This window comes from Helianthus annuus, chromosome 3, assembly GCF_002127325.2.
Source record: "Helianthus annuus cultivar XRQ/B chromosome 3, HanXRQr2.0-SUNRISE, whole genome shotgun sequence".
Classification (NCBI taxonomy): Eukaryota; Viridiplantae; Streptophyta; class Magnoliopsida; order Asterales; family Asteraceae; genus Helianthus; species Helianthus annuus.
Genome location: NC_035435.2, coordinates 42,798,172 through 42,870,260, shown reverse-complemented (window position 1 = coordinate 42,870,260; position 72,089 = coordinate 42,798,172). Strand labels below are relative to the sequence as shown.

The 72,089-nt window shown below is 37.5% G+C and overlaps 2 protein-coding genes and 1 long non-coding RNA gene across 4 annotated transcripts in view; all 3 read left to right on the top strand.

Moving 5' to 3' along the window:
• The first annotated feature begins 5,086 nt into the window (after positions 1–5,086).
• LOC110930328 lies at positions 5,087–7,508 on the top strand. Its single transcript, XR_002587752.2, has 3 exons — positions 5,087–5,233; positions 6,188–6,247; positions 7,150–7,508. It is a non-coding gene; the product is annotated as an uncharacterized LOC110930328 (long non-coding RNA).
• Positions 7,509–43,827: 36,319 nt separating this feature from the next.
• On the top strand, positions 43,828–44,886 carry LOC110932379 (leucine-rich repeat extensin-like protein 5). Its single transcript, XM_022175718.2, has one exon. It carries the CDS (start codon positions 43,828–43,830, stop codon positions 44,884–44,886), a length of 1,059 nt encoding a protein of 352 aa, XP_022031410.2.
• Positions 44,887–71,149: 26,263 nt separating this feature from the next.
• LOC110930327 overlaps positions 71,150–72,089 on the top strand; it is a 2,881-nt gene continuing 1,941 nt past the window's right edge. For both annotated transcript variants that reach the window (XM_022173623.2, XM_035988321.1), the window contains exons 1-2: positions 71,150–71,281; positions 71,501–72,089. The exon at positions 71,501–72,089 is cut by the window's right edge and continues 664 nt beyond it. In XM_022173623.2, the coding sequence (XP_022029315.1) occupies positions 71,239–71,281; positions 71,501–72,089 (632 nt within the window). In that variant the 5' untranslated portion in view covers positions 71,150–71,238. The remainder of the gene's footprint in view (positions 71,282–71,500) is intronic.

Sequence of the window (72,089 nt, the reverse complement as noted above, 5' to 3'; positions counted from 1 at the left end):
TTATCAGCAGTATTTCACTGATGCTGATCGTAGTGAATATCTGAGAGAGTATTCATCTATGATGCAGAGAAATGATGAGCCTATCATGGAATTTAAGAACCGTTTTTGTCGCTTGGTTAGTTTTCTAGGCCCCGCCGCTGGCACGATAGAGCAGCAGACAAACACTTTCAAGTGGGCTATATGTGACCGGGATAGGAAGTTTATCCTAAATCTTTATTTCAATGACATTAATGAGATTGTTGACGCGGTTAAGAACTTGGATAACGATAAGAAGCATCGTCAGAAGGCGTTTGATGATAACCGCAAACGCCCAAGGGAAAATAATCAGGATCACTCTTCTTTTCGCGCTGGAAACGATCAGTCCTTGGCACCCTGAGACCGTAAACATCGTTTTGATAAGAATTTCAACAATCAGTCACGAAATGGGGGGAATCGAAATCAAAATCATAAGCCTGCACAGAATCAGGCCCCCATTAGAGCACAACCACTGAATCAACAAAACCCACAACCAAATCGTGATCCTCCTTGCGCCACTTGCGGGAAACCTCACAAAGGTATTTGCCGCCTAGCTGAAGGCCTTTGTTTCAAATGTGGAGATGCAGGACACATGATTAAAGCTTGCCCTCAGCTTGCCCCTAAATCCAATACCGGGGGTAATGCTAGACCTGTTGTGGGAGGACGTGTGTTCGCGCTGACAGCTGATGAGACAGCAAATGCCCCAGGTATGGTTTCCGGTTATTTACGCATTGGTGAACATGATATCTATGCCTTGTTTGATACTGGTGCGATGCATTCTGTGGTATCTCTCTTGTTTGCTAAGCACTTGATGATTATTTCTACTACTTTAGAGTATCCTTTAGTGATATCTACTCCCTTAAGAAATTCTACTATCATCTCTCATGTTTATCGAGATTGTCCGATCCAAATCGCGTCCATTATTCGTCCCGCAAATTTGTATCCCATTCAGATGAATGACTTCGATGTTATTCTTAGCATGGACTGGCTCTCTCGGCATAGCGTCTCGATTGAATGTCAGACTCGCCGCATTCTTTTTGGAAATCCTCAACGTCCGGAATTCATTTATCAAGGGACTCAACCTCGTAAGCCATTGAAAATAATCTCTGCATTTAAGGCCCAAAAGTTTCTTTCACACGGGTGTGTAGCTTTCCTGGCTTCGATAAAAGCTACGTCGTCAAATGAGCCCAACATCTCTGATTATCCAATTGTCCGTGAGTTTTCGGATGTATTTCCTGAAGAGCTGCCTGGACTCCCATCAGATCGCGAAGTAGAGTTCACTATTGATCTGATTCCTGGTGCCGAGCCAATTTCTAAAGCACCGTACCGCATGGCGCCTTTAGAGCTCAAGGAGCTCAAAGAGCAGTTGCAAGAGTTGTTGGAACTTGGTTTTATTAGACCAAGTGTCTCGCCTTGGGGCGCAACGGTCTTGTTCGTGAAAAAGAAGGATGGTTCTATGAGACTTTGCATTGACTATCGAGAGTTGAACAAAATCACTATTCGGAATCGATATCCGCTACCTCGCATCGATGATCTGTTTGATCAACTTCAGGGTGCTAAATGTTTTTCTAAGATCGATCTAAGGTTTGGGTATCACCAGCTGAAGATCAAAGATTCAGACATTCCTAAATCAGCTTTCCGCACTCGGTATGGTCATTATGAGTTTTTGGTTATGCCATTCGGGTTAACCAATGCTCCAGCTGTTTTCATGGACCTAATGAATCGAGTCTTTCACGAGTTTCTCGATAAATTCGTCATAGTCTTCATCGACGATATTTTGGTCTATTCTAAGAGCAAGGAAGAACATGAGTACCATCTTCGTACCGTACTTGAAATTTTGCGACAAAAGAAGCTTTATGCAAAATTTTCGAAGTGCGAGTTCTAGTTAGACCAAGTAGCTTTCCTTGGTCATGTGGTTTCCGCTGAAGGTATTTCAATGGATCCTGCTAAGGTGGAAGCAATCACTAAATGGCCTACACCTACCTCAGTCACCGAGGTTCGCAGTTTTCTTGGCCTCGCCGGATATTATCGCAGATTTGTGGAAGGATTTTCAACCATCGCCTTACCTCTAACCCAACTTCTAAGAAAAGGGGTTAAGTACGCTTGGAACAATGATAGAGAGAAAAGTTTTCAGGAGTTGAAGAAAAGGTTAGTGTCTGCCCCGATTCTCACACTTCCATCAGGTACAGGTGGATATCAGATTTATAGCGATGCTTCAAAGAAGGGACTCGGATGTGTTTTGATGCAACACAATAAGGTCATTGCTTATGCCTCACGCCAGTTGAAGCCGTATGAGGTTAATTATCCGACGCATGACCTTGAGCTTGCCGCCGTTATTTTTGCTCTAAAGATTTGGCGACATTATTTTTACGGAGAGACTTGTGATATTTTCACTGATCATAAGAGCTTGAAGTACATCTTTACACAAAAGGAGTTGAACATGAGACAACGACGTTGGTTAGAGCTTTTAAAAGATTATGATGCCAATATCTAGTATCACCCGGGAAAGGCCAATGTTGTGGCCGATGCTCTAAGCAGAAAGAATTCTGGAACAATTTCATCTCTCCAATTACAACCTAATATTCTAACTGATTTTGAAAAGCTAGGTATTGGTATCCATCTTGGTAACGCTAACGGTTATCTAGCCAGATTTCGAATTGAGCCTGACTTCATCTCGCGTATCAAGGGTGCTCAACAAGATGACGGAGAACTCTGGGCTATCATACAAAACTTGGAGGTTGGTAAGCAGTCAGAATTTCGCATTGACGAAAATGGAGTAGTTTGGTGTGGAAAACGGTTATGTGTTCCTAATGATTCCACCCTACGTGAATCATTGTTAGCTGAAGCTCATAGTTCACCATTCTCTATCCACCCTGGATCTACAAAGATGTATCGAGATCTTCGTCAGCACTTTTGGTGGAACGCTATGAAAGAAGATGTAGCCAGATATGTTAGCAGATGTCTTACTTGTCAACAAGTGAAGGCAGAACATCAGAGAGCCGGTGGTTTGCTTCAACCACTAGATATTCCGATATGGAAGTGGGATGACATTTCAATAGATTTTGTAACTGGTTTACCGAGGACGTTCAAGAAGAATGACACTATCTGGGTTGTAGTCGACCGGTTGTCAAAGTCAGCTCACTTTCTTCCGATTCAGCAGGGATTCTCAGTCAGTAGATTATCTGAAGTCTTTACTCAAGAAATCATTAGATTTCATGGTACCCCAGTCTCTATCGTGTCTGATCGAGACCCGCGGTTCACTTCACGCTTTTGGAAGGGATTGCAAGCCGCTTGGGGCACCAAATTGAGATTCAGCACGGCATTTCATCCTCAGACAGACGGTCAGTCAGAGCGTACTATTCAGACACTTGAGGATATGCTTCGAGCTTGTGCTCTGGAGTGGACAGGAAATTGGGATGAATATCTTTGTCTTGTCGAGTTTGCCTACAATAATAGTTGGCAAGCTAGCATTGGTATGGCACCGTTCAAACTTCTTTACGGACGGAAGTGTAGAGCACCTATCTGTTGGGAGGAAGTTGGTGAAAAAATCATTGAAGGACCTGAACTAGTGCAAATTACCAATGAGAAAGTTGCTATCGCTAGGGAGAAGTTGAAGGAAGCGCAGAGTCGACAGAAAAGCTATGCAGACCGACATCGTCGAGCTTTGGAATTTAATGTTGGTGAGCGTGTTTTCTTACGAGTTTCGCCTTGCAAAGGCGTTCGTCGTTTTGGAATCAAGGGAAAGCTTAGCCCTAGATTCATCGGTCCATTCGAGATTCTTGAAAGAGTCGGTGAAGTTTCTTACCGTTTGGCATTGCCACCTCAACTATCTCACGTGCATAATGTCTTTCATATATCCCTCCTTAGGGGATATAATTACCATCCGTTACACGTTGTGAATTATCCGTATCATCTTATTCATCTTATTCATGAGGATTTATCTTTTGAGGAGGAACCCGAAGCTATTATCGACCGCCAAGAACGACTTATGCGTAAGAAGACTATTCCTTTTGTTAAAGTTCTTTGGAAGAACCATTCTGAACGTGAAGCTACATGGGAATTAGAAGACACGATCCGCTCTCATTATCCAAATTTGTTTTTGCCTTAGTATCCTAAACTTTAATGTGTTGTGATCTTGTACGATCTTGGAATTGTTTCAGTCTCCGTTTACCTACCCTTTTTGTAACTCAGTGTTTTCGCTAATGTGTAATGTTTCGCTTATGCTTAAATGTGATCTAAATTGTGTCCGTATCAGTTATTAGCACTTTGCAATTTCGTGGACGAAATTTTTTTAGAGGGGAAGAATTGTAACACTCGAAATTTTCTTAAATCGTTATAATATTTATTAAGGTTTAGTATAATTTAAGTTGGATGTTTAAAATAAGTTAAAATGAATTACTTTGATTTTTTTTTTAGAACAAGTTAGTTAGTGTTCTACGCATTCATTATCACCAACCATGAATATGGTATATATTTTAAAATACAGTGAGTTATTTAAATTTTATAAAATAGTTATTTTTTTATAATCTTGCTAAAGCACTTTATGTGTGTAATATATATATATATATATATATATATATATATATATATATATGTATGTGTATGTGTAGGTAACTAGTAAGTCTACCTGGTTACAAAGAAATAAATATCATAATTTTGTCCTAAATCTTTGTGCAAGACTAAGTTAAAAAAAAACATCTCAACTCTATTCTCTTTCTCAATATACGGACATACACACATACCAAACAATACACTATGTATGCACCATGCTTTAACATCATTTCTTTTTGAATCAAACTATTTGATAAACAAATGAGGAAAAGCAAAATCAATCCAGTAGGTGTTGATAGTATGAAACCTAAGATATATATGTTTTGACTTTTGTGAAAGTTTATCACATGTGTAGGATAAATAAAATCATAAACCTATCACCTACCTACCATTTACCTTACTTCCTTTCTTTTCTTTTTCTTTGGACAGAACCATCACAATCAAACTTTAATTTTGATTGTCATACACTCAATTACACATTACCCTATTATTATATTGAGAAGCACATGGTGTAGAACAACCCATTTCTGATTTCTTATAAAGAGACCAATATGATTTTATTATCAAACCACACTAAAATACACATACACCCAAAAGTCTAATCTAAGTTCAAGAGTTCAAGTTCGGAGTTCAGTGCTTTCAAAATCCATCTCTTTGCTTGAATCAAGTGAGTGTCTATAATTCAAAATTTTATTTTTTTTTCTCTTTATCTTCATATGTTACAGGATAGGATTATATGTAAATCTTCACCCATGTGGGTGGGTGTTTGTTTAAAGCATGAAAAATATGATGCTAACACAATATAAAACTTAGTTATCTTGAAATACTTTGTGGTATTTTATTGTTTCTTTTTTAAAGAGTTAAATGACTTAACGTTGGTGTTTATGTATTTTCATATATTCGTTTGCTTATATAATATAAAAACTAAGCCTAAATATAATTCATGTTTTATTCCATAAAGGCATAGGTATGTATACAAATGTTGATTTTTGAACTCTACGTTGGATCTTGAACTTCCATATATTTATGCATATGTATATGCATGAGATTTACTTTAAGGGTTACTATAATATTCTCCATGTTCATTTTATACATACAGATAGTCATACTTATGGTTTTTAAACTTTCCTTCAAGTATCAAAACCAAGATTTATATAAAGATTATGTAATAGATTTGGATATTATGTAATTATATTATTTAGTGTGTAAAAATGTAGATTTATGACCCTAAAATGATTAGGGGGAATTTACATATTTTATAAGTTTCATAAGATAGTAAAAAAATAAATAAATAAATAATACTTATGTTAAGTGTCTTTAGTTATCCTACGTATGTATTTTCTCAAAACCTTACAAAAATTATGTATAATAAATAAAGATCTAAATTTCTATGTTTATTATTCTAAAAAGCTATATGCAAAGATGACAAGGAAGGTTAAAAGCTATATTTGTGCTTATATGATATTTTTAGTCACTAAATAATTTATGGTGAGTGTAACCCGGAAGCATATGTTAACAAAGTGTGTCAGACAATTTTAATTTGGGGTTGTCGGAAAATTTAAGGAAAGATCTTTTAATATGAATAAATTCTATAATACTAATCTCGTAAATACGGGTTTAGGTTCGCAAAAGTTTTGAGTACGACCCGATTTGTGGATTTTCTTTTGCTTGCTAAACTAAGGTACGGATCCTTTTCTTTTTCATCATAGTATAACCTACGGTACGAACTCTTTGGTCTTACCCTCATATTATAAAACTATATCCGATACTTTGTAGTACGGATTCCTATTTCTGACATCATAGTATTTTTATCATATCCGTCACTTTGCAGTACGGATTTTTGTGTGTTCCCGTTAGCCGTTTGATATGTGATGTGTTATCTGAATCAGTATAGTATTGTTTGTAAGATTATTAGTGTGATGTAACATGCCATACCTTAGACTTGTACTCATGGTCGCATGTTCCTATTAGTATTATTTTCAGTTGGTTGTAAGCTATTTGCATGGCCTTAGTTTGTACTCTGTCACCCGAGCGTTTGGCTTGCCATTTGGGCGTCAACGGCATGGCACTTATCGTGACAGTGCGTAATAAAAGTCACGGCGTCTCTAGCTTGTGCTTGTGTAGCACCTTGGCCCCTAGAGGCGTATAGATCGATCTTAGTTCCGAGTTTGAGTTTGTTGTGTGGAGATGGAATAATGGGTGAACGCCACACTCACCATCTCATAGGTGCATGGACTAGCTAGCTGTGTACCAGTTTGTATTTGGCTCTGGGTGCTTCCTTATTACATGATTTATGGTTCTGACATTCAAGGTCACCTAATAAGTATATGCGTCTGATACGTTTGTGATATGATACGATCCGTCCGCTACTGTGCCAATTATACTTTAGACGCATGTTTCTGGTTCGGTTAATCATCTACTTCAGTTTGATTTATGTACCCGTATTGGATTCATTATTTCAATATCGTTTCGTGTTTCTTTCTTTTCGTCCATCCTTACTTGTACTATTGATTTCTCTGTTACTGAGCAATTCTTTGGCTCAGCCGTAGTTTCTTTGTTGTGTTTTTCTTGTCTTGTTTACAGGTAATCAGGGATAATATAATATGGGGAATCAGTAATGAGAGATTAATGGATGTTCAAGAGTATTTAAAGACTCTTTATTTTGTTAAATCATGTACTTTTGAATGAACTTAAGACTTAGGGTATTTTGAGACGTGTATGTCACCTTGAATCCTATCTTATATTAAGTGGATTTATTTTGGTTATGATATTCGTAATAGTGACGCTCGGACCTGCCCCGGGTTGGGGTATTACACTCTGCTAAACTTGATCTTTTTTATAGTCTTTCTAATGTATTGTTTATTATTTACTGCTTATGCATTTGATACATATGTAATAAGGATGAAAGTAAAGTAGTGAATTTAGTAACTACACATTTGTCATTTTATGATTTTGTATTATTTTTTCAATATGATTTTGTATTATTTTTTCATAAATAATGCTCATCAACTTAAAACCATTGTTGTTGATACATCTATTGATACGGTGGTTAATACATCTGTTGACTTTGGTTAACAGATGGATGAAAACCTATGTTTGAAACCACTGTTGGGTTAAACAGTGTTTTGTGGAGAAAACAGTGGTTTGTCATTGGTCAAACAATGGTTTGTCTTTGGTCAAGCAAAGTTTTGAACCACCAAGAATCATAGTTTTGCAAACAGTGGTTTGACTTTGGTCAAACAGACTTTGATCAAACAGACTTTTTTTAAAAACAGTGGTTTGACTTTGGTCAAACAGTGGTTGCATACTAATGCTATTTCCTTTCATCATGTTCTCTCAGTTACTTACCATCATTCGTTAATTTAATTACATAACATGCAACTTATATAAGTTTTAATTCTAATCTTGATTTCTTGGTGGATAACAGTACCTAGCTTTAAACTAGAAATTACAGATGGGTATCACTACTAGCCTTAAACTAAAAATTATAATATCTATACACTTATCTATACTTTCTATCAAAATATGTTATGCATGGTTTTCTAAGAAACGACCCGTGTTTGCACACGGATCTTACCGCTATTACTATATAATAAAAGAAACCATTTTTGGGACACTTGTCATCATATTAGGCAATGTATTTTTTTATTTTTCCACTAATCTCTTATGGATAATTATTATTTAGTTTGATCTCTTTTAATTAATTATAGATAACTCTTCTACTAAATATTATTTAGTTTAATCTCTTCTACTTAATCGTAGAAAATTATTATTTAGTTTAACTATATAATAATCTCTTCTAATTAATTATAGATAATCTCCTACTAAATATTATTTAGTTTAATCTCTTGTACTTAATTATAGATAACTATTATTTTGTTTAAATTTAATGAATACTTCTCATTTATAATATTATTTATTTGATTTTCTATTTCATATTATCTTCATTATTTATATTACCTAACATGTCATGTAATAGCTACATTTTTTAGTCTCCTTTTACCCAAACCATTACTTCTTTTTGACAGACACCTAATTGTTATTTGTAATATACAAATTTACTCTTATTCTTTACAATGATGTAATTATCTCTAATAAGCTTTATTTTTTTAAAGATATAACTTTTTTTATTATTTGGTAAGCAGTATTACATTTATTCAACCCGTACAATACATATGATATTTATAGATATACCTTTTTAATATTTAATATATAAAATTACATTTATTCAACCCATGTAATACAGAAAATAACTTTTTTATTATTTGGTATATAAAATGACATTTATTCAACCCGTACAATACATATGATTTTTATAGATATACTTTTTTAATATTTAATATATAAAATTACATTTATTCAACTCATGTAATAAAGGAGGTTTTTGAAAATATATTATTTTATTATTTTATAAATAAACTTCATTTATTCAAACCCGTGTAATACACGTGGTTATAACCTTATATATATATATATATATATATATATATATATATATATATAGAAGAAGGATCCGTTAGGAACCATCCTTTATTGCGAGAACCGTGAGAATCAATGTGAACACAACCAAAATACCTAAAAATAGCTAATAAAAACACACAAAATTTTTTTTTTAATATTTGAGTTAAATGCCATTTTAGTCCTTGTGGTTTGGGCCATTTTGCCAGTTTAGTCCAAAGTTTCATTTTTAACCTGTGGGTCCAAAAAGGTTTCACAGTTGCCATTTTAGTCCACTGGGTTAACTTCATCCGTTTTTTCTGTTAACGAGAAAGCCAATTCGGTCATTTTATATGGCTGAATTGCCCTTTTAGTTAACATAATTACATACAAAATGACCAAATTGGCCTTCTCGTTAACAGAAAAAATGGATGAAGTTAACCCAGTGGACTAAAATGGCAACTGTGAAACCTTTTTGGATCCGCAGGTTAAAAATGAAACCTTTGGACTAAACTGGCAAAATGGCCCAAACCACAGGGACTAAAATGGCATTTAACTCTTAATATTTTTTAGCAAAAAATCGCTAATTTTCATTAATTTTTTTTTTAAAAAACAATTTTTTTTGCTACTAAAAGTAGCAATTTTTAGCTAAAAATATTTAAAAAAAAATTGTGTGTTTTTTAGGTTTTTTTTAGATATTTTGGGGGTTTAGTTTTTAGCATTTTAGCTTGGGTGAGGGTGGGGGGGGGGGGGGTGTTGGTTTTTAGCATTTAGCTTGGGGGGGGGGGGGGGTGTAAGGTTTTTTTTTTGGGTGGGGGGGGGGTGGGGGGTTAGGTTCTTTTAGGTTTTTTTTTAGTTTTTTAAGGTTTTTTTTGGTATGTTTACATTAGTTCTCATGGTTCTTACAATAAAGGTGGTTCTCAAATAAACATTACCCTATGTATATATCAAAGCTTATAAAAATCTTTTGGGCCCTTTTAAAATTTGGGTCTCGAGCGACGACATGAGCTTGTCGGCCCAAAAGCCAGCCCTGTTCCACCCCCTATATAAAAAGAAATTTATCAAGACAGATTACACAATAATAATCTAAAACGTAAATCTCACTGTACTATAACACAAAAACGTAAATCCCACTGTATCAAGATAAATTACACTTTCTCCTTTATATATTATTAGAATAGAATAGAATTAAGAATTATGAGACGTGTCCTTTAAAAAAATTGAGTTAAATGTCATTTTAGTCCCTATGGTTTGGGTCATTTTGCCAGTTTAGTTCAAAGGTTTCATTTTTCTTCTGTGGGTCTAAAAAGGTTTCACTGTTCCCGTTTTAGTCCACTGGGTTACTTCATCCATTTTTTTCTGTTAACGGGAAGGGCAATTCGGTCATTTTACATGTAATTCTGTTAACTAGAAGGGCAATTCGGCCATATAAAATGAATGAATTGCCCTTCTCGTTAAAAGAAAAAATGGATGAGATTAACCCAATGGACTAAATGGCAACGGTGAAACCTTTTTAGACCCACAGGCAAAAAATAACACATTTGGACTAAACTGGCAAAATGTCTCAAACCACAGGGACTAAAATGACAATTAACTCAAAAAACTAATTATACATTATGTCCAAAATCTTGGATTTTCTAACAGGTTTCGTCCTTTTAATCAAACCTAGTTAATTTACTCATTTAACTTTTATTAAAGAAGGGGCATAATGGGTATTTCATACTCCATTTCATCATATACCCATTTATAAACTCTTTCTCGCTACCTCCCTCCCCCATCTCTCTCTAAGGTCTCTCTAAACTCTCTCTCTTCATATTTCTGCCCCAAACAAACCGACTACCACGCCGTTGTCGCGCACCATCCGTCATTATTTACCATCGCCGATCTGCCACCTCCAACAACCACCACCGCCCATGTCACCATCACCCACTCCCATCTCGCACCACCATTCACTTCATAGTTATCAAAAGCAGTCAAAATTTTTGCGCCTAAGCGGTTTTTCTGGGCGAAGCGCATTCAATGCGCTTCTACATCCCAGGTTTTTAGAGCGCAACCTGATAAATGCTAATTAATCTCTCTTTTTTTAATTCGTTAGTTCCTAATTATCTGTAGTATTTATAGGGCTATTGGAAACTAATTATATCACTAAAATACCGGCCTTCCAAAAAAATATATCACTAAAGTATTAAGATTTCAATTCGTTTTATTCAGATCCAGGTTCTGACTTCTGAGGTTCTGAGGTTTGAATTCTACAGTATTCATAGTTATTTGTTCTCTTAGTTAATTCTTCATTCTGTAGTATTTTTTGTTTGTGAGTCCCAAATGCTATCCGAATCACAGTGGAATGATGGACAACACCCAAACACCTATTGATTAGGTGTTTGAATAATGAAAAGTTAAGAAATCAAAAGATGAAGATTCTTGCAAGGATCAAACAACAAGTGTTATTTATACAATCCCAAGTGATATAAACACTTGAAGTACCTAGATGTTCGGATTAAGCACAAGAATCAGAATCACAACACAAGAAATCACCAAAGAACCTTGTCCAAGAACCTTGGCCAAGGGGTTTCATTGAGCTTTCTATTTATACAAAATCACTGCCTGGCGTAACATAAATACGCCGCTTCAGGGCCAATTGCATATAATTTCACTTCTAGTCCCTGAACTTTCTAAAACATAATAAAACATTACAAAACTATCCAAAACCTACTAAAACCATGTACCAATGGTCTAACAAGCTCTAACAATATCCCCCTAAACCGTTGCGTACTTGATCATTTTTCATTCTTGAGCTTCGGTTTCTGGATTTGCGGCAGCTTGATTTGCAGTCGGTTCAGGTGGTGGTTGGTTAACAATAGCTTCACTTATGATTGGTGGATCCTCCATAGTGACCTCATATATGGATGAGGTCGGAGGTGGAGATTCTGTTGCAACGGGTTGTGGTGATGGATCTTCCTGCTGAGCTAGAGCCTTATGTTTCTTCTTTTCCTTGATTTTCTTCTTTTTAGCTTTGTCTATCTCTTTTTGCTTTTCAATTTTGTTTACGATTTCCATCATCTCAATCTTTCTTTCCCTTGCCCGTTCTACTGCCTATTGAAACAACATGTCTTCTTCTTTGTATTCGTTTCCATCATGGGGGAGTTCGGGATATTGATCGTTTATGAGGAGCTGCACAAATCAAGGATACATGGCCCACGTTATCCTATTCGCGTTATCAACTATGCAATAAAATATCAAGCCAGAAATCTTGAATGGTTGTTTGGTGCAAAGATTGAGCATAGCAGCGAACCATTCAAGGTTTAACCTGTCATAACCTCTTTTTCTGTGGGCCATGCTCATTGCGAAGACGTGTAGTATGAACCGCTGATCTTTTGTGAGACCATTTCTTTTGATTTCATTATTGTGGTGAAAGTCTCCAACATACTTCATTCCTTTGAATCTATCTAGAATTTCTTCCTTTGACAAACGTAATGCAACCTTGTGACTATTTCTGAGACTTAGAACTATCCGTACACTATCTTCTATGACAACGACCTCCTTGTGCGAATAGTAGCCGTGATCATCTTGACTTCGTTAATGGTTTTCGCTTTCGTTGTTCTCCAGAACTCTTCAATGTGAATATTGTATATTGTTGGATCTGCTTGAACAGCGTAGCTAATTTTGCTTGTATTCACCCAATCTGCCACATCTTCAAAGTCTTTCGGCGTTGGCACTAATGTGGTCGGTTGATTGTGCTTCCTCGTCTTATCCCAAACGATTTCCTTCACCATTCTGAAAAGCACGCAAACGAGTAAAGTGAGATTCCGAGTTCCGAAACGTAACTGTTAGTTAGTTAGTATATGTATACAAAGTATTTATAGAAAAAAACAAAAAGTAAAATAAGAAGTATAGAAAATAAAAGTATTTATATATATATATACTAAATCTAAAAATTAAAATGTTAAATCCGCTGTTATATGCGCTAATAAGGCCCAAAAGATATTGTTGATCAAGTTAAATACGCCGGCATTGTAAATCAATTACACCGGTCATTTGGTTCAAAAACACTGATAAAAGATAAGTTCGCTAATCACAAGATTAATTACACTGGATATACATTTAGTGTATTAAAAACACTGAATGAATCCCAAATAAATCCGTGGTCTGTAGTTAAATCAAGTTCCGAGACTTCAGTCAGCGTAGATATTCATCTACAGTGAATGACCGACGTATTTGTCAAATATGCCGGTTGCTCGAACTCGCGTTCGAGACTTAAATGCGCGACCCTTTGTTTCCTGCTAAATCCGCTGGATTCAGATATCTACGCTACATTCATCTTGTTCTAGATAAACCCTCTAAAAGCCCCAAAACTAACCCGATGATCTAAACGACTGATGTAGTGAGGATTCTTGTGATGATTTATCATTCAAGCCAAAATCAAATCACCAATACCTTATGATATGAATATTAGTTCTAAAAGAGAAATTGGTTGCTATGTTTGTTAAGAAGATAAATGATATTTTGAAAGAAAAAGTTAGAAGAAGATGAGAAGTTTTGAAAATATCTGAGTATATACATATACATATATATACACAGCCTTCACACTATCCAAAGTATTTAATAAATATACGCCGCTTGTTTTTTTTAACATAAATGAATCTTCTCAAACTTTTCAAAACGAAAACAAATACGCTCGTAAATTTCAAACTTTCTCGAAAAACGTGCCTATTTTGATTTAATAATGTGTAAAACCTAAAAATACTTTAAGGAAAATAAAAAATTGGGCAATTTGGACACGATTCATTTTTCAAACCAGGAAGTTTCTTTTTCGCTGTTTTCCTTTTATCTAACGCTCATCGACTTTCTTGCAAAAGATCTTATTGTCAACACTAGGCGGTTCTTTTAAATTTTCTTTTCAACTAATCGAGGCACAAGAAAAACTGTCAATATGTTTGTCCTCTTAAATCTATGCATCCTTCTTTCAACATGCTTTCGGTGAACTTGTTATCATGCTTTGGTAATATTGACAAAAAATATGATGGCCCCCACTCAAGCTATAGAAATAGAACATTATGCCTGTGATTCCCACGTCAGGACATACCCCCGTGATCAAGGTATGCGCAAAGGTTCCTCATAACAGGTGAGCATATTGACTTCATTTGTTTAAAAGATTACAAGATCAGGGCATTGGTGAACAAGTATGCACTTCCGTACAATTAAAGAGACCAATGTTGACCTGGCCAGGGCTAGGCAGATACCATGTTTTGGGTACGATTACTTTTGAATGGCTCTTTTTAGCTGAGCTTCTTCAATATAGGGTTTTTGGCCTCTTTTGCTTTTTTGAAAAGATATCATAATCATATCTAGGTCTGCATATATCTGGATGTAATAGAAGAGCGACTATCATATCCCCGAATGATTAATCAATATAAAGACCCGAAATCTTGGAGTTTGTCAATCTGTCAACGCAAGATTCAAGACCATTAAGCCATATGCCGTAACGTGTTACCCGCAAGATGCATAATGCTGGGGGTATCCAGATTCTTTGTGTAGACTTTATCTTTTGTCGCCTAGTCGCAGTTTACTCGTCGGTAATGTTGAATCTACTGACAAGTCGTTGCTTGGCACCCTGATTCTCCTTGCTTTTCCGTTTTTCAAGAATACACAAAGTGTTAACAATTTTCTATCATTTCTTTAACAGGTGTCAGAAATAAGCATCAAATTGTCTTATTCTTTTTCTTTTTGATTTTCTGCGTATCTTCCCCCCTAAAATTTTATTTTCGTCTGTCCGTCACCTGAAAAATGAAATTTTAATTAACAAAAAAAATATTTTTGGTGGGCAACGTTTTAGGATACTTGTTTTACTTTAAAAGAACTTTTTTAAATGCAAAAACTTAAACGATATAGTATGTACAAACGATGACGACAACTAAGTTCATTTCCATTCAAGGAAATTGACTATTTCCAACTGGTTGAAACGAGTCTTGTCAAAGGCTTTCGTGAAGATGTCGGCCCTTTGTTGCGTTGTATCCACCGGCACCACTTAAATATATCCCTTTTCGTAAGCGTCTCGAATTGCGTGAATGAGAATCTCGATATGCTTTATCCTTGAGTGATGGATTGGATTCTTCACAATTCCTAGGCACACTTCGTTATCAATGAATATCAGAGTCTTCATGATGTTGATTCCGTAATCCAGCAACTGATTTTGTATCTAGAGAACTTTTGAACAGCAACTGTAGGCCGCCATATATTCAGCTTGAGCAGTAGAGGTGGAGACTGTTGTCTGCTTTTTGCTCTACCACGAGATTAGACGATTTCCCAAGAATTGACATCCTCCTGAAACTGATTTACGATCAACCTTGCAACTTGCATGAACATTGTTAGAATAAGAAATACGATCAAAATTACTATCTTTAGGACACTAAAGACCGAGTTTAGGTGTTCCTTTCAGATAGCGGAAGATCCGTTTGACCGCAGCTTCATGATATTCTTTAGGATTTGTCTGAAGAGGTGCACAAATGCAGAAAACCCACATAATGTTAGGCCTACTTGTAGTTGGATACATATACGAGCCTATCATCGAGCGATAAAAGGACTTGTTCACCGGTTTCCCTTGAAGATCAAGAGTGAGCTCGGTCTGAGATGTGAACGGTGTGCTTGCGATTTTACAGTCGTTCATACTGTATTTTGCAAGAATATCCCTGATGTACTTAGATTGATGAATTAGGATCCCGTCTTTTCTCTGCTTCACCTCCAATTAAAGAAAAACGTAAGCTCTCCCATCATGCTGATTTCGAACTTTGCTTTCATCACCGTCTCGAATTCTTTGCACAACGCTTCATCTAGACCCAAAGATGATGTCATCTACGTAAATTTGAACCAGCATCACATCGTCACCGATCCTTTTAGTGAAGAGAGTCATGTCGATCTTTCTTCTTGTGTACCCACATTCCAAAAGATATGTTGATAAAGTCTCGTACCAAGCACGAGGGGCTTGATGAAGACTATAGAGAGTTTTCTCCAACTTATAGTACTGTCTTGGGAAGTGTGGATCTTCAAAGCCAGGAGGTTGACAGACATAAACTTCTTCCTTGACCTTTCCATAGAGGAACACACTCTTTACATCCATTTGAAACACCTTGAAGTTTTTGTATAAAGCATAAGCCAGAAAGATTCTAATGGCCTCCAATCTTGCGACCGGAGCAAAAAATTCTTCGTAATCAATCCCTTCCTCTTGTTGAAAACCTTGAACTACCAGTCTTGCCTTGTTCTTGATAACCACACCACGATCATCCATCTTGTTGCAAAACACCCATCTTGTATCAATTGGATACTTGCCTTCAGGTAGATAAACAAGTTCCCACACCTTAAGCTTTCGAAACTGAGATAGTTCTTCTTGCATGCATGCACCCAGCTGGAGTCTTGGATTGCTTCTTCGATATCATTTGGTACATATTGCGAAAGAAAAGCTGTATATAATCCTTTGTTGATGTCGTATGTCTATCCACGCGTTCGTATGCCATCTTCCACAGAACCAATGACATTTTCAAGAGGATGATTCCGATTTGTCTTGTAGCCTGCGTTGGTTTGGGTTTCAATTTGTTAAGGAAGATTGGTAAAGTGTTCATCGACATAGATGATTGGTGGTCCGTCTTCTTGAGTTGGTTCATCCACATTCGTCTATGAAGAATAAGCACCATTTCGGGATGCATTCTCAGCTGAAGTGTCACCATTAGCTTCTTCAATAGGAAGAATCGGATCAGCTGCAAAGCGAGTAAAACGGGTGGTAAATGGAGTGAAACCAATGTCTGAAGAGTCAAACAGAGGTTCCATTGGAGTGGCCTCAGCAGGTTCTCTGATACCAAATTGTGAGTCCCAAATGCTATCCGGATCACAGTGGCATGATTGACAACACCTAAACACTTATTGATTAGGTATTTGAATGATGAAAAGTTAAGAAATAAAAAGATGAAGATGAAGATTCTGCAAGGATCAAACAACAAGTGTTGTTTATACAATCCCAACTGATATAAACACTAGAAGCACCTGGATGTTCGGATTAAGCATAAGAATCAGAATCACAACACAAGAAATCACCAAAGAACCTTGTCCAAGAACCTTGGCCAAGGGGTTTCATTGAGCTTTCTATTTATACAAAATCACTGCCTGGCGTAATTAATAAATACCCCAGAAACATAAATACGCCGCTTCAGGGCCAATTACATATAATTGCACTTCTAGTCCCTGAACTTTCTAAAACATAATAAAACATTACAAAACTATCCAAAACCTACTAAAACCAAGTACCAACAGTCTCATTAGCTCTAACATTGTTCGCTAATTTAATTCTGCATCATGTAGCTTTTTGTTCTCTGATTTAGTTCTGTAATATTTATTTATTGAGTTAAATGCCATTTTAGTCCCTGTGGTTTGGGTCATTTTGCCAGTTTAGTCCAAAGGTTTCATTTTTAACCTGTGGGTCCAAAAAGGTTTCCCAGTTGCCATTTTAGTCCACTGGGTTAACTTCATTCATTTTTTCTGTTAACGAGAAGGCCAATTCGGTCATCTGAAATAAAACCATATCCCTGCCGTGCTATCGCCACCACTACGGCTGTCGGAAATAAACCCAAACCAGGTCTAACCTGAATTGAATCGGAACATAATGTGACCCGAACTAAGGTGAATCGAATGAGAACCTAATAAATCGCAACTGAACCAAAAAGGATTAAAACCCGTACCCGAACATGACCCGAGCTAAGACTGATCGAACTTGAATCTGGAGTGAACCCGAAACCGAGCCTCTGCCATTGCTGTGACTTCCACCACCGTCGGAGAGACATTGACTCGAACCCGAACCACCGGAACCGAGCCTAAACAGAACGGAAAATAACCACCACTACGGCTGTCGCCGGTGCGGCTTCTGCCAATGCTCTGCCGCCGCTGCCGCCACGAAGGGTGTCGGCCTCCTCTTCTCCATCGCCTCTCTCTCTCTCCGCATCTCTCTCTCTTTCCCGTCTATGTACACGCCGCCATACGCCAGTGCGGCTTCTGTCGTTCAATCAAAACAGAGGTGGAGGGGGGTGCGTCTTGCCCGATGGAACAAACCACCTGCAACTCCGGTCGCCGTACGGAAACATAGAGAGGAGACAGGGGCTTGTTTGTGGTAAGAAGTTTATGGAGATGATAAGGTGTAGTATGTGTGTGGGTGTCTTGAAGGAGATGGAGTATTTTTGTGGGTGAAAATCTTGGATTTGCAGAGAATGGTTTTTGGGAGGGAAAAGGGGAACCCGTATGCGGCTGATGTTTTTAGATAGGGTTTCAAAAAAATAGGGAAGGATAAGGTATCATAACTCTTATATAGGTAGGGTTTTGCTTAGTGGCCTTTGGGCTTACTGCGAATACGGGGCTGTTTACCCGTGACGTTTTCTCACGCCGATTTCCGTACAACTTATTTCATAAAATAAAATAATTATTTATACCCATACTCGTATTATTTGGTCGTAACGAAAATTAAGTGTCGCGTGCGTATTATTGTCTTAATGCTTGTAGTGTGCGTAATTACAAACCGAAAAGTACCAGTTGCGTATAAATACGTATTTTTTTCTAAAAATAGAAATGAAGAAATATGAGGCGTTACAATCATGTTGTGTTTTATATTCATAGTTCTATGATGGTGTGTTTGAAGTTTTTATGGACTGTTAGGGTTTGAATATTGTGTTTTAGTGATCTTCACTATATTATTTGTGGGTTTTGAGTGTGTTTTATGGCTGAAATTGTGGTGTTTTATGGCTTTGTACACTTTGTAGGAAAAATGGACTTTGTAGCTGAACCCCACCCTATATATATATAGGGTCAGGATTTAGGGAAAACGGTGAAAAGTGTGAGAACAGTGAGAACGCTTATGGATCGTCCGATCAAAACAATCTATGGACTAGATTAGCGCCGTGGCGTTTTCGTAGTAACATTAAGTTTATTACGTGGACACGCTTCATTAAGGGTAAAAAGGTATTTTACTTCTTAAATTCAAAACGCCAAACTAAAAATGGGAAACACGCCATTCAAAGCGAATAAAACACCATTAATACAAAAACGCCAAAGCTTAATGACAAAACGCATTGCAGACTTAGCAGGTAGAAGAAAGAAACTGTAAATGAAAGTCAATTAGTGACATTTATTGGAAGAAATTTCTTCCTAAACTACGCGCCAAAAACATCATTATATAAACGACGTTAACAACGCTTCCATAATCACTTCCATTGATCACACTAAAAACACCATCTTTAACCAAAATGCCAATTTTAACCAAAACGCCAAAATGGCAACCAGCGTTTCATGGGGATACACCCTGAGAATCAGAAGATTCTTCATACATTTTGACAACAGAAGAAGAGTGTTTGTTAAAATAATCAAAGCAATTATGAAAATGGAAGAAGAGGTACAGAGGGGTATCCTATCGCTTGACATCCCTCTTGATAACGAATGTGATGAAACACATAAGGTTATGAGAAGATTAACCAGAAAATTTGGACCAAGCAAAGCAAATGCAAAAATGGACCCAGTCATCACATCATGGCGTTTTGATGAAGAAATAGACATGGTCACCGTTATATGTGACAACGCAGCGCAAGAAGACTACATACTTGAAGACATCATGACCAAGCAGGGGGTTGGGTTCATGGAGGAGTTACACAATGCCACATGTTTGAACACAAACATGGACATAAAAATGGCGTTGATGCAGGACATGTTCAAATGGAGGCTTCAAAATCTTCAAGAACAAGAAGCCAATGAAAGTGAAAGTGATGACTTGGATACCAAAGAAGAAGACGAAGGAAGTTATAGATACTTCTCAGACAAAGTCCCTTCTGACGAGGAGTTTTAATTTTTTTTATTTTCTTTTGTGTAATATTTTTTCAAATAATAAAATACTATATTTCTCTCGTTAGTTACAAAACGCCAAAAAAATACCACAAAAGCCATTGAATACAAAATGCCAAATAATAAAAACTATTTTTTCCTATGTATTTTTTTCTATGTTACTGTATTTTATCATCTTGGTCTACAAAAAACGCCATGAAATATAAAAACGCCAAACTTGCAAAGATGGGACGTCTTACACCTTAACAGATAAAGCTGAACAAAACAGTACATATAAACAGTAACTGAAAAGATGGTTACTTTATTACTAGCATTTATTATAATAAAATCCCGCCTAAACTACGCGCCAAAAAATCCTATAAAGAGAAACGTCTCTACACAATCCATTGATCACACCCAAAAACAATGCCATGTTTCCTAAAAACCACTCACTTTAAAATGCCAACAAATAGTTAAAAAACCACAGATGGCAAACCTCGTTTCTTGGATATTCAGTATTGTTCTGCATGAAGTTTCACTGAATGGATTCTTACCTAGGGTGGGTATCTCTATAAGTTTTTGCTGAATGAGATGGACAAATATTCAAGAAAATGAGACTGATGACAATGATATGTCATTTTGTGTGCTTTGTTCTTGATGAATATATGGATGGCATGAAGGGATCGATATTAGTGTAAATGTTAATTTTGGACTCCATGATCATAATAGCATCCGCACAGGCTTTGATCTACAACAACATGTCACCAAACAACAATAGATCACACCAAAAAACAGGATGCCACTGATCAACTTCGTCTAAAGTACGGGCGTTATGTAGGAAAATCGACATCTAGCTAAGGTATTCAAAGGCTCAAGGCCCAAAAGCTTCAAACGCCAAAATGCCACAAACGCCAAACACCAAAAGTTTATTAGTTGAATTTTCCCTTCTTTATCTAAAACGCCATAACATTATTTTCCCTTACAAAAGTTAATTAGTTGTATTTTGCCTTCTTTATCTAAAACGCCATTCATCCAAAAACCCCAAACTTAGTGATGGGACACCTTACACCTTTAACAGATAAAAGTTGAAAAAACAGTAACTAAAACGACAGAATCTTTATTACTAACATTTATTATAAAAAATTCCCGCCTAAACTACGCGCCAAAAACATCTTATATAAACAACGTCTCAGGACCTTCCATTGATCGCACCAAAAAGAAACGCCAGTAATATTTTACTAAATACCATCCAATTTATAACACCAAAAAGTTCAAAAACCACATATGGCAAACGTCGTTTCTTGGAGATTCAGTTTTGTTCTCAATAAAGTTTCACTGAATGGGTTGGACAACATTCTTAAAGTGAGGATTAACTCAATAACATTTTGCTGAATGAGATAGACAAAATCTTCAAGAAGAAGAGTGAGGATTAACTCAATAACATTTTGCTGAATGAGATGGAAAAAATCTTCAAGAACAAGAGACTGATGACAATGAACATTTGGATAAGAAGAAAAGACCGATAACAGTGAATAGTGGGATGAAGATAACGATGAAGAGCAAGATGACGACAAAAAAAACGAGGGTTTAACAACAACAAAAAACCCACGAATCACAGATCAACCAAGCAAAAAACCCACTCACAATCACACCCAGATTGTGTTATGCTGATTTTGTCGTTAATTTGTTCCTTTTGTTCATTTAAGCTCTTTAAATCCTGAAAATCAAAAGTACACAAAGAAACACACTTTTTCCAACATTGGTACTAAAAAGGATTGTTTTCATACCTTATTTGCTACAATTTATATGTTGCATTTGGCACATATCAAATACCCACACACTTGAATCTTTGCGTGTCCTCAAGCAAAACTCTTTAATATTGCTTACACTCCCAAATGGAATGTGTAGAAGAGAAGTTTTGGGTCTTGTTTGTAGAGTGTTGGGAATCCAAGTTCTTTTTATTCTTGTTTTTATTTTATTTATAATCCTATTCGACATGATTTATTTAGAACTTTCTAAGAGAAATAAATATTTTCAAGCATAACATATCTTTTAAAACTTCATTTAGCTATACATATATTCACATACCTCACAAGTGATCACTCAACACTCGACCGAAGATGTATAAGTGAAACGTTCGGTACCAGTACGGAACTTACTCCTACCATATGCTTGACAAGAAATCAAACCTCCTCATTTTTAACTTAATCCTTGTAAATATCAAGAGGACTTTGAGAGGGCAGGCTTTTGGTTAAGGGTAGGGTAGTTTTATTTGAAAAGTGGCTAAAGGCGTAAAATGTCAGTTTTCTTTTGAAAATTTATTTGTGACTTTATGAACTAAATGCTTATAAGCAATAGATTTGCTTATTTATTTCAAGCAACTAGAGATTTTTTTTGATAAAATAAAGTCACATGCTTTTGCTTTTTTTCAAAAGAACCGAATTTTACTAAAATAAAAGGTGTAAAAATAAAAAAAAAGATGGTTTTTGGGTGATGGTGTTTTGTGAGGTTTGAAACGAAAGGTTTAGGCTCAAGGGGGTTAACTAAGGGGAGTTTTTGTGGGGAGATAAAAATAGAAAAAAGGTTGAAATGGTAAAAAGGGGTTTAAAATCCTAATGCCTCAATCATATACTTGCTTGGATTAGTCGGTAAGGATCGGAAATGTATTGTCTTGTCAAGTTCTAGATTCGTAACAACCGTACGGGCTATTCACACAAGAAATGAAAGATGAGCATTTAGTATGGATATGATATTGGATGCTCATTAAAGGCTTAAAACTCACAATTTTGTGGGAAAAGGGTAAAGAATGTGAAAGTATATATTCAATCAAATTTTAAAAATTTGTCATGCCTTTGTATGAATTTTCCTTATATGGTTCTTTTTATATCATGGCGTTATCGGTTGTAAATTTGTAAAAGCTTCAACTTTTTAGAACTTGATTTTCTAACTTAAACTATAAAAAAGACAAAACAAACTAAAAAAATTGAAAAAGATTTGGGGTGTTTTAGCGGTTCCAAGTAGAGTTTTGTGTAAGACTTATTTTAGGACAAAGAAAAATCAAGTTAATCAAGTCCCCCCACACTTAAATTACACATTGTCCTCAATGTGTCCAAAATTGGTCAGATTTGATTAAGTGTGTAACACGTGTGTTAAAAACAACAAATTTTTCAATAAACATGCATTGGACACGGAGGCGTGTGTGGGAGCCTCAACCCCGTGTCAAAAGTGCCAGTAATGAAATTTTCCAGAAGACAAACACGAGGGCGTGCCTATGGGACACGGCCCCACGTCAAGGTTCCAGAATCAAAATTGTTTCAGCAGACTTGGGGCACGGAGGCATGCTTACCTTACACGACCCCGTGCTACACTTACTATTTTGAAGATTTTGAGTCGGGGGTTGTCTGTTTTCATGCATGGGGTGCTGTTTCAACGTCCTTTAGCCAATCTCATCATCCTTCTGAGTGTACTTTTTTCCTTACAAAGAGAAAACTCAAACAAAAGCATTAACTAAAAATAAAACTAAATCTTAAACATGATTATCCTTTCAAAAAGGAAGCCATACTTTTGAAAATTGAACAAGTATGTTTAAGTAAACTACTTTTATTAATCCATAGTCCATGGAATGCCTCCATGGTGCACCACATTTATAAGGGTCCTTGGCTAGACCCACCATATCGGGTGGTTCTAGTTCATCTTCCAACAAGGGGTCGTCATTGATTATTGGGTATTTCATATCAAGATTAAAGCTTTGTTTGTTGGCCCCAAGTTTAGTGGGAAGATTTGGTGTTTATGTTTGGGCAAAGCTTGATGGGTTTTTGTGAATGGTTGTCCTAACATGAGTGGAGCTTCATCTAAGATGATAGAGTCGGTTGGGATAACTGTTTAATGAGTTTGAATGAGAAGGTCCTCAACCACTCCCGTAGCGTGTTTAGTTTTTCGATTAGCCAAGAGGATAGGAATTTTGATTGGAAGAAAATCATCAATACCTAATCTTTCAAATACATAGCTAGGTATTATATTAACACAAAGAGCTTTATCTATTGAAATGTTACTAATATAGATGTTTTGAACAAAACATGTTAGCGGTTTTATGTTTAATTCAATTTGTTCATCTTGTATTAGTGAAGTTTGATCTTTAGCTAAATTAACACTTGCCATTTCTTTGATGTTAGGATTAGTGGTTAACTTTTTTAAAAACTTCGCATGAGATGGAACCAAATTATGATTTTCAAGAGAAGGTTGTAAAATATGTATTTCTTGGAGGTTTTGTTGTTCCTCTTTGAAATTTACCTTTGTGAACTTACCATTCTTGTGACTTGGTTCGGTTTTTTCATCTTCATGTGTTGAGTTTTCTTTGAGTGGTTCCTCTTTCTTTGGCTCTTGAGGTTCTACCTCTTTAATACAATTATCCTCTTTAGTACAAATGGTCTCTCCTTTTGCACGAGATTGCTTGATCAAGAATTCTAAGTTCTTCAGACTTTGTATAAGGCTTTCGGCTTCGGGGACGATTGTAGGCGGTGTCTCCTACGTTTCAAACGCTGGAGTGTCCCAATCAAAGCTTGATTTTTGAATCTCAAACCTTGGTTCCTCATACGAGGTCGATGGTTGAAAGAGGTAACAGTTTTGTACCGAATGGGATTCACCGCATATGGTACAATATGGTTCCTGGTAATCATCATAATAGTAGTGGTCATAATCTCCCATGTAATAATCCATTGTTTGGATAATACCCAAAAGATTACGGCTCTCGGGAAAGGAAAAAAAATTCGAACACAGAAGGTTAGCAAGGCCCCGTGTTGATTAACCATGGCTCCGTGTTTAGGACTGCGTTTTATATGATACTGGGCGTTTTTAACATGGCCCCGTGTCAGATGTGGCACAGCCCCGTGTGAGCCTTCTGTGAAGAAGTTTTTGTTGATTTTCAGCTACTACTGTAAGTTAGACACGGCCCCGTGTTTCATCAGGCACGGCCCCGTGCAGAACCTGCAGAAAGTAGAGAAAATGGAGAAAAAGAAGAGAAAACCTAAAAAGAAAAAATAAAGAGGATTAAAAATGATTAGGACATCGATTCTAAACTTTCTTAAAATCCTTGTGTCCCTTGAAACGGTGCTAAAAACTTGACGTGTTTGTGAGTGTATACGGATTTTCAATATATATTTAAGTACTTTTTACTCTTTCATCAAGCTTTAAATTTATAAAACACGATATAAACTATCACTCTCTACAACACGCTAGGGCAAGTGCATCCATCATTGGCGTAGTATAGTGATGGTAAGATACCAAGGTCGTCCAAAGACACAAGTGCTTTTAATACCGGAATATCGTCGACGTCTAATCTAACCAAAGTTTGAGAAAAGATTTTTAAGTAAAATAAAGAAACTAAATAAATGAAAGAACAGATGGACAAGATAGAACCACTTGGATCCGACTCATCATTTATGTATCCTTTGATGATTTCCACACTTTGGGTTTTTTAAGATATTATCTTAGTTATAGTGGCATGTCCTTCTTTTGGAGGCAACGCTACCCTCAGCCATATTGGTCCGAGTCAGTAGAGATACAGTCCCGCAAGGCCGGATTATTGAAAGATAATTAAGTAAGTTTTTAGTGCAAAATGTGGCATATCCCTCTTTTGAAGGCAACACTACCCTCGGCCATATTGGTCTGAGTCAGCAGGGATATAGTCCCGCAAGGCCGATTTAAAGTTTTAATAGTAGTTTATTATAAGGGATTCAAGCCATTCTTACTTCCCCCGATTTGACTCTATCTGCCTCAAAGGAAGTTCTAATAAGCTTAAATCAAGTCCTCGTAGAATCTATACACTGAACGAGGCAAGAACTTTACCCAAACCACCCTACTAACCCCCTTCTAGGCAGTTAATGCACTTTATATAGACCGTAAAGACATGAATGAGTAAATCAACAAAACATGAAGAGATTATAGAATAAAGTTCACTTTCAGTATAAAAAACTAGGTATTAAAGTCATTAATACATACCCAATTAAAAAGTTTACCAAGGCTTGGAAATCAAAAGTAATATATAAATGATTTGTCTTCACCAAGTGATGTAAGAGATTAGCCAAGCATGACCTTTGTTTGACAAAAACTCTTACAATAAATCTTGCATCCCGGGACTACTACACACACTCTAAGGATGGATGATCAATGAATGTGGTGGATGATGGTAGTAGTGGTGGTGGAGTGGTGGCAGGTGTGAGGGAAGTGGTTTGCCAAGGGATGAGTTGCAAGTGAGCCAAGCACCTCCTTTTATAGTTGAAAACAGTGGGTTTACACAGCCCCGTGTCTGGTAGGCACGACCCCATTTCCTTCTCCTTCTCTTTCTTCATTTAATGTTGTTGTCAGTCCATCTGTTCACACGGCCCCGTGTGTCAACGGTACGGCCCTGTGGCCCTTGTACTTGTTGTACAAACCTATATTTGCGAATCTGAGAGTTGACTATGGCTCGTGTCCACGAGACACGGCCCCGTGTCCCTTGTCGGCTTCTGTTTGTTTTTTTCTTCAGGGAATCTTGAATGGGGCACGGCCCCATGCCCGGCAGGCACGACCTCGTGCTTAGGTTATGGTTTGTTGTTTTTGTTCTTGGGGTGAAGCTTGGAGGGTCGGTATAGTGTATCAACTTCCCTTCTTCTGAATCTATGCTGGTTTTGTCATTAGATTATTCCGTTTGTTCATTTAAGCTCTTTTAATCATGAAAATCAAAAGTAAACAAAGAAATACACTTTCATTAGTACTAAAAAGGGTTGTTTTTATAACTTATTTGATACAATTTATATGTTACATTTGGCGTATATGTGTAGGTTATGTTTCGAAATGAAGATAAAACTATATCTTGTAGTTGTAGGAGGTTTGAACAATTTGGATTACTATGCCGACATATTTTTTGTGTTCTTAGGCTTTGTCATATAACTGAGTTCCCAAAGAAGTATGTGGCAAAGCGTTGGAGGAGAGAAGCTGTTCCAAATAGTTCACTTCGACCTATAAGGTATGATGATATCGAAAATAATGGTGATGATTTTCAAGAAATATATCATGAGATTAGGTTTGCAAATGAATATACAATGAATTGATTGGTTAAAGACAAAGATCAATTGTATCTTTATAGAGATTATGTAAAAGATTACATGTCTAAGGCTAATGAGTTTCAAGTTGTTGCTCCGGCTCCTAGTAGGAGAAATAGATTTGCAAAAATGACTAGAACTAGTGACCCATGTAGTGTTATAATTAGAAATCCAATTAAAACAAGAACAAAAGGGACTCATAAGAATTTGAAGTCAGCTCGTGAAATTGCAATTAGTTAAGCAGGGAAGAAACAAAGATGATGTGGTTTTTTCAAAGGTACTGGTTCTAATGTACGCACTTGCAATTTACGCATACAAAGTATTAAGCAGAAAGAAGCAATAACCACTTCAGGAGTTACCTCTATGCAAGAATAGAGTGTCTGTTATTTCTATATTTCTATATTTTATATCATTTTGTGTTTATACTATATTCCATTGTGTCAAATGGAAAGATATGTTTATGTCTAACTATTTGCTTTGTATTGTGTTTATGACATTGTGTCATATATTATCTCGTTGAGTTTATATAGCATCATATTTTCATACATTGTGTATTTTACCTATTTTAATCCACATTGTGTATTTTACCTATTTTAATCCATTTGTGTTATGTTATACATTGCGTATTTTAGCTATTACAATCCATTGTGTCATATATCATTTAATTGTGTCATATTGTGTCATAAATTGTGTATTTTAGCTATTTCAATCCAGTGTGCCAAAACATTATGTCATATTTAGTGTATTACAATCCGTTGTGTCATATATTGTCACACCCCAACCGATGGCGGAAACATCGGAGTGAGACGAAAACATGATTGTTCATAGCATCATAACACTAATTGTGACAATATAAATGTAACACCCGACTTAAATTATTGAATTTTAGTTATAAAATAAAGGCTTTTTAAGACAAAAACGCATATTTAACAAAACATAGTTAAGTTACACAAGTTTAGTGGATTAACATAAGTAACCACTTAGTTCAAAGTGTTCACAACTACTAGAGTTTACTAAAGAAGAAACATCGTTGTTTAGACAAGTTTAGTTAAGCGCGGAAGCTTCAGAAATAGTGTTCGGTTCTTCATAATCATGCTTGATCACCATCCGAATAGTCCCTATCATTACCTATAGTCAAAACCATTTATAATGTTAGTTTTGACATTGAAATGAAGTGTATAAACAAGTTCCTGCTTCAAAATATAAAAAAATAATAATTTTCCAGTTCTGGTTCTGCCGCGTGTCGCGGCAGAATTCACCTAGGCCGTTGCGTGTCGCGGCGGCTTTTGCGTGTCGCGGGGGATCAAATTAAATCTTCCGCGTGGCGCGGGGGAAACCTTTTTACAGCAGGTGCAGGTCTAAAACCTGCATTTCTACCCAGCTCCGGAAATTCACAATTTTCCAAATTTAAATGATCATAACTTTTTACTCGCTAGTCCGTTTTACCTGATTCTTTTTCCTATGAGTCCGTAATAAAATTTTGGATCTAACCATGTAGATTTCACATCACGGAAATCGAGTTATCAACGATTTGTTCATGATTCCCTTATTTCGATTATCCAACCCACTATCTATAGTTGCATAATACCACATTTCAATTTCTTATTGCTCTTAGACATGATTACCCAATTCCCCGGGCTTATAACCTTGGCGTAATTGCACCATTCATGGTTTTGTGTTCCCTTAGGACTAAAAGCTTGTTCCCTCAGAATTCAAATATTCCGTTTCAAGCGACATTTGCAACTTACTTCTATAGTTTGATCCAATATCCCGGATTCACAAACTTTAAGTATCATAGCCAAATTCGTAAGCGTGGTACAATCCGACACTTAATAACATACAAGACTTTCAAGTCACTACTTTCATGATTCTTTTATGGCATCAATTCGACCCGTTTGACTATCTAGTGAAAACCATCACTTTATTAACAAGCCAAACCCAATTCCAATCTTTATTTTGACCCGTTTGATGGTCGAGTGAACTTCGCCACTTTAAAGACACATCAAACGCATCTATTACACTACGACTCCATTTATATAATAAACCCAAACATATATGCATAATTTAACGAGACTAAAGTCATGTACCTTTAGAGCACACCCTTCAAACGCGTATCTCCTCCTCCGGCTTGTCCGCTTGACAATCCGGATTCTTTTCCTAAAGAGTTTAATTCAACATCAATTTAGAACCCTTTTTGTAACTATTAACACATAAATTGTCACACTAGTCAATTATGCGTTTTCATCCACTTTTTAACATATTAGTCCCCACTTAGGCATTTCAACAAACACATAGCAGGTTAGATTTTCATATAAACAAAACCAAGTTCATGACTTGAAATCCTCATCTAATTCAACTTCAATCATGCAAATTTACACAAATTTTACATTCATATTTCAGAGATTACCTCCTAAAACTCAGGTTTCACTAGAACAAGAATCATAATTCTAGTGTTTATCAAGTTTCTACTAATACATTAATCACCTAAAAAGGTGATTATGAACCCACAATTAACATGCAAGGTTTTAACAAGAATTCACCTAGGGTTTATCCCTAGACATCTTATCTCTTCTAATTTCATCATTACAACACAAAATCAAGCTAAACATTTAAATTTTCATCATATGCTAGGGATTTGAGTTGAATCAAAACAACCTAAATTGGCATACCTTATGATCCCTTTGACCAGGTGATCACGAATCTATGTTTAGTTTTCGATTTTGACTTGATTTAAGCCCTCAATTTGTAGTTTTTGTGAGAATTAGGGTTTGGTGAAGAACCCTTTGTCGCCCCCTTCTTCTTGATCGACCAGACACACCATTTGAGTGTGTTTGGTGTGTTTTAAATTTTGTTTTATGTAATTAAGTTTCAATTTTAACAACATAGGCCCCTCCACTTTTATTTAGTTTATATCTTTGGCATTTTAAATTCATTCATGCTTTAAAACAAGATAACTAACTAACTGGGTTATTTATTCCCTAGTTAGCTCATTCTCGTTTATTTTGTACTTTATATAATGCTAATATAAAGCTTTTTAAATTTCGGGGTGTTACAAGTCCACCCCCCTTAAAAGGGTTTCGTCCCCGAAACCAGAGTGCATACCAAATAATGTAGGGTGTAGCCGTTGCATCCCTTCTTCGGACTCCCATGTGGTATCTGAACCTTTCCTGTGTTCCCATTTAACCTTCACTTGGTTAATCACTTTGTTCCTTAAGTTTTACACCTTATGATCTAGAATCGCGATTGGCTTCACCGCATAGTTAAGATTGTTATCCACTTCAATGTCATCATAGTGGATATGAGTAGTTTCGTCTGCTAGACATTTTCAGAGATGTGACACGTGGAATGTGCTATGTATCCCATTCAACTCCTCGGGCAATTCGAGACGGTATGCTACCTTACCAACCCGTTCAATGATTCTGAATGGCCCAATAAATCTTGGGCTCAATTTTCCTCTTTTTCTAAACCGAATTATTCCCTTCCACGGCGATACTTTCAACATTACCTTATCGCCCACTTGAAATTCAATCGGCCTCCTTCGTTTATCCGCATACGACTTTTGTCAATCCTGAGCTGCTTTTAAGTGAGTTCGGACCAACTCGATTTTCTCATTCGTAGTTCGGATTATATCAGTATGTGCCAGTTCACGTGGACCCACTTCTCCCCAACACACTGGGGTTTGGCACTTTCTACCATATAGCATCTCATACGGGGCCATTCCTATGCTTGCGTGATAACTATTGTTATATGAAAATTCGACCAAGGGTAGATAGACATCCCAGCTACCTCCGAAGTCGATAATGCATGCCCGCAACATATCCTCCAACGTCTGTATTGTTCTTTCGCTTTGCTCATCCGTTTGTGGATGGTAAGCAGTGCTAATGAACAGTTTAGTTCCCATTTGTTCTTGGAATTCACGGCAAAAGTTTGAGGTAAACCGAGTATCTCTGTCAAATACAATGGATATCGGTACTCCATGACGTGCCACGATTTCATTGGTGTATACCTCTGACATTTTCTCGGATGTATAAGTCTCACGAATTGGAATGAAGTGAGCACTTTTCGTCAATCTATCCACGACCACCCATATAGCATCAAACCCGCAATTGGTCTTGGGTAATTTGGTTAGTAAGTCCATTGTGATTTGTTCCCATTTCCAAACTGGGATATCCAATGGCTGCAGCTTACCATATGGCTTCTGGTGCTCAGCTTTGACTTGCAAACAGGTCAAACACTTTTCCACATATTTCACAATATCTCTTTTCATTCCGGGCCACCAATAATTTTGTTTTAAATCATTATACATCTTGGTTGCCCCCGGATGTATCGAATAACGAGATTTATGGGCCTCGTTAAGTAGGAGTGCCTTGGCTCCACATGAATTTGGAACCCAAATCCTCCCAAATCGAGTTTTCAATCCTTGGTTACCATCCACCAAGTCTTTTAACTGCCCAACTATTCTTTCCTTTTTAACATTTTCTTCCGTCATTGCTTCAATTTGGGATTTCCAGATTTGCTCAAGCAAACCCGACGTCACAATTAGTTGCATTGATCGCATTCGAATAGGTGTATGATCTGTCTTCCGGATCAACGCATCAGCCACCACATTAGCCTTTCTCGGGTGGTAATGTATATCACAGTCAAAATCCTTGATAGTTTCTAGCCACTGCCTCTACCTCATGTTCAATTCCTTCTGATCGAAGAAATATTTCAAGCTTTTATGGTCGGTAAAGATTGTGCATTTACCCCATACAAATAACGTCTCCATATTTTTAAGGCAACACCACTGCTGCTAACTCGAGGTCGTGTGTAGGATATTTCTTTTCATGAGTCTTTAGCTGTGTCGAGGCATAGACTATAACCTTGCCTCGTTGCATCAGAACGCAGCCAAGTCCCGAATGCGATGCATCCGAGTAGACTACCATATCATCAGTTCCATCTGGCAATGACAATACCGGTGCATGGGTTAGTTTTTCCTTAAGCGTTTGGAACGCCTTTTCTTGATCTTCTCCCCAAATGAACTTTTCGTCTTTACGGGTTAGTTTGGTTAACGGCATAGCAATTTTGGAGAAATCTTGGATGAATCTCCTATAATAACCCACAAGCCCCAAAAAGCTTCTAATTCTAAAGGGTTCTTTGGGGGATTCCATCTCGTCACTGCTTCTATTTTTGACGGATCTACTAACACCCCATTTGCACTAATAACGTGCCCCAGAAACTGCACTTCTCGTAACCAGAAGGCACATTTTGAGAATTTTGCATACAACTTTTCTCTTCTGAGCGTTTCTAACACTTCGCGTAAATGACTCGCGTGTTCTTCTTCATTTCTTGAATATACCAATATGTCATCGATGAACACTATCACTGACTTATCCAACATTGGCTTGCAAACCCGGTTCATGAGATCCATGAAAGCCGCGGGTGCGTTGGTTAATCCGAAGGACATCACAAGGAACTCGTAATGTCCGTACCGTGTACAGAAAGCTGTCTTCGGTATATCTTCCTCTTTGACTTCCAACTGATGGTACCCCGATCTAAGGTCGATCTTGGAGAACCAATTTGCGCCTTGCAATTGGTCAAATAGGTCATCAATTCTTGGGAGCGGATATCGATTTTTCACCGTGAGTTTGTTCAACTCCCGGTAGTCGATACACATGTGCATGCTCCCATCCTTCTTCTTTACAAACAGCACCGGTGCGCCCTACGGAGACACACTTGGCCGAATAAACCCTTTGTCGAGGAGATCTTGAATTTGGGACATCAATTCTTGCAATTCTGAATGCGTGAGCCGATATGGCGCCTTGGCCACAGGTTTCGCGCCTGGAATCAATTCGATTCCGAACTCTACCTCCCGCTCTGGCGGTATTCCCGGTAAATCTTCGGGAAATACGTCGGCATATTCGCGTACCACCGGTACATCTTCAATCTTTAGCGATCCCTTGTCTGGTTCGTTTGCGTATATCATGAATGCTCTACAACCGTGCCTCATGAGCTTGTGAGCTTTTAGCATTGAGCACATAACGTGATTACCCCCTTTTTCGCCATATATGGTAACATATTTTCCACTTGGAGATGTTAATTTTATCTCCTTGCGGAAACATACGACTTTCGCATGATGTCGGGATAGCCAATCCATCCCGACCACTACTTGGAATTCTCCCATCGACATAGGAATCAAGTCTATTGAATATTCTTCATTGTCAATGCTTATCTTACAATCTCGACATACATCACACACAAGGAAACTTTTGTTATCATCTATTTCTACCTCTAATGGCATAGGCAATTTTGTTAGTACAAAGGAAGGATGTCGAATAAATCCATGTGAAATAAAGGATTTATTCGCACCCGTATCAAATAACACATGAGCGGGAATTGAGTTTATAGCAAATATACCTGAAACCACATCAGGTTCCCTTTTTGCCTCTACTGCGGTTAATTGGAAAGATCTAGCTTTTGCTCTTGGTGTCTCAGTAGGTGTATCATTGCCTTCTTTCTTTCCAGTCAACTCTGGGCACTCAGACTTCTTGTGACCCGGCGGATAACATTTATAACATACCTCCACTTTCCCCGGGCACAATGCAGCCGTGTGCCCTGTTTTCCCACAGATAGGACACGGTTTGTCCTTAAACCGGCACTCACCTTTGTGCCCTTTCCCACATATCTTGCAGTTTGGTAACCCGCCTTTTCGTTCTTGTTTCTTCGATGATTCGGTCGTGCGCACCTTTTTCGTCGGGCTTGGGTTAACTACCTGCGCCCTCCTTTCACCTCTTTCAATCTGTTTCTTCAACTCTATTTCCTGTTCCCGAGCAACGTTTATAATCTCGGTGAGGGTCTCATACTTCGAAGGAGTCCCTATACTCGGCTCTCAACATATTATAGTAATAATATATTTTTTGCTCTTCGTTTGTTGTCAGTTCATCACAAAACTTCATTTTATCCATGAATGTTCCCGTGATTTTATCGTTAGATTCACCCTTGTGTCGAAGCTGCATGAATTCTTCCTTGATTTTGTTAATGACTGCCTTGGGACTATGGTGTTTAAGAAACGACGTCTTAAACTCATCCCATGTCATGGCCTTAGCTGCTTCACTTCCGATTTCCTTCTTCTTGTTATCCCACCAATCTTTTGCCTGACCCCTTAACTGACCCGTGCCATAGGCTACGTAGTCATCTGTATCACAATGGGTCCTTTCGAATACTCCCTCCATATCACTTAGCCACCGTTGGCATATTATCGGGTCAACCTCCCCATTATAAATTGGCGGTTTGCACGCCATGAACTCTTTATATGAACAAGGCTTTCACCCTCCCGACTTTTCCTTTGCTAAATTGGTATTATCCTCCAATTTCTTGATTCTTTCATCCACCACTGATAATACCGTGTTTTGGATTTTATCGATGAAGCCCGACAAACTGTTTTCGATTGCCTTTCCTACCTCCTCAGCAATCACTTCTCTCATTTGCTCGGCGACTCTCGGCACCGCATCATCGCTACCTTTATCCGTCATCTTTAAACTGAAATGTTTACATCGAGCGTTAAACATTTCATCTATAGCATATGGTTTATTTACTTCGGTTTATTCAAGTTCATAACTTGTTTTTACCGCTCTTATTTAATGCACTTTCCGGGTTTGAGTGTGTTAATACGCTCCTCCCATGCATGTCTATTCATCATTCTCTTTTTATACTTAGTAACTCTACTTAGAACAATTAACTCTTACTAGATGCTTGATCAAGCTCGAACCGAACACACCTTGTTAACAAACTTAAGCTATGATTACCAACTTGTAACACCCGACTTAAATTATTGAATTTTAGTTATAAAATAAAGGCTTTTTAAGACAAAAACGCATATTTAACAAAACATAGTTAAGTTGCACAAGTTTAGTGGATTAACATAAGTAACCACTAAGTTCAAAGTGTTCAGAACTACTAGAGTTTACAAAAGAAGAAACATCGTTGTTTAGACAAGTTTAGTTAAGCGCGGAAGCTTCAGAAATAGTGTTCGGTTCTTCATCATCATGCTTGATCACCATCTGAATAGTCCCCATCATTACCTAGAGTCAAAACCATTTATAATGTTAGTTTTGACATTGAAATGAAGTGTATAAACAAGTTCCTGCTTCAAAATATAAAAAAAAAATTTCCAGTTCTGGTTCTGCCGCGTGTCGCGGCAGAATTCACCTAGGCCGTCGCATGTCGCGCCGGCTTCCGCGTGTCGCGGGGGATCAAATGAAATCTTCCGCATAGCGCGGGGGAAACCTTTTTCCAGCAGGTGCAGGTCTAAAACCTGCATTTCTATCCAGCTCCGAAAATTCACAATTTTCCAACTTTAAATGATCATAACTTTTTACTCGCTAGTCCGTTTTAACTGATTCTTTTTCCTATGAGTCTGTAATAAAATTACGGATCTAACCATGTAGATTTCACATCATGGAAATCGAGTTATCAGCGATTTGTTCACGATTCCCTTATTTCGATTATCCAACCCACTATCTATAGTTGCATAATACCACATTTCAATTTCTTATTGCTCTTAGACATGATTACCCAATTCCCCGGGCTTATAACCTTGGCGTAATTGCACCATTCATGGTTTTGTGTTCCCTTAGGACTAAAAGCTTGTTCCCTCGGAATTCAAATATTCCGTTTCAAGCGACATTTGCAACTTACTTCTATAGTTTGATCCAATATCCCGGATTCACAAACTTTAAGTATCATAGCCAAATTCGTAAGCGTGGTACAATCCAACACTTAATAACATACGAGACTTTCAAGTCACTACTTTCATGATTCTTTTATGGCATCAATTTGACCCGTTTGACTATCTAGTGAAAACCATCACTTTATTAACAAGCCAAACCCAATTCCAATCTGTATTTTGACCCGTTTGATGGTCGAGTGAACTTCGCCACTTTAAAGACACATCAAACGCATCTATTACACTACGACTCCATTTATACAATAAACCCAAACATATATGCATAATTTAACGAGACTAAAGTCACGTACCTTTAGAGCACACCCTTCAAACGCGTATCTCCTCCTCTGGCTTGTCCGCTTGACGATCTGGATTCTTTGCCTAAAGAGTTCAATTCAACTTAAATTTAGAACCCTTTTTGTAACTATTAACACATAAATTGTCACACTAGTCAATTATGCGTTTTCATCCAATTTTTAACATATTAGTCCTCACTTAGGCATTTCAACAAACACATAGCGGGTTAGATTTTCATATAAACAAAACCAAGTTCATGACTTGAAATCCTCATCTAATTCAACTTCAATCATGCAAATTTACACAAATTTTACATTCATATTTGAGAGATTACCTCCTAAAACTCAGGTTTCACTAAAACAAGAATCATAATTCTAGTGTTTATCAAGTTTCTACTAATACATTAATCACCTAAAATGGTGATTATGAACCCACAATTAACATGCAAGGTTTTAACAAGAATTTACCTAGGGTTTATCCCTAGACATCATATCTCTTCTAATTTCATCATTACAACACAAAATCAAGCTAAACATTTAAATTTTCATTATATGCTCGGGATTTGAGTTGAATCAAAACAACGTAAATTGGCATACCTTATGATCCCTTTAACTAGGTGATCACGAATCTATGTTTAGATTTCGATTTTGACTTGATTTAAGCCCTCAATTTGTAGTTTTTGTGAGAATTAGGGTTTGGTGAAGAACCCCTTGTCGCCCCCTGCTTCTTGATCAACCAGACACACCATTTGAGTGTGTTTGGTGTGTTTTAAATTTTGTTTTATGTAATTAAGTTTCAATTTTAACAACATAGGCCCCTCCACTTTTATTTAGTTTATATCTTTGGCATTTTAAATTCATTCATGCTTTAAAACAAGATAACTAACTAACTGGGTTATTTATTCCCTAGTTAGCTCATTCTCGTTTATTTTGTACTTTATATAATGCTAATATAAAGCTTTTTAAATTTTGGGGTGTTACAATAAATTAATTAAGATTTCATAAATACTAAAATGTCATACATTGTTCAAAACATGATCAAAACATTAAACTAAAACATTGTTTATTTCTAAGGTGTGTTTCTAAGTCCACCCTAAACTTTGTTTCTTCACTAGCATTATCTTTCAACCTGCAACATGTATTAAAATAATGATCAACAAAAATGTTGGCGAGTATACAAGTTTGAATACATAGGGTAATAATAAAATGTTTAAACGTGCTCATATCCAACATGAATAATGCATACAAGTTACTAATATGCTGAACGGGTGTAAACTATATGTCAAACCAAAGTTTCTAACGCAATCGTGATTACCCAATATCGTTGAGACGAAGAGGGTGTAACATGTTTTACTTAACAATACCCTAAGAATCGTGGCAGTGCGTTAATCCTATTGCACTATAATTGTTAAGGTAGGTTAGCAAAGTTAATGAGCATATAAACTCAATGTATACATAGCATATGAGATTAACAAGTATCACATGTTTTCATGTTTAAATGTGGATAGAGTGTGATTTTGAATAAACCAGTCTCACGTGTTGCGTGTTTTTGTACAAAGTACATGTTGCACCCAAAATGACTAAAATGAAAATGGGATCGAGTATACTCACAGTTTTGCGTAGGGAATACACCTAAACCGCGAGCGGAGTTGATGAAGTACGAACACCGAGATTACACTAAAATAATCAAACAAGAGTCTAAGTATTCTGTTGTGAAAGAGTGTCGGATCAGAACACTAAAATACGGAAATTAAACGAGATAAAACGAGTGACAGGTTGATTCGTACGGATGAACGTAGTCCATTCATGCGGATCAACATTTTCAGTAAGAACGAACCGGGCTGTTATGGTTCAATACCAACTGATTTGATTGTAAAACAGTAAAGTAAATAGCTCAAAACAGTCACTAAAATAATCAGGTTCAGTAGCTAATGTTAAAATAGAAGATAAACGATTCTGTTTAGAAAGTGGTCCGTTCGTATGAACCGACCGTCAAGTTGCGTAAAGTTTTAGTTTTTAAACTGATGTGATTGAAAATAGGTTGAGTAATTGCTAAATCAGTAGATAAGTGGTAAAACGATGATAAACAGGTGTGAAAACAGAAAACAAAAAATAGAACACGTGGAGGTTTGTCCGTTCATACAGATGGATTTAGTCCATTCGTGCGGACCCACTGTTATGATGAAAAACATATGTTTGATCCATTTAATCAGATCATTTCTTGATGGAAATGAACCCTAATGCAGATCCTTAACTATGTAATAACTATGTAATTAGTTGAGGGTCTGACAGGTTCTAGATTCTATCAAGATCGTACAATATTCGTAAAGAAAACCATGATTAAGTTGTAAAATGTTTAGGTTTTTATCAATCTTGATTCAATCTCATGTGTGTTATGCTCCACTGCAGTTTGCACAGGCAAAACTAGTGGAAACCATCTTCGAGATAGTTTTAATCAAGAGGTTTTGCAAAAATGTTCATGGATTTGTGATTATAATGCAAGAAATGAAATGAAACAAGTATGAAAAGGAAGGAATGATCCTTACAGCAGGTTCTGATCGCCAAAGACAACTTGAGGGTGTTTGCAAAGAGTTGGGCGGATTGAAGAGTGGAGTAGTGTGCCTATTTATAGGTTTCGGGAGAAATTAGGGTTTCCTAGAATTTCGGGCGGATGGACATTTTGCGTGGATGCACTTGATTCGTGCGGATCTACTTGATCCGTGCAGATCTACCTGATCCGTGCAAATGGACTTGTTTCAATATTTTATTTTCCAATTTTGATTATTTTTACGTGTTTTAATCGGTTTTTCAAGTATCGAGCATCAATGTGTAATGAAGGATCAAGAATCATGCATAATATAGCGTTCAACATGCAAATTATGATTAAAAGTTTGCACATAAGTTTAACATGAAATACATCAATATGATTAAAATAATTGCGTTTTCATTATGATCATTTGTCTCGGAGTACAAGAGTACAAGTGTCTAAAAATGGAAAGTACAAAAATTCTTGCTAAATTGGGAAAGTACAAATATGCGAAGCGTTACAGGCTCCCCTACTTTAGGAGATTTCGTCCTCGAAATCTAAGAGGAAGGCTGAACGAAGAGTTGTGGATGCTTGGTCTTCATCTCGCTCTCGAGTTCCCAAGTGAATTCGGCACCACGCTTTCCTTCCCAACGAACCTTGACTATGGGAATTCTGCTGCGCCTGAGTTGCTTGGTTCCCCGATCCATGATTTCGATCGGTTTTTCCATAAAATGAAGAGTCTCATTTATTTGCAAGTCATCGACAGAAACTTGAAGTCCTTCATCAGCTAAGCACTTCTTAAGGTTCGAGACATGAAACGTTAGATGAACGTTGCTGAGTTCTTGAGGTAAATCGAGTCGATATGCCACTTTACCAATCCTTTCGAGTATCTTGAAAGGACCAACAAAGCATGGGGCAAGTTTTCCCTTTTTACCAAAACGGATTACTCCATTTTAAGGAGATACTTTGAGTAACACGTGATCACCAACGTTGAACTCTAATGGTTTGCGTCTCTTATCGGCATAGCTCTTTTGTCTACTCCTAGCCTTGAGGAGGTTGTCGCGGATTTGAAGAATCTTATCCGTCGTTTCTTGAATAAGCTCAGGGCCAGTGATTTGAGTATCATCAATTTCGTGCCAATAAATGGGAGATCGGCACTTGCGACCATATAAGGCCTCAAAAGGAGCCATTTGAATACTGGAGTGGTAGCTGTTATTGTACAAGAACTCAATCAAAGGTAAATGTACATCCCAATTACCACCAAAGTCGATAACACAGGAGCGAAGCATGTCCTCTAGGGTTTGGATAGTACGTTCAGTGTCACACCCTCAAAATACCACATGCGGAAACCCCCGCGAGGCGTGTGACGTACCAGGATCTAGCCACTAATCACATTAAATTAATAGTCAAGTAATAGTTAAAATTCCCGTAACGTAAACAGTGCATCTCAAAACATTCATTTTAAAGTACGATCATGTTCAGCGGAAGCATAACTTAATCGTTCAACATTTCAAAAACCATAGTGTTCAATAAGCCAATGTTCTATGTTACTCCAAGCATCACAACCCATAACCACTCCAGCATCCCAGACTGCAAGTCCCATGACACGTATCTAATGACCTGCAAGCATGCAGACAAGTGTATCAACACAAAGCTGGCGAGTTCACAGTTTTGTCAAAACGTTTAATAACCAAGTGTTTAGTTTAAAAGCATGTTGATAATAACTCGAGTACCGCAAGATGGCGTCAGTTTGTTTGCCCTTCCCCAATGCTCTATGTAACACCTCGCAAAATCATGACCAATATAGTGTAGACACGTGTCATAAACCCTAAACGAGTAACGAGTTTACTTTGAGGGACTAAAGTTGACAAATAGTGAAAAGATAAACTCAGAGGGATTAAAAGTGTCAACATGCCAAACTTGTGCCTCTGATTGACCTCACACGATGATCGTATTCTTTAATGAATAAATTGTCGGACAGAAGAAGCAGTTTGTGATTGAAAATCGAAAGTTTATAAAGCACATGGGTTAAACGTGTCAACATGTTAATTCTTACATCTGAGTGACCTTTTAACGATCGTGAGGCTTTGTCATATTCTATTATATTCTCACGAATGGCGGATAATGATTTCATGAAGTTTCGACACAAATAAATGATTAAGTTATAAATTCCAAGAAAAAGGGTTAAAAGCGTTAACGAGAAGAAATGATATCTTTCGGGTGATCTCGTAACTGATCAGAAGTCTAACAGTGTTTGTTTTATGTCCCTATATACTTAAAAGTTAACTATGGGGGTCAAAAGTGCAATAAATGAAAGTTATTTCAAATTAAAAAGGGCCAGGGACTGAAACTGCCAAGATTGAAAGTATTTTAACCGGAATAAGGGAGCGTCGTGGGGCGCGTAGACTCCCGTTAGAACTTACTGCCACATTAACACTTGGGATCATCTGGTAACTCCCCTTAACAGCTGGAATGATCCTAGGAGCTCTCAAATCTTTATATAAAGGGCCTTGTTTGATCACTTTGAACTTGCACACTCAATTTTTACTCACAACTCTTTCTCTTGAACATCCTGGACTTAAAGGAAGCTCTCTCAAGTTAAATTTTCATGCTAAGGACCTTTGTAAGTGTTCTTAGCTTCTGTAATTAAGTTTTTATTAATATAAGGACCGAAAGTCAAAGGTATCGTAATTATAATTTGACTTTTTGTTTAATCATTAATGGTCCAGCCATGATTCGAATTGAAAGTGGCTATGTGTTGGTAACTAAGCAGGTGATAATCCCTCAAAAGGGCACCTACTAATTATCACGTTTACTTAGTTAATTGTCGGGTCAAAGTAATTAAAACAAAAGTCAAACGGGTCAGTTTTTAAATAAAATTCATAACTGATAATGTAGAAGCTATAAAATCAGTTTTATCACTTTAATAACTTGGTAAATATTATAAGAACAAGTTTAGACATGTTTAACTCGACAATTCTGAGTTTAGGCTCGGTTCGCAAATGAAAGTCGCAAAAGTTGACTTTTGATTTGACTTTCAGTTCTGACCCGAATTAGCTTAGTATCTTTATGCCTTAGGGTTCCTTTGTGACCATATTATATGTTAATATAACCCTCTGAGGTTATAATACATGGTCCCTTAGAAATTAGAGTTCATTTGCATGTTTCCGTTATTCGCTTAAATTTGACTATTATGCCCTTATAATGTAAAAACGAGGTTTTTGGATATATGAGTACAGAAATATCTTTGTTACTGATATATAAGCATGTCAAATAAATTTGACATCGGTTTCTGGTCTCAAACTAAAGTTATGCAAGATATCGTAAAATGAAACTTTTTATTAATTAAACTACGTTTTTAGCATAAATCATGTTTATACCCAAATTTTGGCACCAAACTCATTACCTACTGTTTTGATATTATTTTATGGATTTTTGGAATTTTGGGTCAAATTATAAACTAACCATATCATTGATGTTATATGTTAAATAAAATATTTTAAATATTAAAGGCTGATCAAAATCTCAGGATTTCATAAACATCTTAAATATCGTCAATTACCGACTTTTACGATAATTAGGTGCATAGTATGGTTTAAAACCATATTTAACACCTAAAACTTGTTACCTACTGAGTTTATATATAAATTTTAATATTTTTACAGTAAGTACAAGTTATGAGCTCAGACTTCCAAATTTGTCAACTAAAACATATGTGAAATGACCAAAATGCCCCTACGGTGCATAGTTTGGCCATAAATGGTAAACCACACATATGTATGATATCTTGCTGATTTAACATCATAAAATAAATGTTTTCACAAAAGCTTTTAGACCAGAAACTCAATTTACTATTAAACCCCTTTTATGAACTTCAAAATGACTAAAATACCCTTACGGGGCTTAAATTGGTTTAAAACATTTTTTGGGCATAATTAATGATATCCTACTGATATCATAACATAATTAAAGCATAATAACTTATGGAACTTACACATGACTCATCCGGTTACCCGTTATGCATATACGCGTTCGGTACGGTTTATGTAACTAATTTGCATAAATTAGCCGAAACGGGTCAACCCTTATCATTTTTACTTTCAAATCCAGAGTGTATTTAGTTTACCCATTTTATACAAGTCTCTATACTTGTCGGGTCTAAATCACATTCCAATCCGGTCACCGCTTAATCTAGCATTTCGTGTCGTAAACCTTTCTTTAAACTAACCGGTCTAAGTTTACAACTTAAATAAGACCCGTTAGGAATCTAATAGGTAAATATAACCTTCGTTCCAAATTAGGAGCCCGGTAAAAGCTACCTACACTTGTTTCAGTAGAATATACGACTGAGTATACAAAATTTGCATTTTTAGCTCAGGTAAATTCTTTTAACTTATTTTCCCTTATACGGGCTTGGGATACGGTAAATTATTACCGCTTGGTCGGGTATGGAATATTTAATCGATTAGTGGTTAATTCATTGACATAACCCGTTTTAATCTGTTTTGTTTGATATATAAACATTTGGGGGTTAATATGACCGTGTCCTGGATATCCTCGGCTCATTTCATTTGAAAATGGCTACGACTTAAGCACGGGGTGTAGGCATACACCTAATAGTTGTGTATGTAAAATGATATACCCACACGTGAGGATAACTCCTTGTGGGTTTATATTAGTGGTGTGTCTATTAATCTTGTCTCGGCTTCTATCCCGGGCCCTGAACGTACGACAAACATGTAAATCTGTATACAAGATTCTTTATATAATTATCCCAAGTTATAAAAGAATATTTGTGCCTTGTGAATTTAAATCAATTTTCATAAATGTTTTCAAAAGAGTTTATTAATTGTATTTAACAGTGTAAACTGATGTATTTTTCAAAAAGACTAAGTGGCAGGTACTACGCGAAATTGGCTGGAAGCTTCTGAGCATTAGTTAAAGAATCTTGCAAGTTCTTAATGCTTAAAGTCTGTTGAACAATATTTTACATTATGTTTTAGATCCGCCTGTGGATCCTTATACAACCGTCTGTATAATATTTTACTCATACTTTACATTTTGGTTTGTAATAATATTTTCCTCCAAGACTTCCGCTCTGCTATAAACTGTGTATAATTGACTATGATGATATCAACTACGTCACGATACTCCCCGTCGGGCCCACCGGTAATATGTGGAAATATCGGGGTGTGACAGGTTGGTATCAGAGCCAACATTGAGGGAATTAAACACTAGCCTTTTGTGTTTAATCTCAATGACACAGTTGCACATTCCTTGACTTCCGATTCTAGGCAAACGACCTCGGATTAATCCTAATCTTATTTGGTTTTTATCTTTTGTTTGTTCCTTGTTTTGACAGGTATACTTTTGATCATGCCACCAAGAGTTAGAGGCAGAAGTGGAAGAGGCAAGGCCCCCATGCGGGGGAGACACGATCATGAGGCGGGGCCCTCACATAGACGGACCCCATCAGCAACCTTTAGCTCCGATTCGCATCCGGATTGGAGAAACTATCTTGAACCCACGAGGCGTTCTATCTCGCTTAGCTCCTCGCCCTCATACGACAACTCGTTCGGGCCCCAACAGGAAGACGAGCCCCATGACTCACACCACTCATGCATACCCTTACAGCGATCCGACTTTCACCACTCCTTTCAAAACCCCACACCCTACTTCCATAGTCGGTTCAAAATGAAGCAAATTGACGAACCAATGGGTCATAACCCATTGGGACCAGCAGATCACTATCCTGAGTTTCAGGACATGGATGTGGACAATGATCCAGATCCTGAGATGCCACCTTTTGGGACGCCCACGCATCCCATTAAAATTTCCAGCGGATCTGCTTTTCATGGTTCGCCATACAGAGGCCCTGATATATGGGTCAAAAGGTGGGGCTCATATAAGTGGGAGTTTACTCCCCCTCACCACAACTCACCACTACATCAGCAGGTTCCCTCCGAGGACCCACACTTTCAGGCGGTCACGCCACCGCCACCGCCACCGCGAGCACCAGAGCAGCCACCGCCGCCAGAACCGTCAAGGCGGAGAAGAAGTGCATGGATATCCGTGCAAGGGGGTTTTCATTTCAGAACCCCCCAACATTCCAGCAACTATCCTCCTATCTTTGAGGACCCACAATTGGGTGGGCCTTCAAATGCTATTTCTGAAGTCGACTCTGCACCAGTCGCACCTGCACCACCACCCATGGGCTATGAAAACCCAATCCCTGCGTACCCAGATGTAGCTGGGTACAACCCGTTTGAGCCACAAGCTTACTCGGGTTATAACTACAACCATGCACCTGCCGTTGACCCATACATTGAAGCAGCAAACTTCAATGCTCTCTACCCCTCGCCCTTTCCACCCGCGTACCCAACTGGGTACCCTGCATATGGGTATCAATACCCACCACCTCCACAACCTCAGTAGCAGCAGCCACCTCAACCTGAAATTCAACCACCACAACAGCAAGAAATTCTCCAAAGGTTGCATGAGGTGGAACAAAGGGTGGAAGAAGGAAATAGAAGCCACCGCAGTTTTCTAAAGGGTTTGGCAAACCTCATCAAGGGGAAAAAGAAGAAGGATCATTAGAGACCCTTAATTATTGTTTTGTAATTTCCTTTTCAATTAAGTCCCTATGTGGACATTTTATTTAAGTATTTAGTCCCTGCGTGGACTTGCTTTCTTATTTAGTCCCTGCGAGGACAAATTTATTTGTTTAAAGTCCCGTTTAGGGCAACTATTGTAATTCTTAGGACTTATTATGAGAAGTTTCCTTTTTGCAGTTACATTTGGCATTAAACATATATATATACATTATATCACAAATCAAAATATCATTTCAATTTATAATTGATCTGCCATTAAAAATCTCAAAAGAAAATCTTAAAGGTATAACCTAGCCCATATGTCATTTTAGACATGGCCGTGATGGTAAAGCCTTTTTAAGATAATTAATCCTTGTTAACATCTATGAACATGTTAGCACTCTTGGCAAATGTGATTCGAGAAAATCACACTTGTCATCCTTATATTAGATTCTTCCAATTCCTTATTTAGCCCTATGATCTAGAAAATCATGGCTTATATCATCAATGTGATGATCACATTATAAACACCCATTAGTGATGAAGTGCCTACGGGCTATATTTGTTGTCTAATAAGACAATGACAGTTGTAGTCTATGACTCCCTGTTAAGAAAAGGTGATGAACTATGTTCAAACCTTAATGCCTCGATCCTATAAGATCATGGCATATAAATTCAAAACTGTCTTTGTGACAAGGCCTTTTGTGCCACCATAATATCCTTAGTGTTTTATAACTGGGTATAATTATAATGAAAAATTTAAATAAATCTGATTAACAAATTAACCAGTATGGTCTATATTTACCAGGGTTAATGAATCATTGAAAATGATGATTCCATAATGGACTTCTGAATAAATTGTTGTCAGTTGTTTTATAGCAATCAAGATCCAAAATGGCTGAATCAGAAGAGGTTAATAGTCATCCAAGGGAGAGAAATGATAACACTAGAATGAACGTAATAGGTGCAGATCTACAAGCATTGATAGACAATGTTGTCACTAAAGCTGTTGACAGAATGTTCAAGGATCCAAGTAATGCACGCACTAAGACCCAATCCGTGGCTCATAGTAAGCCCCCTTCTAAAACACATGAATCAAAGAAGGATGATTTGCACCAGTCTTCGAATCAGAAAAGCCAGCCGTCTAAGAAAATAGCGTTCGATCAGGAACCACATGCTAAGACTTGTTCTTATAAATACTTCGTTTCATGCAAACCAATGGATTTTACAGGTGAAAAGGGTGCCATTGACTGTATGACATGGCTTGATGAAATGGATACCGTTGTGGATATCAGCGGATGTGCTGAACAGGATGTTGTGAAGTTTGTATCGCAGTCATTTAAAGGAGAAGCATTGGCTTGGTAGAGATCGTTAATTCAAGCCACGGGGAAAATCCCACTCTATAACTTGTCATGGGTGGAATTCGTGGCACTGATGAAGGAAAACTTCTGTCCTCGGCATGAGGTAGAGAAAATTGAAACTGACTTCTTGACTCTGGTCATGAAAAATTTGGATTGCTAAGCTTATGTTACGAGTTTCAACACCATGTCTAGACTTGTCCCTTATCTGGTTACACCTGAACCTAAGCGCATAGCGTGTTTCATTGGACGACTGGCCCTGGAAATCAAAGGAAACGTTAAAGCATCCAGGCCTACCACTTATAGGTCCGTAGTGGATTTGTCCTTATCCCTCATGCTCAATGCAATTAGGAATAAGTCTGTTAAGATTTCTGATGAGGGAAAGAGAAAGAGGGAAGATAAGAGCTCACATCGCTCTGACAAGAAAAAGAAGGGTAATTCTAAACATAAAAAAAATTCTGGGTTTAAGAAGGACTCCCAGCAGTCAGGTGAGAAGCCCAAGTGTAAAAACCTGCAAGAAACACCACTTTGGGAAATGCAGATTGGACTCGCAGCCTAAAGCTTGTGGAATCTGCAAGTCTAAAGATCATAAAACTCTGGAATGCAAGAACATGAAAAATGCAACCTATTATGGTTGCAATGAGAAGGGGCACATAAGGACCAATTGCCCAAAAAACCCAAAGAAGCCTGAAGAGGCCAAGAAGACCAATGCTCGAGTTTTCCAGATGAATGCCAAAGAGGCAGTGCAGAACGATAATGTTATAACAGGTACTTTCCTCATAAATGATGTTTATGCTAGAGTTTTATTTGATTTTGGCGCATATAAGTCCTTTGTAGACAATAAATTTTGTAAACTGTTAAATCTGCCTGTTAAAACTCTAGACCTAAGATATGAGGTAGAATTGGCCGATGGTACCTTAGAAACTGCTTCAACAATTTTAGATGAATGTTTCATATCCATTAGGAACCATTCTTTTCCGTTGTCTTTGTTACAGACGAAATTGGCAGGATTCGATATAGTTATAGGCATGGATTGGTTATCTTTTAACCAAGCTCAAATTGCCTGTGATAAAAAGCAAGTTGTTATCAAAACCCCTTATGGTGAATCACTTACTATTCAAGGAGATACACAGTATGGATTGCCTGAACAAGTATCAATGCTAAAGGCATCTAAATGTATGAAGAAAGGTTGTGTCATTTACATGGCACTGGTGACGGTGGATGTGCCAAAGCCCAAAATTGAAGATATTCCTGTTATTTCTGAATACTCAGACGTTTTTCCTGAAGAACTACCTGGTTTACCTCCTGACAGACAACTGGAATTCAGGATTGATATTATACCAGGAGCTGCACCAGTCGCACGAGCTCCTTATCATTTGTTACTGACCGAAATGAAGGAATTAAGGGCGCAGTTGGATGATCTATTGAAAAAGTGTTTATTCAACCAAGCTCATCTCCTTGGGGAGCGCCCATTCTATTTGTGAAGAAGAAAGATGGCTCAATGCGTCTATGCATTGATTATCGTGAGCTGAACAAAGTTACAATCAAGAACCTCTATCCATTAACCAGGATCGACGACCTATTCGATCAGCTACAAGGGGCAAGTTTCTTCTCAAAGATCGATTTGAGGTCAGGGTATCATCAGTTGAAGGTCAAAACGGAAGATGCACACAAGACCGTGTTCAGAACAAGATATGGTCATTACAAATTCTTAGTGATGCCTTTCGGGCTCACTAATGCACCGGCAGCATTCATGGATCTCATGAATCGAGTCTGCAAGCCATATTTAGATAAGTTTGTCATTGTTTTCATTGATGACATACTTATTTATTCAAAGAGTCAAGCCGATCATGAAAAACATCTCTGATGCATCCTTAAACTTCTGCAACAAGAGAAGCTCTATGCAAAGTTCTCTAAATGTGAATTCTGGCTTCGAGAAGTCCAATTTCATAGACATGTGGTAAGTGAGCGTGGTATCCAGGTAGATCCCACTAAGATAGAAGCGATTATGAATTGGCAAGTGTCACAGCCCCCGATCCCTTTCTCCCGGGAACGGGCGGCCGTGAACCAGTTTCGGTGGTATCACATTTATTTATCCAATTTGGCAGCGGAAATTTTCATCAGGACCGTAGTTAGGAAATATTTTAATCAGAGTAAACCACCATGTTTTATAATATTAAACATATGGGTAAAACCCAAGTTTTCAATACACACGTTTCATAGGAATAAATCCTATCTATTTATTAAAAAGCATCTCTTTTATTCTTAGGTAACTTTATTGCCACTTTTCCAAGCCTTCAGTGCTGTCCAGCTGGCTTCTATTTGGCTTTCACATTTTGTTACCTGAAACGCGTTTTAAAAACATTTTGTCAGTGGAAAATACTGGTGAGTGAATCCCAGTTTAATCAAGTTTAAGTAAAAACCAATTTGCAGTATTGAGGGCACATCCGCAATTACATTTGTATCCAAGACATCACAATTAACATCAGTGGTACGGTCATACTCAACTTATGGGATGTTACCACGCCAGTAACCAATTTTTGTATACAAAACCCCAACATACCCACTATAATTGTATTCTTCACAAATACTCAATAACTGCTTTGTATATATTTAATTAAGTGAGGTTTTGTAAAAACAATAAACAAAAAGGTTTATAAAAGTGGATCAACTCACAAAAATGAGTTCATAAAAAGAAGGATCACTCACATTGTTGTCTTAGGTGATTCTTTAGGGTTTCCTGGTGAATATCTATAATTTACACAAATGCACGTGTGTTAGTATAATAACCCATTTTAACATTAGTAATACCCTCCCCGAGACGGCATTCCAACGACTACGTCGGGCAGAACCACGACAGCCGTTACGGAACCCTAGATCAATCGGGCAGCGTATCTAATACGTCTCCAGGGGTTATAATACTTACATCGTAGCAGAACCTCGCTATTTTAGGGGATATTGAACTCGGGTATAATGCCCACTATTTAAAAGTGTAGAGAGACAGAAAGAAAAGTGAACGAAAGCGGACTGAAGGCCGATGGCCTCCATTTATAGGGCTGTAATTGAGTCCCCTCGCGGCCCGCGTGGAGTTTGGGCCGGGCTCACGCGGCCCGCGTCAACTCCGGGTCAAAGCGTAGCTTGGTCCGGTCACTCACTAGGTTCGACACGCGCTGGACACGTGGCGGCTCCGGGTCATGCCACCATTTAGGACGTGCGCGGCCCGCATCAACTAAACCGAACATGTACGCGGCCCGCTTGGCTTATGGTTTTGGCGATATACTGGTACACACTCGCGCGGCCCGCTTTAACTTGAGGTGAGGCCCTACGCGGCCCGCCTCAACTTAATAATTATTGTTTTTATTTATTTTATATAGTATAATCTATTTTGGGGCTCGGTTTTCACATACGGGGTGCATATAAAGACAAGTTGATATATTTAAAATATATTAGGGTGTCGGAAATATTATGAGGATGTCTGTTTTACCGAGGGTTGTTATAGCAAGCACCTAAGACGCCCACAGAAATTCGCAGCTTCCTAGGTCTGGCAGGTTACTACAGGCGTTTCATCGAGAATTTTTCAAGAATTGTTGCACCTTTAACTTCGTTAACTCGCAAGAATGTAAAGTTTGACTGGGGTCCCAAACAACAAGAATCTTTTGAGATTCTCAAGCAGAAATTAAGCAATGCTCCTGTGTTGACATTGCCAGAAGGGATAGAAGAGTTTGTTGTTTATTGTGATGCATCACGCACTGGTATGGGCTGTGTGCTTATGCAAAGAGGTAAGGTCATTGCCTATGCATCACGTCAACTGAAGGTGCACGAAAAGAACTACACCACCCATGATTTAGAATTGGGTGCCGTTGTATTTGCACTAAAATTATGGAGGCATTACCTATATGGAACCAAGTGTGTAATCTATTCAGATCATAAAAGACTTCAACATTTGTTTAACCAGAAAGATCTCAATATGAGGCAACGTCGTTGGATGGAAACATTGAACGATTATGATTGTGAAATTCGCTATCATCCGGGCAAAGCAAATGTAGTCGCTGACGCACTAAGCAGGAAGGAAAGGGTCAAACCTATTAGGATCAACGCTAAAAGCATTGAATTAAAGAACAGCTTAAACGAGAAGTTGTTGTCAGCTCAGAAAGAATCCGCAATGGAAGAAAACTTTCCAGCAGAAAAATTAGGTGCAACTGTTGATCAGTTGTCACCTGAGAACGATGGAATCCTTAGATTGAATGGGAGAATCTGGGTTCCAATTCGTGGAGGACTTAGAGATGAAATCCTCCAAGAAGCTCATAATTCTAAATATTCGGTTCATCCAGGCAGCGAAAAAATGTACCAATATCTGAAGGCAAATTACTGGTGGATGGGTTTGAAGAAATCCATAGCCACTTATGTGGCTAAACGTCTGATAGTGCACAAGTTAAAGCCGAGCATCAAAAGCCGTCAGGTTTATTACAACAACCAGAACTTCCCACTTGGAAATGGGAAATGGTAACTATGGATTTTATTACCAAGTTACCAAGGACGAAACATAGGAATGATACAATATGGGTTATAGTCGACAAACTGACAAAGTCAGCTCATTTTATGCCCATCAAGGAGACGCATAGCTCCGATAAACTAGCCCGGCTTTATGTGGATGAGATTGTGTCTCTCCATGGAGTGCCAGTATCTATTACCTCTGATAGGGATACTAGATACACATCTCATTGTTGGAAAATCTTTCAGCAATCTCTAGGCACTCGTTTGAATTTCAGTACTGCTTTTCATCCTCAGACGGATGGGCAAAGTGAGCGTACAATTCAAACACTGGAAGACATGCTCCGGGCTTGTGTTATTGACTTGGGTGGAAGTTGGGATGACCATCTTCCTTTGATTAAATTTTCATACAATAATAGTTATCATTCGAGCATCCAAGCTGCACCTTTTGAGGCCTTGTATGGAAGGAAATGTAGAACGCCAGTTTGTTGGGCGGAAGTTGGAGAAACCCAACTATCAGGACCTGAGATAGTCCTGGAGACGACGGATAAGATTGTTCAGATTCGTGATCGTCTGAAAGCTGCCAGGGATAGGCAGAAGAGCTATGCAGATAAGAGGCGCAAACCTCTAAAATTTGAAGTAGGTGATAAAGTATTACTCAAGGTGTCACCCTGGAAAGGGGTGATGCGATTTGGCAAAAAGGGCAAGCTAAGCCCAAGACATATCGGACCATTCGAGATTATCGAATGTGTCGGAAGTGTGGCCTACAAACTTAATATACCTAAAGAGCTTAGTGGAATTCACAATGTGTTCCACATCTGCAATTTAAAGAAATGTCTAGCCGATGAGTCGCTAGCAATGTCCCATAAGGACGTGCAGATTGACGAAAGCTTAAAGTTTGTTGGAAAACCTTTGTCGATCGAGGATCGACAGGTTAAAAAGCCTCGAAGAAAGAATGTGCCAATCGTAAAAGTGAAATGGGATGCCCGTAGAGGCCCAGAATATATGTGGGAAGTTGAATCCACGATGCGTCAAAAATACCCTCATTTGTTTCAGTAAATCTCGAGGTCAAGATTTCTTTTAAGGGGGGATTAAAAGTGTCAACATGCCAAACTTGTGCCTCTGATTGACGTCACACGATGATCGTATTCTTTAATGAATAAATTGTCGAACGCAAGAAGTAGTTTGTGATTGAAAATCGAAAGTTTATAAAGCACAGGGGTTAAATGTGTCAACATGTTAATTCTTACCTCTAAGTGACCTTTTAACGATCCCGAGGCTTTGTAATATTCTATTATATTCTCACGAATGTCGGAAAATGATTTCGTGAAGTTTCAACACAAATACATGATTAAGTTATAAATTCCAAGAAAAAGGGTTAAATGCGTTAATGAGAAGAAATGATATCTTTCGGGTGATCTCGTAACTGATCAGAAGCCTAACGGTGTTTGTTTTATGTCCCTATTTACTTAAAAGTTAACTATGGGGGTCAAAAGTGCAATAAATGAAAGTTATTTCAAATTAAAAAGGACCAGGGACTGAAACTGCCAAGATTGAAAGTATTTTAACCAGAATAAGGGAGCGTCGCGGGGCGCGTAGACTCCCGTTAGAACTTACGCGGGCCGCGACAAAGTCACCAGCGATAAAAAAAACTGGCAGATGCATGTTGCAGGCTGTCCACCACCATTGCATGGCTTCTGAGCTATACCAGGGGCTTGTAAACGGTTTTTACTGCCACATTAACACTTGGGATCATCTGGTAACTCCCCTTAACAGCTGGAATGATCCTAGGAGCTCTCAAATCTCTATATAAAGGGCCTTGTTTGATCACTTTGAACTTGCACACTCAATTTTCACTCATAACTCTTTCTCTGGAGCATCCTGCACCTAAAGGAAGCTCTCTCAAGTTAAATTTTCGTGCTAAGGACCTTTGTAAGTGTTCTTAGCTTCTGTAGTTAACTTTTTATTAATATAAGGACCGAAAGTCAAAGGTATCTTAATTATAATTTGACTTTTTGTTTATTCATTAACGGTCCAGCCATGATTCGAATTGAAAGTGGCTATGTGTTGGTAATTAAGGAGGTGATAATCCCTCAAAATGGCACCTCCTAATTATCCCGTTTACATAGTTAATTGTCGAGTCAAAGTAATTAAAATAAAAGTCAAACGGGTCAGTTTTTAAATAAAATTCATGACTGATAATGTAGAAGCTATAAAATCAGTTTTATCACTTTAATAACTTGGTAAATATTATAAGAACATGTTTAGACATGTTTAACCCGACAATTATGAGTTTAGGCACGGTTCGCAACCGAAAGTCGCAAAAGTTGACTTTTGCTTTGACTTTCAATTCTGACCCGAATTAGCTTAGTATCTTTATGCCTTAGGGTTCCTTTGTAACCATATTATATGTTAGTATAACCCTCTGAGGTTATACTACATGGTCCCTTAGAAATCAGAGTTCATTTGCATGTTTCCGTTATTTGCTTAAATTTGACTATTATGCCCTTATAATGTAAAAACGAGATTTTTGGATATATGAGTACACAAATATCTTTGTTACTGATATAAAAGCTTGTCAAATAAATTTGACATTAGTTTCTGGTCTCAAACTAAAGTTATGCAAGATATCGTAAAATGAAACTTTTTATTAATTAAACTACGTTTTTAGCATAAATCATGTTTAAACCCAAATTTTGGCACCAAAATCATTTCCTACTGTTTTGATATTATTTTATGGATTTTTGGAATTTTTGGTCAGATTATAAACTGGCCATATCATTGAGTTCTTGTATAATTCGATAAATGACGATAATACCCTTTTTGTTAATAAAATGAGATTAACATATGATTAACATGCCAAACCTTTTCCTACTGATGTTATGTTAAATAAAATATTTTAAACATTAAAGGCTGATCAAAATCTCAGGATTTCATAAACATCTTAAATATCGTCAATTACCGACTTTTACGATAATTAGGTACATAGTATGGTTTAAAACAATATTTAACACCTAAGACTTCTTACCTACTGAGTTTATAAATAAATTTTAATATTTTTACCGATAAGTACAAGTTATGAGCTCAGACTTCCAAATTTCTCCTTAAAAACATATGTGAAATGACCAAAATGCCCCTACGGTGCATAGTTTGGCCATAAATGGTAAACCACACATATGTATGATATATTACATATTTAACATCATAAAATAAATGTTTTCACAGAAGGTTTTAGACCAGAACCTCAGTTTACTATTAAACCCCTTTTATGAACTTCAAAATGACTAAAATACCCTTACGGGGCTTAAATAGGTTTAAAAATCTTTTTGGACATAACTGATGATATCCTACTGATATCATAACATATTTAAAGCATAATAACTTATGGAACTTGTACATAACTCATCTGGTTACCCGTTATGCATATACGCGTTCGGTACGGTTTATGTAACTAATTTGCATAAATTACCCGAAACGGGTCAAATCTTATCATTTTTACTTTCAAATCCAGAATGTATTTAGTTTACCCATTTTATACAAGTCTCTATACTTGTCGGGTCTAAATCACATTCCAATCTGGTCACCGCTTAATCTAGTGTTTCGTGCCGTAAACCTTTCTTTAAACTAACCGGTCTAAGTTTACAACTTAAATAAGACCCGTTAGCAATCTAATAGGTTAATATAACCTTCGTTCCAGATTAGGAGCCCGGTAAAAGCTACCTACACTTGTTTGAGTAGAATATACGGCTGAGTATACAAAATTTGCATTTTTAGCTCAGGTAAATACTTTTAACTTATTTTCCCTTATACGGGCTTGGGATACAGTAAATTATTACCGCTTGGTCGGGTATGTAATATTTAATCGATTAGTGGTTAATTCATTGACCTAACCCGTTTTAATCTGTTTTGTTTGATATATAAACATTTGGGGGTTAATATGACCGTGTCCTGAATATCCTCGGCTCATTTCTTTTGAAAATGGCCACGACTTAAGCACGGGGTGTAAGCATACACCTGACCATTGCGTATGTAAAATGATATACCCGCACGTGAGGATAACTCCTTGTGGGTTTATATTAGTGGTGTGTCTATTAATCTTGTCTCGGCTTCTATCCCGGGCTCTGAACGTACGATAAACATGTAAATCTGTATACAAGATTATTTTATATAATTATCCCAAGTTATAAAAGAATATTTGTGCCTTGTGTATTTAAATCAATTTTCATAAATGTTTTCAAAAGAGTCAGTTAATTGTATTTACCCGTGTAAACTGACGTATTTTTCAAAAAGACTAAGTGGCAGGTACTACGCGAAATTGGATGGAAGCTTCTGAGCATTAGTTAAAAAATCTTGAAAGTTCTTAGTGCTTAAAGTCTGTTGAACAATATTTTACATTATGTTTTAGATCCGCCTGTGGATCCTTATACAACCGTCTGTATAATATTTTACTCGCACTTTACATTTCAGTTTGTAATAATATTTTCCTCTAAGACTTCCACTGTGCTATAAACTGTGTATAATTGACTATGATGATATCAACTACGTCACGATACTCCCCACCGGCAATATGTGGAAATATCGGGGTGTGACACTCTATCAAACATTGGTCAAGTGGTTAAGGTCATTAGTTCACGCCCATCCTCCCCGGCAACCGGTTCGGTAGTAGATGGGACTTAAGTGATAGATGTGAGTGTATTATCCAACATTCCAGTTTAACATTCCAGATAAACCCAATAACCCAGTATTCCTCCTCGGAATATTTACCAGTTGTCCCTCCCCGGGACGCATGCTTGAAAAAGAGCAGTGAACCCACCTTAGATTGCTCGGTTGGTTATTTACTCGTTTCAAGTTGGTCAACCACGTCCTATGATGGTTACCAATACTTATTAGTTCCATATAGCAGATTGTATACACACACAGGTATCATCACGTAGTACATATCAGACCATGTAGTTTACAAACAAATTCACATTAGCATCACTATTCCAGTAGCATACTCAAGGGTGCGGCCCAAATATATTACCAATTGGGCCTCAGTCGAGACCACAAGGTCTCGACTCGCAACCTCCAAGATCTCGAGTCGCCACCGAAGGTCTCGAGTGATAACTGCACTAGTCGAAATCCCACGGTCTCGAGTCGCAACATGAGTCAAAACCAAACTGGTCTCGACTCGCAACCAGTTGGTCTCGAGTTCTCTAGTTTTGTGGGGGCTGGTCTCAAGTCGGAATCATGAGGTTGCGACTCACAACCTTTATCGAAGCCCATAGAGATGTAACCGTTTCCCCAATTATAGGATTGAAGATCGACCTAAACGAGTCGATCAGAAGAGTTCTAATCCAAACCAAAGGCGGAATTCAGTGATTCGGACTTGATTGCAGCTTGATTAACACTAGGAATTACTTTAATTGTCTTGTATATTGATTTGAAAGCTTTTACAGATCACTCGACACTTCGGCAGCACCTATGCTCTGGAATCAGGAATGTTACAAATGAAACTGGAATCAGGAATGTTACAAATGAAAGACACAAGTCACCTATATATAGTAGTAGCCAATTCGCATGAACCATGCATGCCAGTTCACACGAACTGGTAAACCCAGTTCGCATGAACTGGTCTGTTCATGTGGACTGGCTAGTTCATGACTGTTTTCCGTTTTTTCTCGAACTACGTGACTTAATCTATCAATTCTATTACAAGACTCGATACAAGACGAAGTCGACAGACATATGCACCAACAGACTCCCCCTTGGATGTTGACGAAGTCTTCGGTGTCGAGTCTTCAGTATGACAAGCCTTCAGTCTTGATCAGTCTTCACGCTCTTTCCAAAGTATCTAACACTGTAAGCATCCTTCAGACTTTATCTTCTTTTCTATCTCTCTCTTACTCTCCTCAGCATTAGCAGCTGGCGTGTACGGTAGGATTTGAAACTGGCTCTACTATCTTCAGACTCCCCTTTGCTAGCAGACTCCCCCTTAAGTTGTTTCGGGATCGCAATCTGACATAACTCTCTTTCTAGAATCATATCCTGGCTCAAACTCTGCCCAGGTTTAGACATAGGGATCTGCACAAATCTCTACCCAAAACATAAGTTTCACAATAATTAAGATTTAACAAATTTAGAATCTACTTGTAGATGCTGTTCAATCATAAACAATAGTTATATCAAGTTCAAATTAATGACCTTGATTAACTAACGGTAATCAATATCTCAAACTTTAATTTCACTTTTCATTTCAAACACATTCTCCCAACCCACTGTCGTTCATCATGTTTAGCACTTGGAATTTTGAAAATTAGCTTTTCAACATCAGTTGCCAAAAATAAGATGAAATAAAATCTTTTTGATTTTTCAAAATTTTATGCTAAAACACACTGAAAATCCTTTTGGAATTTGTTTTTAATGAAAAGCAGTAAAGAAATATTTACAAACAATATTTTTGTGAGTTTGTGTAAGAGGATCATATCAGTTTTTGAGACAAATCACTAACACCGTTAAGCTTTAAACATTTTAAGTTCTAAACGATTCACCTAGATTGTCAGTATACTGATCTACTTAAATTTTCACACAAAGTTCAACTGTTTCGAGATACGAGATTAGTGTTTTAAGCATTTAACTTATTCGCGTGTCTCACCTCAGAATATACTCCCGTATCCAGACTCCTATATTCAGTCTTACAGGTGAATGTACACTAATGATATCTGTAAACGGGTGATGCGAGACCATGAGAGCTCGGGTTAGAACGTCCGTTCAATCAGAGAGAGGATGGCTCGTCTTTTAGGTGTGTCCCGTTTGGGGATCTTTTTTTCAACAGCATATGATTAGCATTTTTCAATGTTTCATCATTTTTTATGCTGAGGGTGAGCTTTAAGATTAAAGCAGTGCAGAATATTATACGAGGACTAGGCTATTGCTTCCGCAAAATCAGAAGTCCTGGTATAATATCCCAGATATCAACACGCACAAAGACCTAGTATGTCAGAAATAGAAAGCCTTTCAAACAAGATTTCGGGGGTTACCCATATATCCGAGAGATGTTCCCCACGAAATAAGTAAGTAATTGATATTTAGGTTTATATCTCGAAAACAATCTACTGAATGTGTAAAAACCTACTAGCATATCATCAGTGAGATCGTTTATCACATTTGACTTTCCAATCTTTAGCGTGCTGTGATTGTCTACTGATGTACTATCATTTCCTCTTTTTCACAAGAAAACTCATTTTTGATTTTTCGATGTTTTTGGATTTTTAGATTTTATCATGTTCTTGGATTTTTCAAATTTTCAAAATTTCTAAATTTTTTACTCCCCCCTGAAATCAAAAAATATGTTTCAATTTTTGATTTTCAAGGAAAATTTGAAAATAAACGCAATAAACTGTACAAATAAAATGACAAGCTGATGTGAATTGCTTCAAATCTCCATTCACTTGGCGTAAACAATCAGAACTCCCCCTGACAACAAACTATTTTCCCATAATGATTTCAAAACACTTAAGTTTGTTTTAATCAAAATGGTTTTTCCGGAAAATTAGTTTTGTTTGTCATTTCACAAACTTGGGGTTTCATCACATTGTTTTCAAATTACCACTTGTAAGATCACATTTCCTTTTCTTTCACCACATGTAAAATTTTAACACTTTAAGACTTTTCACAAAAACATTTTTCTAGAATGATGCCGATTCCTGCTCCACGATTACTAACTTGGGAGCTCCGGCAAGTCAGGATTTTACTTCTTAAAAAATCTCACCCATGACTGTGGAATCATGGGTGAACCATCTTCATTTGGTTTAACAATTTTTGATTCATAAAACTCTTTTACTCCTTTCACCTTCCCATCGACCATCTTCCCAAAAATATGTAATGTTGTACCATTAAAACCTTTTTCAGCATCAAATTCTTTCTCATCAGAGAAGAATTGATCTGAAATCTCAACCTTACCACTTTTTGATTTCAAGTTTCCGTTTGACAATGGTGGAAAATTTTCACCATCCATTGTTGGAATGGAATTCTCATCTCTTTTCACAACATGTGGCTCCTCTGACTTTGACGAGTCAGATTCATCGCCAGAACTATCATCTGAATTTTTAACAACCCATTTTTGTTAGTTTAAATTTGCTCTTTTTTTGTAAAAATGATTCGAACTTTCACCAACTTCGAAAGTCGAAATTTTGAGCTCTTTGAATTTTTCTAATGGTTGTTCCTTTTTCTCAACACAATTTTCTTTCAACTTTGAGTTAAAAGAAACTCCCTGTTTTATGGTGGTGATCTTGGGGCAATTCCAAGCAATGTGTCCAATCTCTTGACATTTGAAATAGGTACTTTGTTCAACTCTTGGTTCATATTTCATCATCATGTTCTTTTTCCTTTCAGCGAGAAACTCCTTGTTTGACTGTCTCCAGAACGGTTTCTCATTCTCTTCTTCCGAACTTCCTCCTGAAACTAATTTAGTGTTTGATTTATATTTTTTCTCATTTTTATGATTTTCGGGTGGAATAAAACCTAAACCTTTCTTTTTGAAATTGATGTTATGGTTTGGTTTCTTTTGAAAACCAGAACCAGAACTGTAACCTTTTTTCTTGTTCAATCTTTGTTGAACTCTTGAAGTGTATTTTTTAGGTTTTTCAGTAAGATTTACATCATTTATTTCAGAAATATTAATTTCTGTTAATTTGAAAACCTTTTTAATCTTTTCAATTTTAACACTTCTTATCGGAAATTCTTCATCAGAAAATAATTTGTCAGAATCATTCAAAGTTTATGCTACTTTGAATGTTTCGTCATTCATATTATTTTTCGACATCAGAAAATCTTTTAATCGGTGAACTCGAACTTCTGTCTGATGAAATCGACTTTTCAGAACTAGACTCTGACTTTGACTCTTCATCTTTATCCAACACCTGATCGACTACTTTCTTAATTAACTTGGACTCATGATCAGTGTCAGACGCTGCGAAGGTAACATCAATATCATCTGGTAATCCATTGATAGAATCGGATTTCAGATTTGGATTGAGTGCTTCAGCCACCTTTTCAAAATCTCGGGGGGTATAGCTATCCCACGTTGGATTTGGTACTCTGTTATACTTCATACCAGTTTTCTTACCAGAATTTTCTTCTTCATCTGTAAACTTATGAGCTGCAACGGCAGGATAGATGCGATCAATAACATACTCAGAACTTTGATAACTTCGGAGTAAATTGTTCACTCTTTCAGTTTCAATCTTCATTGCTGCCAGTTCTTGTTTCAGCTCAGCATTCATCTCAATATATCTGTTGATTGCTCTTTGCTTTTGAAGAACTGTTGCTTTTATAAGATCTTTCATCTGAATATCTTCATCACAAGCTCCTTTGTATATGTTCACTTCCCTACTTAGGAGATCATATGACTCCTTTATGCTTCTCACATTGTGCAGCAGGTTTTCTTTGAGTTTCTCCAATTCAGCCAACTTCATGTCTTTCCCAGCACAACCTTTGCAAGGTACTAAACACTTTGCACAAAGTTTTTCAACCTCTACCATCTTTTCTACTTCAACAATTTTTTCAACTTCGACGATTTTTTCAACTATTTTCTCCACTTCAACAATTTTCTCAACTTCAATTATTTTCTCCACTTCAACAATTTTCTCAACTTCAACTATTTTCTCAACTTCCATCTTCGCTTCATTCTCTTCAACCTCGACCTTCTGGGTTGGTTCTTCTTCAGCTTTTGCCTTTTCTTCAGCAATCCTTCTTGCTTCAATTTCTTCTTCAATCACCCTTCTTGCTTCCATTTCTTTCTTCAGTCTAGCAGCCCTTTTCTCTTTCAACATCTCTATTTTATCTGCAAAAAACAAATTAAAACTATAAGAATCCAATTGTCTTCTAGCTTTATTAATATATTCTTCTTCATCATCGGTGTCTGCATCACTTTCTAATGACTTAAAAATTGGTATTCTTCTCGGACGGTTCTTAGACTTGATTGATTCTCCTGCAGAAGTTGAATCTTCAAATATCTGAGCAACAAAGGCTTTAGAAACTGAAGGTCGGTTAGGATCATAATCATTCCAACTGAAACCTTTTGGAAGCCTTTCATCTTCTTGGTCTATCAGACCATAAAACGCTCTACCCTTTGATTCTTCAATAGTACGTGAGGGTGAAGATTGTTGTTGAGATGGTTGTTGTGTAACCTGATGATAAATTGCTTTTCGATGATAATCGTTGTTTCCGAATGGATCTTGTCTCCCGGTTGCTTCTTTGTTTGTGCACTCTCGTTTAAAATGCTCTTTTTCTCGGCAACGAAGACAAGTAACCTTTGGTTTGTCAAAACCTAGCTAAGATGTAGCAGCATCACGAAGATCATCTCTTCCAGTGATTTGTTTGAATTTTTCTGCTCTTCTTAAAACACCAGCTAAACACCACTTGATGTCCATCAACTCAAGTTCCTCAGAATCAATCTGGTCATAATCCTCTTTAGTGAGCATCAGATTTCCGATTCTTCCAGCAACTAAGCTTTCATACGACTCTAACACAGTAACAAGAGATGCCATGTGTTGCTTAGCAATATCTGGAGAGAAATTTTGACCATTTTGAATGTTTAATGTCACATTGCATTGCAAATTTGTTGAACTTTGTGGTTTAGAACTTGGTGTTGAGAAATTTGGGTCAAAACTTGAATACGACGAAGAATATCCACCACTCTGAGTTGTAGTGCTAACATTTGTTCCAGAAGTACCATCAACACTGAAAGCAGTCTGAATCTTCAGACTCGGAGTAGTCTCAACTTTGCTTCCTCTATAATATAGACTAACATCTTGTTGAGCTCCCGGATTCTTCATGATAGCAGTTTTCTGAACATCCAATTCATGTTTTTCAAGCTTCTGAATGAACTTACACAAATTCTTATCTTCAGATTTTTGGTTATGCTTTAGAATCAACAGATATGTTCCCCATTTATTCTGTGGTAGTGCATCGGCTAACTTATCAACCCATTCATCATCTTCTTTCTTGATGTCCAATCTTTTCATCTCCTGGACAAGATGACAATATCTCTCAATAGTCATTCTTGTTGTTTCACCTTCAAAAGCTGTAAACATATCAAACGATTTTTTTAGTAATGCACGTTTATTTTTATCATATCAGCACTTCCCTTAAACTTTTGAATCTACGCTAACCAAATTGATCTAGCAGTTCCCTCATGTTGAAGCAAAACAAAAATATCTTCTTTTATGGCTTGTTGGAGAAGGCTAATCATCATCTTTTCACTGTTGTATCTTAATTTTTCATTCGGTGTAAATTCACTTAACGGTTTTTCATTTTCAAGATTATCTTTCGGTCTAACATAATCTTTCTCTATCGAAACCCATGCATCAAACTTATTTCCTTGCACCCAGTTTTCAAAACGATTTTGCCATCCTTTAAAATCCTCAATGTACATAAGCTTTGGAGGTTTTTGGAAAGTTCCCGTTTCATTTTCGATTTCAACAGTTTCGGAAACTGTAACTGGAGCAGCTGGAGCAGTAGCAAAGGCGTTGTTAAACTCGTTTTCCATGTTTCAGTATCAAAAGTTTCCAAAATCACTCTTTTCAAACGAACTGAAGTTTCAAACGGACTGAGTTCAAACGACCTGGTGAAACTTTCAAACGAACTAATCACCTTCAAACGATCTAAACTGGATTTCGTGCGACCTGGGGTTCAAACGAACTGGATTTCACACGAACTGAATTAATCTCTCACGACGTGGATCTATTTCACATGACCTGGGTCAATTCCAAACAATCTATTCTCACTTCGCATGACCTGGACGACTTAGAGTTCAACTCATGCGAACTGGTTCTGATTTACAAACGACCTTGAGACTTCCAATCCGTACGATCTGGTTCAGTTTCAAGCGATCTTAACCGAATTCAAGCTACCTGAGGGTTTAATCCGTGTGAACTGAGTTCACTCCGTGTGAACTGATTAATTCCAAACCGTGCGAACTGGTTACCCTTTGAAACGAATTGTTCTAATTTCAAACGATCTGACCTCAATTCGTATGAACTGAGGGATGATTTCAAACGAACTGGTGATTCTCGAACGATCTAAGATGGTTTCGGTTGATTTTTCCCAAAATTGATCACGTTTTAGGTTGAATTAAGGTCTGATTCTTTCAAGGATTGTTTAAAACAGTGTTTTGCGTGTTATATCACAAAATCAGTCCATTTTATCCGTAAAATCTTGGTTAATTTGATGAAAAAGTGTAAAAGAATGAGTAGAAGTCAGAATTTTCGGTGAAAAACGGTGAAAACAAGCTGAAATGGTAAGAACTCTTCCTCCGGAGCTCTGATACCACTTGTAAGATCGAAGATCGACCTAAACGAATCGATCAGAAGAGTTCTAATCCAAACCAAAGGCGGAATTCAGTGATTCAGACTTGATTGCAGCTTGATTAACACTAGGAATCACTTTAATTGTCTTGTATATTGATTTAAAAGCTTTTACAGATCACTCGACACTTCTGCAACACCTCTGCTCCGGAATCAGGAATGTTACAAATGAAAGACACAAGTCACCTATATATAGTAGTAGCCACTTCGCATGAACCATGCATGCCAGTTTGCACGAACTGGTCTGTTCGTGTGGACTGGCTAGTTCATGACTGTTTTCCGTTTTTCTCGAACTACGTCACTTAATCTATCAATTCTATTACAAGACTCGATACAAGACGAAGTCGATAGACATATGCACCAACACCAATTAACAACCATCCCATAATTTCAGCAAACACTTTGCCATGTTCCAAATCAAATCAAACAATGTAATTTTTGCATTTATCATACATGTTCATACAACCCTAATTGCCTACAACATTGACATCGAAATTATGAGCATCAGAACACACAAACATCATCAACATAATTACTAACATGTGATCCTAGTTTATCACTTAAATCATAACAACCAAACAAATCATGAACATCATCCAATCTGATCAACAAACATGTATGCAACCTGATTCAATGGCTCATTCTTTATCAAACCTAGATCGAAATTATCATAATATCATAAACCAATAGCCTAAATCCGAAACTATTTCATCACACTTTCACATCAGCTCTCACGAGCACAAAACATCGTTTCATTATTCGTAAGGATTGTCATGACCAATCATTCCATTCGGATCTATGAACACAACTTCAGCAAGAACTCTATTACCCTAACACATTAACATGTAACAACACAACCATGTGCAACAAGAGAATCAAAATCGAATGACGATAGGAACATACTAACCGAAAGAACAAGATGGTAATCAAGTCGATTCTTTGAGAGGGACCAAGGGCTGCCGTCGGTTTGCTTGAGAGAGAAGGAGAGCTACGGTTTTGCTAATTCTTGTGTTTTTGCAAATTATTAAAACCATACACAACCACATGTGTGTATACGCTCAAGATAGGTGAACTGGGCCTATCCTGGGCTCGAGAGGGTTGGGCCGAGAGTTCACATACAAACGAAACATAACTACCAAACAATTTATAGTCATACACGTCATACACTTATAACATTCACATATCAAACACCTTTTGCTAATTTACAAAACAAGCACGTGCTTATAAGTTCAACGGAGCATAGATAGAAATGGTTCATAGCTAAAAACCTTGGAAAACCGGTTTGTCACATTCAGTCTGTCCATCCGTTTGAGGATGAAAAGCCATACTGAGGTTTAAGTGAGTACCCATAACGGTTTGGAATGTTTACCAAAGACGTGAAATGAAATGACCATTGCGGTCGGAGATAATGTCAATGGGATACCATGACGACATATGATTTCATCCATGTACAGTCTGGCTAGTTTCTCGACTTTGAAATCCTCACGAATGGGGAGGAAGTGAGCGGATTTGGTCAAACGATCAATGATCACCCAGATGCTATCATGACCAGAAGGCGTGCGAGGGAGTTTGGTTATGAAGTCCATAGCAATGCTATCCCATTTCCAAACACGGATTCGGGTTGTTCGAGTAAACCAGAAGGACCCCGATGCTCAGCCTTGACTTTCGAGCAAGTGAGGCATTTCAAAACATAGGTGGAAATGTCCTTCTTCATACCAGGCCACTAATAGGACGTACGAAGGTCATGGTACATCTTATTAGCACCAGGATGAATAGAGTATCGGGACTTGTGTGCCTCCTTCATTATGAGTTCACGAAGATTGTCGCGATTTGGCACCCAAACGCGATCAAGATAGTATTGGAGTCCGTCTGATTTTGTCACAAGTTGATTTTCACTAGCACCACATATCTCTACGAACAAACTTCCCTCGATGGCTGATGAATACTGAGCTTCACGAATGCAAGTGTGAAGATCGCTAACGATTTGAGAACAACGAATGCTATTAACATGAGCTTTGCGACTGAGCACATCGGCCACGACATTAGCTTTACCAGGATGGTAGCGAATCTCGCAGTCGTAGTCGTTAAGCAATTCCACCCAACGGCGTTGACGCATGTTTAGTTCTTTTTGGTTAAATATATGTTGTAGGCTCTTATGGTTGGTGAAGACCACACACTTTGTACCATATAGGTAGTGTCGCCAAATCTTTAACGCAAAAACAACTGCGCCGAGCTCGAGATCGTGGGTAGTGTAGTTCTTCTCATGTATTTTCAGCTGTCTAGAAGCATATGCGATGAGCTTGTCTCGTTGCATGAGAACACAACCAAGACCATGGTTAGATGCATCGCAATATACCACGAAATTATCGTTTTCATCAGGAAGAGCAAGAACCGGAGCATTGCAAAGCAAGTCCTTAAGCGTTTTAAAGGATTCCTCTTGTTCAGGACCCAAAACAAAAGGTTTCTCTTTCTGAGTTAGCAAAGTGAGGGGAACGACGATTTTTAAAAAGTTTGAGATGAATCGATGGTAGTAACCCGCCAATCCTAGGAAGGAACGAATTTCATATGGGGATTTAGGCGTGATCCAATTCTTTACTGCTTAGATCTTGGAAGGGTCAACATGAATTCCTTTTTCACTCACGATGTGTCCAAGGAATTGAACTTCTTTGATCCAAAACTCACGCTTAGAAAATTTTGTGTACAGATGCTCACCACGTAAGAGTTCGAGAACGAGGCGTAAATGACGTTCGTGATTGGCTTAAGTTTTCGAATAGATGAGAATGTCATTGATGAAGACGATTACAAAACGATCCAAGTAGGGTTTACATACACGATTCATTAAATCCATAAAGACTGCTTGTCTGTTGGTCAAACCAAAGGGCATAACCACGAACTCATACTGGCCATAGCGAGTGCGAAATGCGGTTTTAGGGATGTCCTCTTCGAGAACACAAAGTTGGTGATAGCCAGATCGAAGATCGATCTTAGAAAAGCACGTTGCACCTTGGAGTTGATCAAAGAGATCATCGATGCGAGGGAGAGGGTAACTGTTTTTTATAGTGAGTTTGTTAAGCTCACGATAATCGATCTACATGCGGAACGAACCATCCTTCTTCTTGATAAAAAGTATAGGAGCGCCCCAAGGTGAAGTACTTGGGTGTATGAAGCCTTTATTAAGCAACTCTTGAAGTTGACTTGACAACTCTTGCATCTCAGAGAGTGCGAGATGATAAGGAGCTTTAGCCACATGAGTCGAACCAGGGATGAGGTCAATGCGAAAATCAACGGATCGAGACGGAGGAGGGCTAGGTAGATCTTCAGGAAAGACTTTACGAAAATCACACTAAACTGGAACATCACTTAGGTTCTTCCCTTGCCCTTTTCTTCCACAACGTGGGCTAAAAAGGCAAAGTACTCTTTACGTAAGTACCTGTTCGCTTGTGTGCATGATATAAGCTTCAGTCCTCTCGAAGGTCTGTCACCATAGAAATGTAGAGTGTCACCATAAGGAAGAGGTAAACGAACGTATTTTTCATGACAAGCAATTTCAGCATGGTTCTTTCGAAGCCAATCCATGCCTACTATGATATCGAAGCTACCCAATTGCATGGGTATGAGATCGATAGGAAAAACGTGTTCATTAAGAGTGAGAAAACAATCGTGAAGAACATAATCGACTGTGATAGATTTGCCATTGGAAACATCGACTGTGAATGACTTAGGTAGTTTAGAGCATGCACAATTTAGCATAGATGCAAATTCAACGGAGACAAAGCTTTTGTCTGCGCCAGTATCAAATACTATAGAAGCATAAAGATTTTTAACGAGAAACGTACCATTAACGACTTCATTGTCGTTTTGAGCCTGATTGGCGTTGATGTTGAAGGCTCGTCCTCGTGGAGCTTGTTGCTGTTGTTACTCTTGATTCAGCTAGGGACATTGTGGGCGAAGATGTGTCGTGTCCCTGCATTTGTAGCATGCACGGGCGTTATTTGCTGGTTTAGGGTTTTGGGGAGCTTACTGAGCTTGGTTGTTATTATGACAATAAGGGGTTGTATGACAAAAACGATTGCACGTAGTGCAATGGCGGCATGCTGAGTTGGCTGAATATTGATAATGGCAGGTATTACACTTGGGATGAACCCCAGTATATGGTTTCTTGGTGTTTTCTGGTGTAACAGGGTTCGGAGTTGCAACAGGAACAATCGCGTTGCAGCTTGGGTTTTGAAACTTACGTTTCTTGCCCTTGCTACCACTTGATTGTGCGGTGATTTGGTTGGCTGGTTTGGAGGTGACAGGTGTTGCGACTTGTTTATCAAGGATACGATTGTTGTTCAGGCTGGCTGCGAGGTGATAGACTGCCTCGATGTTGTCAAGCTTCGCTACTTCAATGGTGTCACGCATGGAAGAGGGTAAGCCATGGATGTACTTCCTGATCATGCAGCCAGTAGTGGACACCAGGTGTGGTACGATAAAGCTCAGTTGTTTGAAACGGGCGGTGTAGGCAAGATTGTCATCTCCAATTTGCTTAAGAGCCCAAAACTCCTCTTCAAGCTTTTGCTGCTCATGAGCAGGACAAAACTCAGCCGTCATCAGTTCTTTGACCTTGGCCCAAGGTAACGCATAAGCTCCTTCGTTAGAGCGGATGTTTCTTTCATTGGTCCACCACTTCAATGCTCTGGCTTGAAAGACCCCAGTAGCACTTCGAGTCTTGAGATTCTCGGGACATTCGTTGTTGATGAAAGTCACCTCAATGCTATCGAACCATTCAAGCATTGCTGTCACTGTATCATTGCTAGTGAAAGGCTTAGGGTTGTATGCTGAAAAGTGCTTGAAGTTAAAAGAGTCGGGTTTAGGTTGGTCAACCTTCGAGTCGACAGAGGAGTTCGGTGTAGTTGTGGTGTTGATCTTGCTGACGATTTCAGGTATCACACATGCCATCTGTTTAGCCATAAATGCCATCATTTTCTTTTGTGAGTTGGTCTTGGACCTCTTGGTCGAGTTTGAGTGACGGCTCGAAGACATCTAAAGACTCAAATCAAGGAATGCATGAGACTCGATCATAATGTTTTGTTTAAATCAATTTATTTTCATGAATGTATCACATAGCATTGAATATTCAAATAATTTCACATAGCATAATTTTGTGTTTTCACATAATGAAGGCATCGTAAATTTAATTTGTTCGCGAGGGATTATTATTGTTTTAGATTGCGACGAAAGTGCGTGTCATGTCATCCAACCGTCAAAGCGAAATAACGTACAAATGTAAAACACATTAAAATCGAAATAGCATAAAAGAGATTTAACGTAAAAATTGGATTGTCACGGAACGTAACTAAGACTATTCCAAGTCAAATCAAAATCCTTTCGAGTTAAGGAAACGTGCTTTAGCCTAATAGACAAATACTCTCGTCGAGAAGCGATTAACGGTATTTGTCCTTCCAGTTACTACACGTCTCTAGTAGATTGGAAAATCGAAACTTTGGCGAGATTGAAAATCGAGGAGTGGGACTAGTTATCAAGATGTGGGTTTCACACCTAACTTGGTAACATCGTACCCTAGTGTGGTTGGTACTTATCAAACGATAAGGGTTCACTAGAATATGAAATGGAAATTCCATCAAGATATGGATATCACTCCTAACTTGAGGGTAAATTTCGTGCAAAATAACAAGTACGCGGATTGGAAGTCATCACCAAGTGTGGGAATCACCCCTATTTTGGTGAGTAATTTCGATTGTGGAACAAGAGTGTCTTCACCAAGCCTCCAAGTGTGTATTGTGTTAGTCTTAGGAAAGGCATGTATATTAAAGACCAAAAAGAATAGATAGAAGCAAATAAGATAGAATGCAAGTAGTTTTAAAGCACAAATAATGACAATGTTCCTAAACTATAGACTAGGTAAAAGTATGCCTACTTTTCCTAATTCGCTATAGTTATGGCTCTGATATCAATATGTCACACCCCAATCGATGGCGGAAACATCGGAGTGAGACGAAAACATGTTTGTTCATAGCATCATAACACTAATTGCGACAATATAAATTAATCAAGATTTCATAAATACTAAAATTTCATACATTGTTCCAAACATGATCAAAACATAAAACCAAAACATTGTTTATTTCTAAGGTGTGCTTCTAAGTCCACCCTAAACTTTGTTTCTTCACTAGCATCATCTTTCAACCTGCAACATGTATTAAAATAATGATCAACAAAAATGTTGGCGAGTATACAAGTTTGAATACATAGTTTAATAATAAAATGCTTAAACATGCTCATATCCAACATGAATAATACATACAAGTTACTAATATGCTGAATGGGTGTAAACTATATGTCAAACCAAAGTTTCCAGCGCAATCGTGATTACCCAACATCATCGAGACGAAGAGGGTGTAACATGTTTACTTAACAATACCCTAAGAATTGGGGCGATGCGTTAATCCTATAGCACTATAATTGTTAAGGTAGGCTAGCAAAGTTAATGAGCATATAGACACAATGTATACATAGCATATGAGATTAACAAGTATCACATGTTTTCATGTTTAACTATGGATAGAATGTGATTTTGAATAAACAAGTCTCAAGTGTTGCATGTTTTTGTATAAAGTACATATTGCACCCAAAGTGACTAAAATGAAAAAGGGATCGAGTATACTCACAGTTTTGCGTAGGGAATATACCTAAACCGCGAGCAGAGTTGATGAAGTACGAACACCGAGATTACACTGAAATAGTCAAACAAGAATCTAAGTATTCTGTTGTGAAAGAGTGTCGGATCAGAACACTAAAATACGGAAATTAAACCAGATAAAACAAGTGATATGTTGATTCGTACGGATGAACATAGTCCATTCGTGCGGATCAACGTTTTCAGTACGAATGAATCGGGCTGTTATGGTTCGATACCAACTGATTTGATTGTAAAACAATAAAGTAAATAGTTCAAAACAGTAACTAAAATAATCAGGTTCAGTAGCTGACGTTAAAATATAAGATAAACGATTTTGTTTAGAAAGTGGTCCGTTCGTGCGGATGGACTTAGTCCGTTCGTACGAACCGACTGTCAAGTTGCGTAAAGTTTTAGTTTTTAAACTGATGTGATTGAAAATGTGTGGAGTAATTTCTAAATCAGTAGATAAGCGGTAAAACGATGATAAACAGGTCTGAAACCAGACAATAAAAAATAGAACACGTGAAGGTTTGTCCGTTGCGTAAAAATAAACGTTTACTTATCCGGAAACGACGCCTAAAAACTTCGGGGTTTGGGTAAGTAGGCGCTTCATCGAAGTAATCTTTAATCAACCGGTTGTTTTCCGCTTGTTGGTCTCGTTGAATATATCTCTTGGTACAATCTCACGTTGAGGCTCGCTACAATGTTTCATATAACGAGCCGCTAGTTCGCACGCACTCGTAACCGCCTTTTGCTCGACCTCCTCATCGGTCGAGTCACCCTTATCCGCTAAAAAATTTTTGTAGTAATAATTTGCAATGGACGAGGAGGAGGTGGGGGAATCCATTTTGTATAAATGGGTGAAGGTTGTATGAAAAAATTTGATGTTTGAAGTTGTAGGTGAGTTTTTTGGTTATGATTTGTATAAAATGGATGAGGGTGATAGTATTTATTTAAAGGAGTAAATTGCAGGCGCCGTCCTTTACGTTTGTAACATATTACAACCGGTGTCCTTTAACTAAAGATATATCAGGCGCCGTCCTTTATGTTATAAGTTTTTAACACCCTATGTCCTTTAGTGCTAACCTAGTTTAATTTTTTTGTTAAGTCTTACCATGTGCCTCTCACATGAGGGCAACATAGTCTTTTCTTCTAAATTATACATTTAAAAACTAAATAAATAATCTCTAAAAACCCATCTACAGCAGTTGATTGTTCGTATTCCTCTCAAAAAACCATCTCATAACGTCATCTGATTGTTCCTATTCCTCTAAAAACCCTACAAAAAAACGAAACCTTTCAGTGGTGTCTTCTACATGCGACAAGCCCTAGAACAAAACGACATGGATGAAATTTATGGTAAGCTTCTAACATCATCGTAGTTTTATCTATTGATTCCATTGTAGTTTTCATAATATCTTTGTGTGCATATCAGTTATTTTGATTGGTTTGTTAAGAAAACAATGAAATCAATTTCAAAAATTTTGTTCCATTCTCAACAGGCAATGCAGAGATAAGGTTATCTTTATGTATTCTGAATCTAACTTTATGTATTTATGTATGATTGTGTCAATTCAGAAATTGATGATCATTATCCTTTTAAGGAGGGAAGCATTGTTCATGTTGAGAGTGAAACCAATGTTTATGATAGTGTGCATGATGAGGATGATAGTGACTATATAGTTGATAACGCTAATAGGCATGATGATCCTGAAGTAGACATGAGGGATTTTAGGTTACATGTTGACTTGGATGTAGAGGACACTAACATAGGTGTTCTAAGAGATATTGAAGCAGAGGATGAGGTTTTGGACAATGAGGCTTTTGATAGTGGCTCAGACTCCGATGAGAATGCAACAAGTATTAGGAGACGCCAATTAAATTATCTTAGAAAGTCAAATGAAACCACGGCCAATTTCTATCTAGGCCAGATTTTTGGAAGTAAGGAAGAAGGGAAGCAACTGATCAAGGCACATGCTGTTGAAACTAGAAGGATTATTAAAATTATAAAGGATGATAACATAAGGGTTAGGGCAGTTTGTCAAGGGGCTTTACCAAGTTTTGAAACTAACGTAGATGGATCCAATGTGTTAGAAGGAAAAGGACCTGGCATAAATGTTGGTGGGAGGGGAAAAAAGACTAATCCTCATCAATATCAATGCCCTTG

What these genes read in the sequence shown, in the direction of transcription:
- LOC110932379 (XM_022175718.2), top strand. Translation starts at nt 43,828, where the DNA reads ATGCCACCAAGAGTTAGAGGCAGAAGTGGAAGAGGCAAGGCCCCCATG.